Source organism: Micromesistius poutassou (assembly GCF_964030765.1).
Source record: "Micromesistius poutassou genome assembly, chromosome: 13".
Taxonomy (NCBI): domain Eukaryota; kingdom Metazoa; phylum Chordata; class Actinopteri; order Gadiformes; family Gadidae; genus Micromesistius; species Micromesistius poutassou.
This window is the reverse complement of record NC_140283.1, coordinates 9,902,813-9,964,099: the sequence shown is the minus strand read 5'-3', so window position 1 is coordinate 9,964,099 and position 61,287 is coordinate 9,902,813. Positions and strand designations below refer to the sequence as shown.

General features: G+C 46.2%; 2 protein-coding genes across 4 annotated transcripts in view; both read left to right on the top strand.

Moving 5' to 3' along the window:
- Nucleotides 1-19,867, top strand: part of hipk2 (homeodomain interacting protein kinase 2) — a 76,183-nt gene extending 56,316 nt beyond the window's left edge. For 2 of the 3 annotated variants that reach the window (XM_084476739.1, XM_084476741.1), the window contains exons 6-15: nucleotides 1,852-2,036; nucleotides 2,982-3,144; nucleotides 6,234-6,462; nucleotides 7,532-7,653; nucleotides 11,359-11,489; nucleotides 13,135-13,314; nucleotides 13,615-14,109; nucleotides 14,499-14,752; nucleotides 15,204-15,358; nucleotides 15,772-19,867. In XM_084476739.1, the coding sequence (XP_084332865.1) occupies nucleotides 1,852-2,036; nucleotides 2,982-3,144; nucleotides 6,234-6,462; nucleotides 7,532-7,653; nucleotides 11,359-11,489; nucleotides 13,135-13,314; nucleotides 13,615-14,109; nucleotides 14,499-14,752; nucleotides 15,204-15,358; nucleotides 15,772-16,314 (2,457 nt within the window). In that variant the 3' untranslated portion in view covers nucleotides 16,315-19,867. The remainder of the gene's footprint in view (nucleotides 1-1,851; nucleotides 2,037-2,981; nucleotides 3,145-6,233; nucleotides 6,463-7,531; nucleotides 7,654-11,358; nucleotides 11,490-13,134; nucleotides 13,315-13,614; nucleotides 14,110-14,498; nucleotides 14,753-15,203; nucleotides 15,359-15,771) is intronic. The other variant, XM_084476740.1, reaches the window with a different exon arrangement.
- Nucleotides 19,868-25,407: 5,540 nt separating this feature from the next.
- On the top strand, nucleotides 25,408-59,823 carry LOC311357851 (UPF0606 protein KIAA1549; the record flags this gene model as incomplete). Its single annotated transcript, XM_084477874.1, has 20 exons — nucleotides 25,408-25,540; nucleotides 35,114-37,333; nucleotides 37,460-37,548; nucleotides 38,081-38,240; nucleotides 38,546-38,676; nucleotides 39,679-39,856; nucleotides 40,290-40,349; nucleotides 40,617-40,762; nucleotides 43,669-43,846; nucleotides 45,959-46,143; nucleotides 50,127-50,350; nucleotides 51,159-51,295; nucleotides 53,186-53,391; nucleotides 54,766-54,995; nucleotides 55,449-55,593; nucleotides 56,253-56,588; nucleotides 57,758-57,831; nucleotides 58,567-58,715; nucleotides 59,105-59,241; nucleotides 59,453-59,823. The coding sequence occupies 20 exons, from the start codon at nucleotides 25,408-25,410 to the stop codon at nucleotides 59,648-59,650; spliced, it is 5,316 nt and encodes a 1,771-aa protein (XP_084334000.1). The 3' UTR covers nucleotides 59,651-59,823.
- Nucleotides 59,824-61,287: the final 1,464 nt, after the last annotated feature.

The following is a 61,287-nucleotide window of genomic DNA, read 5'->3' as shown; positions in this document are numbered from 1 at the left end:
CCATCCTTCAGCCATCCTTCTCCCGTTCTCTTCACTCCCCAAAGGGATGCACCCCCACAAAAGTGGCTCTAATGGATCTGCCGTTGCCATGCGAGGCACGCAAGGCAGGGCTGCAGACCAAAATAATCAGCGGCTCCTGTGTTTTATCTGCAGGGGCCAGAGTTAAGAATGCCCCTTTTCAGTCAGAGCTCGGGAAATGAAGAAATGAGACCGGCCGACTGATAGTATGAAAATGACTTTTTTTTCTTTCTTATGATATCAAACAGCTCCACTTCTGTGCCAACTGGAGCTATTTGACAACCTGTATAATTTTTGTTATTTATTGACGGATAACAGGATCTAAAAGTGCATGATAACATATCATATCACAGAGGGGTGTATCTGCTACACACCTACTGGATATCTCGTCTGGAAAATGTCAAGATGTTTAATAATATGCATCTCAAAGTCTGCCAATAAACTCATTCTTCGGAAGACTGAGTTTCTTGTAAGGATTTTAGGAAACGTGTTCTGCATTCCCGTAGTTTGTACTCCCTGTAATGTAATGTGAGACAGACTAAAATCAAGTGAGATTGCATTGGATTTCATAGAACATCATTTTCGGATGCTTAACGTACACCTTGATAACCCTTCAATAACAAAACTAAAAGTAAACAACAGATTTTCCTTGTCCGTCACTTTAATGCGTTGCTCTTTAATGCACCGGTTGAGCCAACACAAGTAGTCCTCGTGGCGGAAGGGAGAACTGTGATCATTTCCCACCTCAGTCGGTTTGATTGGTCTAAGATAGCGTCAGAGCGGAGCTGTCGGCTACAGAGCACAAATCACCTGCATGTGGAAGGAACTGTGAATCAGATTCACAGTGCTGACTGGCAGTACATCTGATCCTCTGCAGCCGGGCTGGAGATAAGCCTGGCGTCTTTATGGAGGGACGGCAGGCTGGCCGCTTCCGTTTCATGCAATCACAATAAACAAGGCAGCGCTTTCCTTGTCTGTGGCCGTTGTCCTCGTATCTCTATGTTAACCTTAGTCTTCTCACACACGACGGCTTGGGAGTTTTTATAGGGAGGAAGGATGGTCAGCCTTCCATGGACACTAAAGTCGGGTAACATAGGGTTAAAAGGCTAGTGTTGTCTGGTCGTTGCTTTTTTTTTTGTCCCGTGGAGCAGAAACGCGGCCAGTATTTATGCACAGCTTCAGGGTTATGCAAAGGTAAAGGGACACGCCATTCCTAGGCAGCTTCCCACAAGTATTTAGGTGAAGTTGTCTTCAGAGCCGCTCACAAAATGGTGTCCTTTGTCAATGTTTTCTTTCCTAATGATTACCCAATGGCAACATTTATCGAGGTTGTGCTTTAGTCTTATATTTGAACTTCACTGGGAATAGAAGGCTAGATTTTAGAGATAAAAAAAACTCTCTCTTGCGTCCTTCACCCTGCTTTTTTTTTTTTTTTTGGTGCTAAGAATACCAGTACAAATGTTTACCCTCTCTGTGAGTAGGAGGAGGAGGAGGAGGCGGAGGAAGAGGTGGTGGTGGTGATGGGGTGTTTTTATGTGTGTATGTGTGTGTGTTTGTGTGTGTGTGTGTGTGTGTGTGTCGGCGTGTGTGTGTGTGTGTGTGTGTCGGCGTGTGTGTTGACGACATCACTGATGAGGCCTTGTGGGTATTATTAGGTATTTTATGGTGAATGTACTGGAGGACAGAGTGTATCACCAGCCTACAAGAACACTGTCGCCCTGTAATAACTATATGCCGTATGATTTCACTTCAATTGGTAACATTGACAGTGTGTGTGTGTGCGTGTGTGTGTGTGTGTGTGTGTGTGTGTGTGTTGTGTGATCACGTCCACAGGTGAACATGTCGTCGGACCTGGAAGGCAGTGAGATGCTGGCGGAGAAGGCGGACCGCCGGGAGTTCATAGACCTGCTGACCAAGATGCTGACCATCGACGCAGACAAGCGGATCACCCCCATAGAGAGCCTCAACCACCCCTTCGTCACCATGAACCACCTCCTCGACTTCCCGCACAGCACACAGTACGGCCCCCCGTCCCTCTCTCTCTGTATAGGAGTGCTGCATTGGTAGTTAGTAGTACTGCAGTGGTAGTTAGTAGTACTGCAGTGGTAGTGAGTCATACTACAGTGGGATTTAGTAAGTAGTACTCCTGTGAAAGTAGTTATTATCATTACAGTGAGAATAATTTGTTAGGAGTACTACAATGCTAGTTAGTAATACTACAGTAGTTATGGTAGTTATTAGTTAGAAATGCTAGAGTGCAGTGGTTGTTAGTACAGTTTTAGATAGTAGTTAGTAGAACTACAGTTGTAGTTAGTAGTTCTACAGTGGAGCTGTTGTGATGAACTGAACTGTAGGCTAACCAGCTGATTTAAAGGTGCTGCCGGTAAGATGTGTGTTGTAAAGAGAGAGAGGGCAGGAAAGACCTAAAGAGAGCAGGAATTTTGAAACCAAACAACAACCAAAAAATCCCCTCCCTCTCTGCCCCTCCCTCGCTATGTTTCCCCGCTAATGAGAAGTGTTGCATTTCACATACCTTTGATTGACGGGCAAGATGAATTCCCCGAATCAATCATAGAAGAACCTCCCTGATTGGTCAGAAATATGCCGGGAGTGGTCTAAAATCTAAATTGTCTCAAAAGCAGGCAAGCGCAGTCAACTCTTAATGCATATTCTCACAGCGCTTTTCACTTACAAATAGCTGAACGATGGATATGGGATTCTAAACAAATTAGACATTTAGACTTTTAGATTTATATTTTTTAATCTCTCCAACAGTAAAATGCAGCTCCAAAATGAGATGAATAACTGATTGCATTTATACAGCGCTTTACATACCCCCAATTGTATTCAATGAAATAAATCCTGACTGCATATCGCATAGCAAAACTCTCCCCTCTTACCTCGTCCCTTCCCTCACCTTCTCCTCATACTAACGAGCCTACTTCTGTGTCTTCCCGCCGCAGCGTGAAGTCGTGCTTCCAAAACATGGAGATCTGCAAGCGGCGCGTGAACATGTACGACTCGGTCAACCAGAGCAAGACGCCCTTCATCACCCATGTGGCCCCCAGCACGTCCACCAACCTCACCATGACCTTCAACAACCAGCTCAACACTGTGCACAGCCAGGTGCGTACCCTGCCCCAACCCTAGCCTGCAGCATCCAAAGAGCCGGGCGGGTGAGGCGCTAACAACCTCACCTGCTGCACACGTATGCTACGGCACGATGACTCAGAATGTAGGCCGTATAGATCGGTCTATGGATTATGGTGGTTGAACCCCGATGTATGGATTGCGTGTGGTAGGCTTCGAGGAGCGAGATGCACCACATGCATTATGTCTCTCTTCTCAAAAAAATGAAGATTCAAAGATTCTAAGGTTTTTATTTGTCACATACTCAAACAGGACGTGCAGTGAAATGTTTGCGTGACATACTCTCCTGTGCTTAAAATAGAAATGAAGTACAATATAATTAAATATAATAAATATAATATGTATATATATATAATAATAAATATATACACACAAGAAATATAAAGTAGCACGTTTTTAATGGTTTCCTACAGGACGCAGTAGGAAGTAAACGTGCATTATAGCGCTGCATGTTTGCTTTCAGCAGCAGCCTTTAACAGCCTTTTCCTCATTCTGTTCACTTCACTGGTCGTTATATTTGTTGTGTTTAAACCAGTGCCCCCCCCCCATCCAGCCTTCCTGTTGTTTCCCCTATCACGCGTGATTTCTCCAAGAGCAAATTGATTCCGATAACGCAACGCAAGTCAATAGCAGATGAATGATGATATTATGGATCCAGTTTGACACTTCTTAAGACGTACGGTTCACGTTGCTAGCACTCTTGCACAATATACGCTTGTTAGTTAGGAAAAGGAATGCAAATCAATGCATATGTGTAAACGCCCCCGCGCTCTCATTCACAGTCTCATCATTTAGGTGTCATGTGTTTTGCTGTTAGTGAGCCTATCTAAAATTGTTTTATGAAGGCTGAAAGCAGTTTCGATGACCGTGGCCCACATCAAACAGTCAGGAGATCATGTTTGCTATGTTTACAGTAGAGAGCATATGGAATCAGTTTGAGGCACTAGATCATCAAATTGGTTTAAGCAACTTAAAAAAAAAAACATACTGAAAACACTGGCCGTAGGCTTTATCGTAAACTGCCTGTCTCCTATCTCCTTGTTCCTGGACAGTCTGCTTCTTCTCCAGGGTCTGTCTTTAGATGCCGGTCTGCGTTTCCAACCGTACCTCAGGTCCTGTGGGATTGTCACAAAGTGCTGATTGCACACATGACAAGCACCACTTCCTGCTTGCCTTGCATTCTGGGTCTTTCAGGCCTTACGAATCCCTTTACTAGGCTTCCTCTCTTTTTTTCTTCTCTCTCTCTCTCTCTCTCTCTCTCTCTCTCTCTCTCTCTCTCTCTCCGTGTCACTGTACTCCTCACTCCTTCTCATTTCCCAGGGTTAAGCTTTGGGTATTTTACCGGTTTGTACCGCATTTAAACTGCTGAGTTTCGCCGTCTCCTGGAATCACTGTGTGTTGCTAGATTTTCCAGATTGCGTCTTAGTTACAACGTATGCTGGCTTGACAAGCACTGTGCAGTGCGCCACAAGAAAACCCCTCTCTCTCTCTCTCTCTCTCTCTCTCTCTCTCTCTCTCTCTCTCTCTCTCGCTGTAAATTAAATAGGTGATGTATCGCACAACCCCGCTGTAAGGTTTTACTGTAGGCAAATAAAAATAGGTTTGTGATTTATGTCACCAGGTTTATACGCAAGGCCCCCGGACCCATCTTTGACCCTGTGTGTCAGCGGCATCCACGCTATCCTGTTCCTGATGCATGTCACGACTCGTATTGATTACGCTCTCCTCCAGCGCAATTTGAGTCCCTTTAAAGGGAGTGACCCCCCCCGTTCACCTACATACAGCCTAATTAAAGGTGGTGGGGGGGGGGGGGGGGGTTACAACTTTAAAATGTCGTTGAGCAGGAAGTTGCGTGACTGGAAGCTGAGCAAACACATGTCTCTTAAAAGCATATTTGTACTCGGGCCGTTTGAGCTGCGTTTCATTCCTTCTTAATGGCCTACTATGCTCCGTACGCGATGGTAGATAGAGCGAGTCCATATGCGTGCATAATCACACAAAGTCCTGTTTGCTGGGAAATGTTCCCCTCCCATCAGGCGTATAGATGTGAGGGCTAGATTGGGCCGCTGTGACATGTCAAACTCGCCTACTAAAGCGTTTACATTTTTTTGCACCGCTATCAGTCTCTAGCATTTCACTTTGAACAGATTTCATGGAATGTCCTGCCCTGAACGGCCGAATCAGGCACAACCCATTTGAGGGTTGTGTCGCGTGCCTAGGGGTTGCTCCGTGTTTGTCGGAGAGAGAGATGTGGCCGGTGAGAGGTGGGGTAGGTTATGTGTGCTGCAACAGGTCTCTGGTGTAGCGTAGGGGATTTAATTTTAAAGAGCAGGAACAACGATTCTAGCACCACACTATTAAGAGTTCATTATTCTGTAAACTGAAACACAGACTGTATGCCTTACCAAGCGCTACACTCCATTGCACTGCACACAGACTGTGACTGCAGCATTCTTTCTTTCTCTAATTGATGAAGTCTGCAGTGCTTACAATGAGATAAGCTTCGTCTGCTACCCCAAGAAGTGTACACAATCTCGTTTTGTAAGACCTGTTGGATAAAACCTGCGCATCCAAATGTTATTTTCTTTGGACTCATGCTTCAAACATTAGTAGATGCTCCGACTGCCTTCTCTTCTTAATGTTGACCATATGACATGACTAGTGAGAGGGATGATAGAGATGTTCTGCTTAGAATCCATCCATCCATCTATCCAATCCAGCCACCCACCCACCCACACACCCATCTATGCATTTTTTCTTAGGACAGTATTCCCTGTTCGCTCTGTAGAGTTTAAAAGGAAAGGAAATTGTATTGGCTTTTTGTACAAGACACAGACTAGAGACAGGAAGGTGGGGTTGAATAAGAGCGGGAACGACGTGTAGCATAGGACCACAGGTGGGAATCAAACCTGCGAAGCTACAAGGGGTATCGCCTACAGGGTTTAGCGCACCGCTGGGTTGTTGCCATCGAGCCACCTCTGAATTGTTCTTTCTATAGTTTGTTTTGTTTCCCAGTATGAGGCCTGATTGATCTCCCCTTCCCTCCTCTCCTGTGTCAATCCTAGGCCTCCTGCTTGGCCTCCTCCTCCACCACAAACGCCACCTTTTCCCTCGCCAACCCCGACGTCTCCCTGCTGAACTACCAATCCGCAATCTACCAGCCCACCACCGCCTCCATGGCCACCGTGGCCCAGAGGAGCATGCCTCTGCAGCCGGGCCCCCCCCAGCTCTGCCCTGCGCGGCCCCCCGACCCCTTCCAGCAGGCCCTCATCGTCTGCCCGCCCGGCTTCCAAGGTAAAGAGAAACCAAAACCCTCCTTACTCCTCCATGTAAATAGACGGGGGCTGCGGTAGGGCATGGGGAGGCGCGTATTTGCATCCGTGGTGTTCTCTGTGGATCACTCTGGATTAGGTTCACAGGAAGTGGCCTGGCTCTCTGGGTCTGGCACTTCCAGACACTACTACCAGATACTCATGCTGGTACTACTGCGATTACTACTTCTAGTAGGACTAATAATACTAGCACCACTGCAAGTACTAATACTTGTATTCATGATACAAGATAGGTAGATAGATGGATACTTTAATTGTCATTGTGCAGTAGAACCTTACAATGAAATTGACTTATGCAGCCTCTACATGAACAATGTTTGTGTGAACAATGTTTGTGTGAACAATGCTCACACAAACACTCACACAATAAATAGTATAAAATACAGTATAAAATACAGTATAAAAACAACCACTACTTCTACTACAAATAATACATGATTATAATATGAATATGAGTATGCATGTCAATATATAACAAATATAGCTTTGGTTTGAGAATGCCTTTGTATTGAGTCTGCTTTTCATGTTGTAATGCGATGTTATTTGATACCCAATAACAAAAGCAACGTTTCTCTCATCAAGAAGTACAAATGTATATGTACTTATGGCTTATGGTACTTATGGTACTTATTATATGGCTGTGTGATAATGTGTTGCCAAGCACTACATATGTTATGTGTTTCCACTGGGGGTTGATGAAGAATGAGGGCTGCCTGTGTTGTGTTTTGTTTTTCTGTGTTGTAAATATAAAGGTCATCTCCATTAATGGCACCTTTGCAGAGATATATTTAACCATCACCATGACGACCCCTTGTTTTATTTTCCTCCGAGCATGATCGTGGTTATCTGGGTTATCTGTGAGTAGCAGTGGGGGGGTATTGTGGTATTGTTTGTCCTTTCCTTTTCTTCTCTCTTTATTGGGTTTGTGCATAGCCTGGCCTCCTTCCCTCCTTGTCTTGACAGACACCGACTTGTTTCTTTTCTGTGCTGTTCTTTTGACAACTCTCCCTTGTTTGTTTATTTGTTTACAGGGCTGCAAGCATCTCCGTCCAAGCACACTAGTTACTCTGTGCGGATGGAGAACGCCGTTCCAATAGTGACGCAGGCCCCTGGTGCCCAACCTCTCCAGCTCCAGCCTGGCCTACTGACACAGGTAAAAGGACCCTGTATATAGTCTGAGGTAGATAGACCTGGTATACAGTCTGAGGTAGAGACCTGGTATACAGTCTGTGGTAGAGACCTGGTATACAGTCTGAGGTAGAGACCTGGTGTACAGTCTGAGGTAGAGACCTGGTGTACAGTCTGTGGTAGAGACCTGGTATACAGTCTGTGGTAGAGACCTGGTATACAGTCTGTGGTAGAGACCTGGTGTACAGTCTGTGGTAGAGACCTGGTGTACAGTCTGAGGTAGAGACCTGGTGTACAGTCTGAGGTAGAGACCTGGTATACAGTCTGTGGTAGAGACCTGGTGTACAGTCTGAGGTAGAGACCTGGTATACAGTCGTTGGTAGATAGATCCCTTCTATACTCTCTGAAAGGAGGCGAAGAAACAAAACACAAAACTATTTGTGTTGGTTATCTTTCTCTTCTGCCTGTAAAAAGTATTTTTAATAAATGCATTATATATAACATGTAGATGGCAGATTGGAGGAAGGGGGGGCAGCCATGAAGGACGACAGAAATTGTGTTAATGTTTGTGACCCTGGTGCCGCTGGCAGCTGTTTTGCCTTGGTGCACTCAGAGCAAGGTTTCTTGTGTAGTGCTTTCTCTCCCTCGCACTCTAGCGCACACACGCAGTGTCGCTTTTTTCTTTTACTTTCTATCGCTCTCTCTCCTTTACTTCTCTCTCTCTCTCTCTCTCTCTCTCTCTCTCTCTCGACTCACTTTCCCTGTGAGAAGTCGTCTTTTCTCCGGCTTCCTCTCCCTCACTTTACCCTTTCATCCCGTCCTTCTTTGTTTGTTTGTTTGTTAGTTTCTCGCCTTTGTCTTCCTCTCCGTGCTGTATCCTGTTCTTCTGGAGGCTTCCACGCTCTGTTGCACCCGGCTCGGAGCGCTGGAGCCTGGCCTCACCTCCGCACTACAGGCTGTCTAGTAGTTAAGCTGGAGCTAATAAACAGGCCACAGGAAGTCACTGAAAAACGAGCATGATCCTTTCTCTCTCACTTTCATTCTCTCTCTCTCTTGCTCTCTTTCTCTCTCTCTCTCTCTTGCTCTCTTTCTCTCTCTCTCTCTCTCGCTCTCTCTCTCTGCGCACCCTGCACTCTCTACCTTGCGCTCAACATCACCCCACCCCCCCCCCCTCACCCTCACCCCTACCCTCTCCCAATGGAAATTTCCATGAAGGCTTTAAATATCCCTGAAAACCCTGTTAGTCTGAAGTGTTCCCTTATCTTCGCCTAATCATGCAGTAGGCAAGCCAGACAGACAGCAAGGCTGTGTGTGTGTGTGTGTGTGTGTGTGTGTGTGTGTGTGTGTGTGTGTGTGTGTGTGTGTGTGTGTGTGTGTGTGTGTGTGTGTGTGTGTGTGTGTGTGTGTGTGTGTGCGCGCGTGTGTGTGTGTGTTTGTTTGGGTATGTGTGTATTTGTCTGTCTACGTCCGTCTGTCTGCTTTTTAACAGTTAATCTGTCAGATACCAAATGGTGATTAGCTCCAGGGTTTGCTTCCAAGTCAGCCGTGCCAAACGACAGAGCTCAGAGGAGGCAGGGAGGTCAGATCAGACGGGACATCCCGGGAGGGCCGAGCTCTGACCGGAGCGCCCTGCTTCCTCTCCGCTCAACGCCACATGGCCTCGCACCCACATAAAAAAAAAAAGTTAAAAGTCACCACCTGCCCCCCGCGCATAGGCATGTAAATGGCTCCATAGCGTGGCGCCGGACTGGTTCCAGTCACGCTCGACCGAGCTGGTGATCCCACACGGCCAACGCATGTACGCTGTTTACCGTAAACTCCTGTCTGCGCACATGTTCAACCAAGACCGAGTCTGCAGTTAACTTAAGCAGATGGTTTATATAGGCCAGCGAACAGAACACCTAATAAGTGGGTATGGTGTGTGTGTGTTTTTGTGTGGTTGTGCGTGTGTTTGTGTGTGTGTGGTTGTGTGTGTGTACATGTGTTCGTCAGTGTGTGTGGCCCTGTGTGTGTGTGTGTGTGTGTGTGTGTGTGCCTGAGAAGCCCTTAACTGTGGGAGGTCTGCCCGGCTTGGCTGGATAGCTGTTTTCTTCGTAGCTGCAGCCTTCTCTCCAGTGTTGGCCTTCTATTCCTCCTGCCCTCCCACCACCCACCACCCACCACCCACCACGCACCACCCACCACCCACCACCCCCTTCCTTCATATTGTCAGGGCATCCAGTGCCAAACAACCCCCTCTTCCACTCCACCCCCAGGGCCTCCCTCCTCCTCCTCCGAGCAGGTTCAGCCCTGGGCTCCTCATGGGTCTGCTGTTGGAGGGAGGGCCCGGGCCCTGGAGGCTGCAGGGCTGGGACAGGCAGGCAGGCAGGCAGGCAGGCATGGAAGCCACTACTAGGACCTTTATCTGGAGCAGGAATGCAGAAAATGTGGAAACAATTGGAAACTGAGAGACAGGGGCTTTCGGGGCCCCGAGGTGACAAAGGGTTTTTCAACCAGAGAGGAGGTACGGGCGGGGTGGGGTGGTGGGAGGGTGGGGGGGGGGGGGGGGGGGTTGGTAGAGTTGGGGGGGGGGGTCGAGGTTGGGCAGAGAGGGAAGAGCATTGGTGTAGACAGGGTTGGTTTCTAAGACGAGGGAGAAAGAAGGAAATAATGGAGTGTTTTACTGGGTGACCAGTTTGAGTTTGAGTGCAGACAGGCCGGTTACACAACACAGATGCCCGGCCAGGGAGGAATGCCGAGTGGTAGGAATGGAGAGAGGGAGAGAGAACAGGTGGGGGGGCGGAGATGGATGTATGTATTAGTCCCACTAAATGGCATGTTGATGAAAGGCCCTGGACGTGGGTCTCTGATGTAAAGGGCTCCTCCAGCCCCCCCTAAATGTTCCATTAGGGACGTCCGTCATCGGTGGACAGAACTGAAGCGGGTCAGACTGGTGACATAGTTCATTCGGACTGAGCCGAACATTTAAACCCAACAATTCTGCCCCCCCTCACCCCCGAAAGCCTATATAAAGATATTTTTCAAATCTGAAGAAACTAGGAAACTAGGAAATCAGGTTCATTTGTTGGGTCTGAAATTACCGAAGCATAAAAGCATTAGCAGCGGCGATGTACTTTGTGTGCTCCACTTCCCTTGCCTGCACTATTTCCGTCTATTTGTGTCTGGTTTTCTTTCTTTGGTTATTTATTTCCCTCCCTTCATGTCTTCCTATGTGGCTGCGTGCCGCAGCGCTCTCTGAGGCTGTTGTAAATAGATGTGCCGATGCCATTAAAGGAACTATTCATTAGCCCTGACATTAAAGTGCTAATCAATAGAATTGCATTAATCAATTTGGGTTACGTTCACGCACACACACACACACACACACACACACACACACACACACACACACACACACACACACACACAGGGGATCCCTCACACTCAATGCAAAATACAAATTAGCATTTATTTTTTAACCTTATCATGAATGGAACCATGCATCCAATTAAATCATCGGCTGATCTTAATTTTGCCAAACACACACACACACACACACACACGACCAGCTCTACCTGCTATATTTATGCTATACTTATACTATACTTATACTACCAGTTCTACCTGCTATACTTATACCCCCCCCCCCATCTGGAATCTCTGGGACAGTTATTAATGTACCTGTGATCTCCTGTTCTCTCTCTCTATCTCCTTCTGTCTCCCCTTCTGTCTCTGTGTCTCTCTACCTCAGCAGGCGTGGCCCAGCGGTGCCCAGCAGATCCTGCTGCCCCCAGCGTGGCAGCAGCTCACCCACACCTCGGTCCAGCACGCCACCGTCATCCCCGAGCCAATGAGCAGCACACAGCCTCTGGCCAGCTGGAGGTGAACATCCTTGCACATATTGACTGTCACTCTAGATCACGATAAACAGTCTCTATATACTGTAGGTGTATAGTTCTAGATGGCGGTAAATAGTCTCTATATACTGTAGGTGTATAGTTCTAGATGGCAGTAAACAGTCTCTATATACTGTAGGTGTATAGTTCTAGATGACAATAATCAGTCTTTATATACTGTAGGTGTATAGTTCTAGATGGCAGTAAACAGTCTCTATATACTGTAGGTGTATAGTTCTAGATGACAAACATATTCTATATACTGTAGGTCTATAGCTCTAGATGATTAAAACCAGTTTCTATATACTGTAGGTTTATATCTCTAGACGAGTAAAAACAGTTTCGATATACTGTAGGTGTATAGCTCTAGATGACAATAAACAGTTTCTATATACTGTAGGTGTATAGCTCTAGATGAGTAAAAGCAGTTTTTATATACTGTAGGTATAAAGCTCTAGACAATAATAAACACTATCTATATACTGTAGGTGTATAGCTCTAGATTAGTAAAACCAGTTTCTATGTTGTGTAGATGTAAAGCTCTAGTATCAAGCCTTTGTTCATATGACAACGGCAGGCATGATGGACAGCTCCCTGTCATCTCTGTCCCCTACCACCTTCCCACACGGTGCCTATGCAGCACTTTATGTAATTAAAGTCCAGGTTTGCACCATTTTAAATTGACTGTCAATCACGGTCAGCTTCTCTTAAGGCCCAGGCCTACACCCGGCTACGGCCTGGGACCTGCGTCTTCTGAGGGTATACGGTCCTGTTCATGAGACCCAATTTACCTTGGGGACACGTACATGGTGGTGACATCATGTCGGTATGGCCTGTCACTGCGATGGCATGATACAGGGCTGGATGGGTGAAGTCAGAGCAATGGGGGCCTGGAGAAAGATTACGGATAGAGGTAGAGATAGTGGGAGGTAGTGTCTGTGAATGTGTATGCGTCTGTGTGTGTGTGTGTGTGTGTGTGTGTGTGTGTGTGTGTGTGTGTGTGTGTGTGTGTGAGTGCGCACATGCACACACACATGTGTGTGTGTGTGTGTGTGTGTGTGTGTGTGTGTGTGTGTGTGTGTGTACACTGTGTGCGTGTGTGTATGGATGCATGCAAGGAATTATTAGGATCAGTCTATTTGTGGCCAGACAACCCACCCTTTCTCCCCACCACCCCTTCCACTCTTTCCCCCTCTGTCCCTCTCTCCCTCCCTTCCTCCCTCCCTCCCTCTCGGTTCAATGGCAGCCCCATTGTCCTCGGGAGAGAGGTTTTGGAGAGAGTGTCGCACTTCCTCTGCAGAGCTATCAGTCCACAGCTGCCGGTGTCAGCCCCTCTGCCCTGTCACTTGGCTCGCTCTACGACTCTCCCTCTATCTTCCATCTCTCTCTTTCCTCCGTCTCACACGTCCGTGGGTCACAGCAGGGAGTTGCTGCCACCCGCTGGCTGAACTTTGAAAGAACACCCTCTGTGTTGCTGTGCTTTCTCGTTTATCATCCTGCTTGGTGTAACTCTTAAAGGACTACTCAGAGCTGTGTTCACAGGAAGAGATTGAATTTGGTTTATGCATAAAATGTCATTTTACTTTCTTATGAACATATCATTTATTTTCTTTCTCTTTTTACGTTTCCAGGAATTCCCACACTCACGCCAGCCACTACAACCCCATCATGCAGCAGCCGGCCCTATTGGCCGGCCACGTCACTCTACCATCCAATCAGCCGCTCAATGTGGGAGTGGCACATGTCATGAGGCAGCCGTCAACCAATAATAGCTTGTCCAAAAAGACCAAGCAGCACCAGATGTCTACCAGGTACGGTACACATCAGATCAACACTGCATGCAATATATATATATTTAGTTATTTTACTCAAAATAGCTGTTGTAGAGCATTTCTATGTTATTTGGACTAAAATGTATAAAGTGTGACGTGCAAGTTGAGATTTTTAACATCCCCTGCACTTGCTCCTATGGAACCCAACGTGTCCGTTTTTTCTCAAATCTTTACGACCAGCTGCTCTGATTTGCATTTGGCGGAGGTTCTCCGGCTAAAACAGGCATTGTTTACGCCCCGGCTTCTTTAACTCCCGTCCCGGTCTCGCCCGTGCCTCAGGAACGTGTCGGGCTACGAGGTGTCCTCCTCCCAGCCCGTCCTGTCCCCGCAGCGCTCCAAGCGGGTCAAGGAGAACACGCCTCCACGCTGCGCCGTGCTCCAGAACAACACCTCCTTCAACTGCCCCGCCATCTCCACCGTCACCACCGCCCCCGGCCACCAATCCTGCCACGGTGGCGGGGGAGGAGGAGGAGGAGGAGGAGGAGGAGGCTGGGGGTCCGGCGGCAGTGGCGGTGGCGGCGGCCAAGCGGAACAGGCTTCCAGCACCACCTGCGATCACCACCACCACCAACACCAGCACCACCAGCAGCAGCAGCAGCAGCAGCAGCAGCAGCACCACCACCACCACCACAACCAGCAGCAGCAGCACCACCACCACCATCACGTCCCGCGACAGACCATCATCATCCCCGACACGCCCAGCCCGGCCGTCAGCATCATCACCATCAGCAGCGACACGGATGACGAGGAGGAACACAAGCAGAGCAACAACAAGTGAGTCCACGGGTTGTTCTTCAAAAACAAAGCACCATGAACGCCATGAGGCTCCGCCACAGCTTTTATCCTACTACCGTCAGAGCCCTTAAACACCTCAGCGCCCACTCACTCCAATCGCTGACTGACATGCACTTATCACCATTTATTGTGTCTTGTTCTCTTGTTTACCCTTGTATGTATACCTGTGTGTTGTGTGGTAGTAGGTTTTAGTGTCTATATGTTTATATGCATACTGGCGATGGGTTCTTGTTGTGAGACCAGAGCTGTCTCGTAGCTAGTTAGACCCATGCCTTGCTCAAGGGGTGCAGTCAGTTCCTGGCTGAGCTACCTTTCACAGATTGATTACCCTTTAATACCCCTCCCCCCCGATCCCCTCTCTCTCCTAGCTTACCGTCGAAGCACAGGAAGAACGTGATCAGCTGCGTGACGGTGCATGACTCGCCCGATTCGGACTGCTCCAGCAACAACAGCCCCTACGCCATGGAAACCAGGTTGGCCAACAACAACAACAACAATGGCTACGACAGCAAGAGCACCGTGCTGGACAACTACAACAACATGAACTCTCGCACCATCATCGTCCCCCCCCTGAAGACACAAGGCAGTGAGCTGCTGAGCGAGTGCGATCGCCTCATGCCAGGTAAAGGGGGAGGAAGGGGAGAGAGGGGAGGCCAGGGGAGACAGGGTCGGAGCTAAGCAAGATTTTACAATTTTCCATGGAATGTGTTGGGATCATCAATGTGGGAATCTATTGAAGATGTGAAGACGTTTGAAGATAATGAAGATCGAATTTTTATTGTTATTTTATCATTTTCAAGGTTTTCCCCAAAAACGTCACTCCTACATGTTGTTGTTACATGTTATGATTCAAGATTGCAACATGGAGCCTTTGTTTGATAATCGAGACGTGTTGAATGCCTTAGAGAATGACGCCCTGTGGAGAACGAGTGTGAGACACCGAGACAAGGCCAAAGGCATTCCGTTTCCCATTCCTAAGATACCAACGTGCTTCCGTTCCTGCGGTCGTGTTGTTCCTCTTGCTCCGTCCTTCATCGAGAGATTAAGTAACCTTGTGTCCTCTTTCGTCACAGAAGCAATGAATCACCAGAACTACAAGTTCAAGTCCTCCAGCGGGGTGGTGTCCGGAAACAACCACTTACCCGGGGGCGTGGCTGGGGTGGGATCCTACCGACATCAACGCTCCGGGCCGCATCCCTTTCAGCAGCAGCCCCTCAACCTCAGCCAGGTATGGGGAAACCGAACATCTGTCTACTGGGATAGAAGCAGACAGCCTACTTCTATTTAAGGGGTCAGCATACCTCACAAGCAGTCGGATTTAGTTTTCTTTACCTTTCGGTTTGGTCACTGAATGTTCCATTGGTTAAGACCAGTGGGGTCTCCATGGAGAACAGTGTGGTCTCCATGGAGACAAGTCAAAATATGTCACTATATCTCATAGGTATAACGGGCCGAAATATAAGTTGAACGAGTAGCATTCGTTCATTCTCTCCGTGTCATCTCGTTCTCCCGCCCTCGCCGTTTCCCCCTCGTCCGATTGTAACGTTACGATGCTGACCGCTCTGCCCTCCCGCCCCCCCGTACCCCCGTCCCCCCTCTGTTCCCTTTACCCCTGCTTCATTTCCGTCGTGCTCCTTCCAGGCCCAACAGCACATGGCCGCCGAGCGAAGCGCGGGCCACCGGCGCCAGCAGGCCTACATCGCCCCCACCATCGCCGCACAGGCACCCTACTCCTTCCACCACGGCAGCCCCTCCTCCCACACGGGCAACCTCCACCCCCACCCGCACCCGCACCTGACGGCCGCCCACCTGCCCGGCCAGCCCCAGCTGTACGCCTACACCACGGGCCCGCCGGCGGGCGCGCTGGGCTCCAGCGGCGCCACCACCATGGCCCACCTGGTGGCCTCCCAGGGCTCGGCGCGTCACGCCGCGCAGCACGGCAGCTACCCGCCCGCCATCGTGCACCAGGTGCCCGTCAGCATGGGCCACGGCGTGCTGCCGTCGCCCACGCTGCAGCACCACCACCACCACGCCGGCCAGTACCAGGTGCAGCCCTTCGCCCACCACCACCACCACCACCACCACCACCCGGCCTACATCAGCGCCTCGCCGGCCTCCACCGCCACCATGTACACTGGATACCCGCTGAGCCCCGCCAAGGTCAACCAGTACCCTTACCTCTAGAGAGGGGAACCCCGTTCGTCGGGACCCCTGTGGACCACACTGGAGACGGGAGACCCCCAGCATCCACCCCCCCACCCCACCCCAGCACCCACCACTGCTGCTGCCGCTGCTGCTGACTACACCGACCTACCCCAACCCTGGACCACCCTCACCTCCCTCACCTCCCTCTGATTTCACTCCCCCAACCCTTCTGGAGTCCACTCCCACCCTGTTGATGTCCCCCCTCCCCCCCCCCTCCCTGTCCTCCTCCCCAGGACCCCCCCAGGAACTGTAGAGGCAAACGGAGAAGGAGGCAAGAGGAGTCCGTTGGGAATCTGACAAGGTTGTGTACACATGAAAGCGGAGAGCGAGAGAGAACCGAATGAGAAGGGAGAAGATGGGTAGGATTGTAGAGGGGTACATTACATTTCCCCCTACCCCCCCGCCCCCTGTTTCTTATCCTTGTTTGCAAAAAGGGCCAGTTCAAGTCTTTTCTTTTGATTTCAATATTTTGTCTTATTTTTGAAAGACTCTGTGATGGTTTCACGGTGGCGTCTCTGAAACAGGCCTACTTGGACGGAGGATTTATTCCTCAAAAAAAACGTTGTTTTTGTTTTATCGCCTCCACCCCCCCCTCCCCTACCCCTCTCCCCGTTTAGTCTGGGACGTGACAGTTGAACAGGGATAACTCTCTCTGGGTGTGTCGAATATCCCAAATACAGAGAGAAAGTGAAATACGAAGAAAAAAAAACCTGCTGCTCTTTTAAGAAAAAAAAATATATTGATGGCCTTTAATTGTCTTAACTATTTCCAAATCATTCACAGTGTGTCTGGGAGAGGGCCCTTCCCCAGCACACACTCCATCTTCTCAACCGACTCGAGGAGGACTCTGGAAATATAACCACCAGAAGACAACAAACTTTCTAGTGTATTTATAGATATTTTTTGTTCCTTACCTTCTTGTATGTTTCACCTTTTACGATACGATAAACTTTGTTTTAGCTAGGTGTCTTCGCTGGGCCCCTGTTCTTAGAATGTAGCAGTCTGCACCAACTTGTTTTTATGGAGAAACGTTTGGTTTTATTTCCCCCCCCTCCCTGATACCAATAGACTTATTTGACTCACCTCCGATTTCTTTCTTCTTTTTTCAATGTGATTGCACAAAAAGTGGTTATATAATAACATAGGCATGTACAACGTGATTGTCTGTGTGTGTGTGTGTGTGTGTGTGTGTGTGTGTGTGCACGCGCTCGCGTGCGTGCGTGCGTGTGGGTGTGTGTAAGTGCTACTGTCAGCCATGTTGAGTAGATGGAAAAGCCCTGCATTGTACATTGTCTTTTAGCTTATTCAGCCGTCCTTCCCTATAGTAGTGCCTTACAGATATAATGACACAGTTTACCTGGCTCTGATCCCCCCCCCCCAGCCCCCCAGCCCCCCAGAGCCACTGGAGACCCTTAAGGGCGCTTCACGCGAGGAGTGCTTCCCTGGTCTGACACCCCCCAGTCTTGGCAGTTGTAGCTCTCTTCCAGGTGTAGACTCTACCCGGTTGTTTTAGCGTTTTGTGTTTCCCATTGACAGCGTACTATAAAGTGATGATGATGATGATGTTGACACTTAATGTCAGAGAGTCGATATGATTAAAAGCTGAGCTAATTTTATGATGCGTGCATGAGATAACCTTGCTTGGGGGTACTTAACCAAAGTCGTTACATAAATTATGGTCACATGATGATGTTTTGTTTTTGTTTTTTTCGGGATATAAATGTAAATAATGAAATGTATAGTGTAACTGTGACCTCTACCACCGTGGCACCCGAAATGTGGCTTTACTTTTAAGATCACTTGGTGTATTTTTTACCACAGAAGAAGAAGGAAATTCATAAGCAGCAGGGACTCCAGAGCTGGAAAGTAGTGCAAGGTGGTATTGTATACTGGGCAACTCCATTCGAACAAACCAATGTAAAGTGACACGGATTGGCTTGGACACACACAGGTGTTGACATTATATCAAGCTCGAGACTACACAGAAGTCGTCTCGTCGAGCTAGGTCAGGCAAAAAGGACCTGAAAGAGAGTGTTTGTTTCCATGGCGGCGACCCTGCAAGGCCAATGAGAGGGCTGAGAGAGAAAGAGTGAGAGAGAAAGAGAGAGAGAGAGAGAGAGCCGGGTTGCTATAGAGTGAGCGAGAGAGAAGGAGAGAGAGCGAGAGACTAGAGGACAGAGGGCTGCAAGAGACAGATAGTGTGTAGGCACAAGCTCTAAGGGGCGGGCCTAAGAAAGCATAAGGGTTGGTCGGGATAGGAATGGTGGAGGAGGAGGTGGGAATCCCTTATCTTAAATGGAATGAGAAGAGGTGAGCATGTTGGCACTGAGCAGGTTGACAGTAACAATGAACCCTGTGGTGATCTTTCGTAGGGGGCCACTGCATGAACACACACAAACACAGACACACGCACACACACACACACAAACACACAAATGTATCTGCACGCGCACACATCCACACCCACACATAACACACACACACACACACACACACTATACCTATAACTCTGGACAGGAGTGTTTTTAATTATCGTCGTTGTTACTGCTGTTGTCGTTGATGTTTTTCTGGCAAAGATACACGCAAGTTATTTGTCTTGTTGTGCTCTGAGAAGTAATGGTATGGCGAGATGTGTTGTCATCTCATATTAATGACCAGAAGAGGACATGTGGAAAACACACACACACACACACACACACCCTGGAAGGGCCTCTCTTGGACCTGGGCGGTCCACCGCCGCCGCCACCGCCACCATACGTGTGTGTATGTGAGAGTGTGTATGTGAGCCGAGGTACAGACCCCCTCGCAGGCACACCTCAACACGTAGAACTATACCCAACGTGGCTGCCGCTCCATGTGACCCGCTGCTTTATTTAACGGACGTTCTTTCTAGTAGCCACTGACGGGATTAGTATTCATTATTATCTCTTATTTTGCCCTCGTGAAATGAATGTGCTCATCTCAACTGCTAGTGGTTTATTAAAACAAGCCTTCCCCTTTTTCCTTTCCCTTCATAATTCTGGCATTTAAAGTTATTTTTAGATTTTTCTTTGTTATTTTGTTCTCATCTTACGATTACATTTTGACATGGCTGTAGGTTTTTTTTGTGTTAATTATTATTAGAGATTGTTGCAATAATTGTTGTGGCTGTTCTATTAGTGTGTGTGTGTGTGTGTGTGTGTGTGTGTGTGTGTGTGTGTGTGTGTGTGTGTGTGTGTGTGTGTGAGTTTATATATTTTTCTTTTTTATATCATTATTATAAATCAAATTTTGTCCTGCTCATTTCATTTCTTGATTTATAACCTTGGGGTGGATGTAGAGTCATATTTAGTCCTGCTCCCAGGTGGGGGCACCAGTATCAAAGCACTGCTGACCATGCTAACTGTTAAGTTTAACATAATCCAAAGGAGTCATTGGCGATTAGCTTCAAGGTGTGCCCACTGCCCAAGCTCCAAACCAACATTTAAGTGACTACTGGTAGAAAGCAGTGGGCTCTCTTGCCCTTGGTACTGATTGCTCCCCCCCCCCCCCCCCCCCCGTTAGTCCACAATGGCCAACAGGGGATCCTGGCAGTCCAAGATGTGATGTTGTGATGCAGAATGTTTTTTTTTTCTTTCACATTCTTGTCCGTGTCAATGTTTTTGTTCATATGGTTATTGTTTTGTCTACCTTGTTTCCCTCAGCTCATTGGGGCGCAAGTACACACGTACGAGAGATTTGTGTTTTTTTTTCTTTATTTTCATTGAATTCTTTGGTTCCTCAGTTCTGAGGAAGACTACTGAAACATTCCACTGTTTGATATAATCTGGCGTTTGTCCTCCATCTCTTACACTGCTGCCGCGTTACCACGGAGCGTCCCTATTCTGTCTCAGACTCCTCCCACCAAAGACTCCAACACACACGCACACATACACACACACACACACACACACACACACACACACACACACACACACACACACACAAAGACACACACACACACACACACACACACACACAACTCTGTACATCTTAGCAGAGTACAAGCAATCCTCCACAGCGTCTCCACAAAGTAGTCCGGCAATAATTCTGGTTTCTTTCCTTTAACTCTTTTAATAAGACTTTTCTTTCAAAGTGCTTTTAGGGATTTTTTTTGGTTTTTATCCCCGGTGAATGTATATGCAGAATTGTGTGTGTGTGTGTGTGTGTGTGTGTGTGTGTGTGTGTGTGTGGGGGGGGGGGGGGGGGGGGGGGGGGGTGTGTGTGTGTTTGTGTGCAAAGGAGAGATTTACCATGCAAAACGCACACTGCATTCATTGAGTTAGTTTCTGTAAATACAAGCAACAACTGCTGCAGCCAAGCGTTCTCTATGAATAGTGTTACTCCTATTATGTGTTCCCGCATTGACCCACGACTATAGGTAGCTATTAGTTTATCTGTTCCCTTAATATCTTAACTTCTCCTCAAAGGTTTTATGTGTATTTTTTGTTTTAGTCTTTGATGTTGTAGTTTTATCAATATTTCAACAAAATGTAATTTGTATAAAAAAAGCGGATGTATTGGGTTAGTGTGCCATGGAATGGAATGATATGTAAATTTAATTTAATCAAAAATATACCAATTATACCTTTAAAATCATGGTCACGTGCACAAAATGAATGTAATGTGTGACCTGTGACATTGAACATGCTTTACAGCTCTTTCAGCAGGTGAATATTTAATTTAAAGACTGAATTTATGTAACCGTCAACTGTCACCAATGCATGATGCACTAATTCTATAGTAACTATATTGCATAATTATTTAGCAGCGTAATTCACTCTTGAGAGAGTATATTTCTGTTTCTTGTTTTCTAATTTAAACAAGAAACAAAGACTATTTGGAAAAAACAAAATCAAGATGCAGCAATCGAGATACACATGAGTTTTACATGAAACCATGATTTGTATTTTGTGAAAAAAGACTAATTGGAAATGTGACTTTGGAGTACCAAAATGCACAAGTGTGAATGCTGCATTTGGCCATTTTAATTCAAGAGTACTGCAAAAACAACTAAGAATCCCTTCTAACTTTGAGGTGTGGTTTATATTAGCAAAAGCTATGTGCGGCTCAGTCTCTCTCAGCCTTTCACATCTTTTTTTTTATCCACTGTTCTTTAAAAGAAAATACTTCACACAAAAGGTGTCAATTTCCAACTCTGTCCACAATGTTGTTTGTGAGTAATACTGCTCTTTGAACTTTGAAATAATTGCGAAACATTCCTCAAGGCATACCACCCTCATTGCTAGCTCCATTGGTATTCTCCTGCCAAACTCCTCTGAAGTAGTGACTTGAAGTGCTGGAAGAAGGGAATAGGGGCGAATCACTTAACACACAAAACACACAACACACATACACACACACACACACACACACACACACACACAGAGACACACACATACACACACAAAGAACTGTGTCACCTTGCAATCGTCTGATAAAATGTCAAGCCGCTGCCAAAAGTAATAAGGAGGTAATGAAATGTGTTGGCTGGAGTTAACATGTGCTGATGGACTCTTTCCTTTCTTTATTCTCAATTACGTACAATCTGATGACATAGACATTCTATCACACATTTAAGAGGAACATTTTTCCTCATTTTGAATCTCGATGTGGAGATATGCTCCTTTGCTGGCTGTTCCTTAAGTGGGATTCAGGGTACGGTGGTCAAGGTTTGATGCCATCACTGTGAAACGGTGTTACACATTGTTGTTATTACTAGAAGTGATTCAAATTGCTTTGTGGTCACAACCATTTTAACTGCATCAGATTATATTTCTTCCAAATTGCTTTGATGTTAAGTCCCTAGTCCAAACCTTTGCTACTTACAGATAAAAACAACACCATTCCAAGACAAATACGTTTGTAATATTTAATGGTAGAATCTGGAGTCAGCACCCAAGACTACTTTCAAATTTAGGTATAACATTTTTACAATGTGAAAAATATTTTTTTATTACGATAAAGCCTGGTGTGTAAAGTTTCAATTGTAAAAGAGTAATTTCGCTTGAATTACATACTATTATGCCATTTTCATTTTTTTGTCAACACTACAATTAACTACTGTGTTGGTCGTGTCCTTGTACTTTACACACATGTTCATATTTTCTTATGAATGTCACTCAAACCATAGTTTCCATTGTAAGACCTAAACCTGCATCAGACCCTGACTCCCTGTTGTGTCCATTGCCGTTTGCTGGCGCGACAGATCACATTTCTTTGTTGATAAAGCCAATGTGTGCTGTATTTCCTGGTAAACCTTTTGTTCCGTTACTGTCCTCCTTTTCTTTTCTTTATTGGGGTGTGTGATGTCTTATTATTTCAATCTGTTACCGTAGCGATCTATGTATACCCTATTCCTTAGCCTAATATTATTAACTATGTTATGAGAATGGATATTTTACTGGCTTTATAGAATGTTTAAATAATTATAATAATGACAATAAGAAGAGTGATTAAGTAAAACAAAAACTCCTAACAATATTGAGTACATGCTTCTCAGCGCTTGTGTTTCCCATATGATGTTGTGTGCTTCTCTTAATCATTTTCGTTGTAGAAAAATGGAGTGAATTTATATTAGGCTTCAAAAATCTAACGATAGCTTTGTAAATCTACGGGAGGATTTTAACAGACAAACAACCTTCGTCAAATAGAAGAATATAGTTATTTTAATTGTCCTCTTTACTAACTGTAGGACGAGAGGGTCTCGCTTTGTGGTGAACTATGTTATAGCTTGTTATTCACTGTTACTTTTGATCATTTTTTCGGTCTCCGAGGTGAATCGAGTTATTAATGAGAATTTGTATGATCACATATGCATATTGTATATGTGTAGAAATGTAATCACACTTTGTCTTGGATTTACATTAAACTGTTAAGTCACGGCACCTTCTCTGGTCTTACCTTTACTTGTGTGTGTGTGTGTGTGTGTGTGTGTGTGTGTGTGTGTGTGTGTGTGTGTGTGTGTGTGTGTGTGTGTGTCTGTATTTCATCCCCATCCTGTCAGTTATGTATAGCTCTAATTGTATAAATGGATATAATTTACATTGAGAAACAGCTTTAATTTTTTCTTGAATCAAAATTATCAAAAAATACCTCATGGTATTGTATTCAGTATAGCTGCATATTTGTTAAAAAGCCAAATAATAAAGGTGAGTTTCTGTCTTATAATGCATGTCTGAAAGTAATTGACCAGTAGTCTCTGTACCCAACGACTTTTACTCAATTTTATTCAGACCAGATGTTTGGTGTCATTAGAATATAACATGCTCTCTATAACCTATATATAACCCATTTTTCACCATATCCTAATATGGTTAAGGCCCAGCTACTGAAGCCATTGCCTACGTCAGACCACTGGGTGGCGGTGTCTCCCAATAGGCTGATTTTGTGGGCTATAAATCATATTTAAAACGTGATGAAATATATATAATATTATAAGTATAGTATAATTTAAGTATAATATGTCAGTATAAATTTTCTATCAATGTTTCACTTATATATTATTGAATCCATTGGAATTTTGGAAAATGGAAATAAGCTTGTATGCATAAGCCATTCTACGGACTTGCGTATCATGCACATTTAGAAAGTGAAAATAAGTGCTAGTCCTATAGACAATACAATTTACATGTATGAATTAACATTATCAGGTGCAACAATTTAGTCATTATTTGAAAGGACACAAGAATAGGCACGCGCCCGAGACAATGTTGCCGTGGAACCCGCACACGCCAATCAGCAGGGCAACCTAAATTCATGCAACCTTTTGAGAGAAAGGCGCGACAGCCAATGGCAGCGGGGCAGGAGAAATTAGGGGCTAATCAGATCTGCGAGGGGGAGGAGTTATCCCAATCCCGGGGACGAGTGGCTACAGAGAAAGGATAACTGTAGCAGAGTGCCAGATGAAATGGTGCTAATAAATGTGATTAAAAAACTCTACAATGGTTAACAGGTATTTATGTTGAATTCCAAGGCTTCAGATAAAGTTGTGTCATTTAACGGTGATAACATTTGGTGTCCAGACAAAGGAATTCAACGTGGGTCTGCTCTTTTTGGTAAGTCTCTGAACGCAGCCACAGTATTTGCAGTACTAGAACATCATTATTTCAGTGTCGGGATAGACATATTTATACGAATAAGTTAACATTAGTTTTGTTAAGGTGCACTGCTACCTGGAGACGCATGCTTTATGTGGCGACGTAAAGAGCCACATGACCGCTAAGCCTGAAAGTAACGGGACGGGATGTAGGACAAGAGGCTACTGTACAATGATGAGAGCCCTGATAATAAGTCGAGTTAGCTTTCCATTCACGGGCTCCCTAGTGTTGATCTGCGCACTCCGGTGCGCTTTGTTTCCTCGGCTAGTACATGATGCACGACTGTTCTTTGTGAAACATCGGGTGCTGTTTCAGCACCGTTATCTTTTGAATGGTTCAGTATAGCCAAACAATAAAAATAATAATAATAATAGCGTGGTTAGTTTTTTTGAAGTTGCCTCTCATTCGGACATACATGCACATTCATCCAGATTTGAATGTATGTATGAGTGTTCAACGTGGATAGCCTAAATCGTTATTATGAATTGCAGGGCCTGACATGTGTCCAGATATTCTAACCATTTAATAGAGATACAGCTGGTGTCCGGTGTCCGCACGGTTCATGTGTCGGTGTCTGTATATTTTTTTATCAATAATATAATTCAGAATAAAAATGATATTATGCATATTGCTAGAATGTGACAAAGTAGAACATAGTAATAGCTTCCCTAAACATACCTTTATTTAACCAGAACAAAATAGGTCCTTCAAAGAAGTGTGACCATTATGCTGGAACATTTAGGAGTTTGTTAACCCCTTGAAATAACCATTTTGTTTATTTTTAAGCATGGTTAAGGATTATTTTCCTCTTGCGTTTCAGCTTAAACCATCATCCCACGTGGGACGGGAACAGGAGTCATAAAATAAACCATCACAACCAACCCACCACCCAGACTTACTTTTGGAATGCATGCGTTTCATTAGTGTGGATACAATGCCTTGACCATACATTACAATGGGCAGCTTCGACTCATCCATGGGTCCAGTGGTGATCTTCAAGGGTTACTGGTGTGCCAGTGGCCTGTTTGGGATGTTTCTGGGACTGACGATTTTGTTTACAGTCATCCAAGCCAGCCCACACGTCGCAGGTAAGATGCACACACAATATTTGTTTTATTTTTTAGTTATTGAGCCAATTAGATTAATCATGTAGGTGTTACTGTTGACTTATTCTACTCATACATGCAAACTTACCCTTAGCAGCTTTTACTAAGAGGTGTTGTGGAGGTGTTTGATTCAGCAGTCATTTGTCATGAATTTAATCATTTAGTACACACTTATCCAAAGACCCCGGATCATATCTTTAAGCCAGTGTTTACATCAGAGTTAACATGACATGCTGCTCATCATCACCTTCACACACACACACACACACACACACACACACACACACACACATACACACACACACACACACACACACACACACACACACACACACACACACACACACACACACACACACACACACTAGTCCAGGCCATACCAACAATGCAATGGCCATTAAAGGTAGAGTAGGCAATTTTAGCAAACCAGCCAGAGTAAGCTAGATTTTGAAAGGATCCAACTGAAAAAGTGCAGCCCATCCCATCAGGCCTCACTCCAAAGCCACTCCTCCAAAATACATCACTAGCTTGCCAGTGTTAGCAATAGGTCTGCCTAGCCTTGTCGAAAACTCTGCTGTAAGTGTACAGACAGAGTGTAAGCAGGTAGGCGTGTAGGTTGGTAGAAAAAAAGTAAGCCATCCAATCATTTAATTTGGGCAAAGTTAAATGATTGGACAGGCTTATTACAGGCCTACAACAGCCAAAGATACCGGATTTTGTAAGGCCTTTGATTTATTGATTGATGTCGGGATGTAAAGAGAATTGAAAGAATATGATAAAAAATACTTCACACAATCACACAATACACAATTGGCAATACAGAGCTATTATGGTCACTGTGCTGCTCAGTCTAGCAAGCAAGGGCCCCTGGGAACGCCGGCCTCCCTGTCTGCAGAGAGGTCGTCTGAGGTAGGCTGAGGTGGGGGGTCTGGAGATTTCCTTCCAGATGTGTCTGCTCACGCCTGTGATGGCGGACAGGCTACCTCTATCTTGCTGCTCCGCGGATAAGGAGGCCGTGGCTCAATGTGATAAGCCGAAGCCTGAAAGTAAACTTGGAACGTTCTTTTTTTAAATGTGAGGGCTGTTTCGAGATAGCCTTCGCTCCCCTTTCACTGTGGATAACAGCCGTTTTATAGATTTTTCGCGTGCACAGATTCTTCTGTGGCCAAGGCGTGGACATTAGGGGGCGGTTGCCATCCTTTGCAGGAAAATACAATAGTATTTGTGTTCAGCGAGTGTTTGTTTTTTATGTTTCGGGTTGCTTTCGGTTACCACAATATGATCTGCAGGACATTCAACAAGAATGGGCACCTCGGCCCTGGAGCCCCACAACATCATAGCATGAATCTGTTTGGGTTGGCATTGAACACAACTTCAAGCTGGTCCAAATTATCCTCAGTCACCTTCGGCGCTCTTCTCCTGCGAAGCCTCAATTTCTATGAAATCGAATAAAAAACTGTTTCTGACAGCACCCACTGCTAATTTCTGTGTTGATTGAGCAATGCCGTAACATTTAGCAACAAAGGTATTACTGCCCATGCTTAAAATGGTTGTGTTAGCCAATTAGTGGTGATGATATGAGAACACGTTGAAGGTTAAAGGAACTGTTGAAGGAACTTTCTAAACGTGCCACAGCAGCTCATTAAAAAACAATCAATCAAATTATTGATTGTATGTTGTCTTGCTTTCAGACTTCATTCAGGCTATGGTAGGTGGTCTATATTTAATATTAGTTAAATAAGTACGTAGTAAGTTATTGAGTAAAACAAACCTTTAAAAAACCTAAAACCTTTGTTTTCCTGACATTTATAAAGTTATAGAACATGATGTTCGCCTGTGAGGAGAGCTGTTTATAGTTTCAAGGTCAAACAGAGCGTGTGGATCCAGGGCAAATTGCTCCTCCAGACCCACATTTCTATTTTCATTTTTTCTACTAGTACTATCCTCCCATTTGTTCTGATCATCGCTGGGGAAAAACACAAAATGCATCTGAATTAAGAGCAGTTTTGTACCAAACTAATCGATTTAAAGCACTCACAAGAAAGGTGTTTTATTATTTGATATTTATTTATTATTGTATTTATTGGTAAAAAAGTGCTTCTCAGTCCCAAGTCCTTCCACCACGTTTCAGTGCAGCTTGGCGATTGGGTGGCCAGTAGAGTCCTGGCTAATTACCAGTGGAGTCGGTTGCCATGTGAAATCTGATCTTTGAGGAATGACAATATGGCCATTCATTATTCATCAGAGCAGGGAGCCAGTTGCAGATTAATGGGCAGAAACCACGAAAAGCCAGATCCTTCGGTCCGATTGAGAGCTGTGCAGGCCAGGCTCCTGGTTAAGGACAGGTCAAGGAGAATAAGAGAGTAAGAGATGAAGAGGTGGTTTTTGACAGTTTTTAGATATATAAACCAACTCTCACTCTTCTTAGATCAAGGCTGATGGTTATCTTGCATAGTAGTTACATATCATGTACCATATAGGCAGGTTTGAAGTCAGGTCAAGCCTGTGGTTGGGAAATTGATTTGTGTACCACTAATTATTATAATTTCTTTATATATATAATTTTCCTTATTTTTTTTTATAAATAGGCTACCACCATGTAGTATAATGAAGGTTATAATTTGGGGTTTCCCATAAAGCATGTTTCTGCTCTTCGGGAAATCTTATAGGCTGCATTATTGAAAACTATTTCACTATCTAAAAAAAAAAAAACTATCTACACACATTACAAATTTCTTTCACTTTTCTTTTCATGTGCAGTGAGAATACCAAATGCAAAAAACTAAAGTCTGAGTGGAGCCTATGATGCATGGACCAGTGAGATTGGGGGTTATGAGCTACTACTACTACTATGTGATAAATGTTATTTGGATTCCTTTAAATGTAATGGATTCAACCCAAACCTACAAAGCAACTCATTGATCGCCGGGAGTTAGCTTAAGCTGTGGCGTCTCATTTCCCGCGATGAAAGAAGCCTTCACCGGAAATTAATAATGGAGTGTGTTTACACTGAGCTGAGAAGAAGGCCTGTAAACTGGAGAAATGGCGCAGGCCAAGCTCAGGACTTGGCAGACGCTCACGCCAGGGCCATATTGTGCTGCTGAGCCGACATCACAATTTGCACCAATGAAACGTCTGCCTGTTGGTTTGTTTATTTATTTATCAGAGCAGATGGCGTGGTTCAGCCTGCACCCTTTGTGGCGCTCGCCCCAATGTCGGGCCTCACATTGAAACCAGACACAACCTCGCACAGGTGCTTGTCCTCCCACTGATCACACTGTTGGCCTGGCTGACGCGGAGCCGGTGTTGTAAGTGGAAGGGCTGTTGGGTCATCGACGTAGAGTTTGTGTGATTGACCAATAGGAAGGTTTTTTTGGGGGCCTTGTGTGGACTGCTGAGTGACGCACTCCTCAGAGCCTCTCCGGTTACCTGCCTTCCTGTCTTTCTCAGAAAATTTGAGCTGTGTGTGTGTGTGTGTGTGTGTGTCAAGAGGGGGGGGAGGGGGTGGGGGTGGGGTTCTCTGTTAGTCAGTGAGTGTGTCAGTGCTTACCTCGGATCTCCGGATATATTCCAATTTTCGGGTTGCTATGAGTATGAGTAAGCGATGGTTTTGTATTTTCTTGCGTGAGGTTGTTTTTTCCTTCCTCTCTCCATGCCCTCCCTCCCTTCCTCTCATTTGTTCTTATCCCAAAATGGATTCCCTGCGGATAAGCTACGGCGGACCACAGGAGTATTTGATGAATAGCAGACTTGAGCTGAGTCTCATGTCCGTTGCTAGGCTAGCTGTAGGTCATGCCAGACTATGACCTAATTTGAAGGGCTTAATAATCGGACAACCTGTATCTTCCTGTTGAGGACTAGGCTAACTGAAAAGTAAAATGTGACAGAAAAAGTTGCACGGAAGTTGCAATAAACAAGCCTTTAATGGATTCAGATTCCAGAGTTTGATTGTGAGGAGTGGACTTTAAAAGCAATTGGTGTAGCCTCAGGAGAAATATGTTTCATAAGAAACCCTGCGAGTACGGGATAAGTCGGGGGGAAACCAATGTTTTGATTTTTGATTTTTTGCTCCTTGATAATAAAAAAAGAAATTGAACTCTGATAAAATACTGATAAAAGCAAATGGAGTTCCCTCCCTCCCATCTTAAAAGCCTTCCCAATAAACCAAACGTCAACACTGTGAGCCCTGATTGTTGGACTGCACTTAGGCTGCGTGGCCCCTGCCAACTGTAAGGAGCCAGTCACGCAAGGGTCTCTGCTGAAAACAGAACCATGTGTGGGGTTGCAGTTAACTCGTATTAAGACCCGACCACCCCTTTCTTCTTCTCTTGCTCCCTTCACTTTTCTTTACTTTTTTATACAAAATTAAAGAGCAATCATATTAACATTTTGGGGTTTCAAGCAAGTCTGGGAAAACTAGGAAATTACATCATTGAAGGGGTAAAAAAGGGTGTCTGTAATTAGTAGCTCAAATTTCTTAATACATGTAACACTCAATGCTTTCCTATATGGATGTGCGTGTGTGTGTGTGTGTGTGTGTGTGTGTGTGTGTGTGTGTGTGTGCGTGTGTCTGTACAAAGTCCTTGTATATGTGTGTGTGTGTGTGTGTGTGTGTGTGTGCGCATTCGCTTTAATGTGTGCTTTTCTTCATGGATGTGCATGAATTGTGTCTGTATGTGTGTGTGCGTGTGTGTGTGCCTCTATTCATTGTGTGCTCTGCAGATGTTTGCCTGTTCCAGTAACTTGAATCTTTCAATGAAAGGGGTTGCAGTTCTTCATGTGTACTTTCATTTTTAAGGTCTGGCTGACTTCAGGCTGTCAATACACTGCTGAAGGAACAGAATATTCTGTAGTAAATCGTACAATGATATATTATGCTTTTGTTGTGACTTTTGGAGCATCATATTGAGGTTGATTGGTAACAAAACAACAACAGGGAACCAGGCGAAGAAGCAGGCAGATAGTGGGCCTTTTTTCACTTTCCAGTCCCTGCTAGGCAACATGTTTAATCAGATCAGGATTTTGGCCAGGATTTCTATCGTCTACAAAGATTCAAAACAAATTCAGACAATTGAAACAAGTGAATTTGCAAGCTTAGCCACACATTAATGTTACTTAGTGATGTAGAAGCCAGGTATAAGTTAGCTTCAGTCACAGACTCGTCGTGGCATGATGTGCAGAAATAGATGTTCATTACCGTGGTATATTCATATAATGAATAAATGATTGCTGCCGTGTTAATTCCAAGCGGATGATGTCACACTAATGAATCTTTATTGCAGCCATATAGTTCATTATAATCCGAGTTGGCTAATTTAACATTTCAGCCGGGATGATCAATCAAGCTATGGTTAATTTTTCATCCATAGGGAGAAGAAGCCATATTTAGTCTGCCTATCAATTAGATAGGCAGCATAGTAAGGGTTATCTTAGGCTCACAGAGAGAGAGAGAGAGAGAGAGAGAGAGAGAGAGAGAGAGAGAGAGAGAAGCTGCTTTCACATATGGACGTGCATCCGTCTGTTCTCCGTCTATTCTACAGAGGTGCCATATATGTGAATGACATATCCTGACGTTGGACCTCCTGAAAAAATACTACCCCCGAGGTAGTATGTTCTCCGGAGGAAATGCTAATTACCTTATATGTGAATGAGCAGTAGGATGTCGGCATTTCACACCAGTTGAGTGGGCGTGTTAATGACGCTTCGGTCTACGTTTGCATGTCATTGAGTGGCACCCGCACCCTAATCGATAATCAGCCTATTGCCTTCCGGCCACAACCGGACTTGTTCATTACCTCACTAAACTGACACACACTACCGCTCGCTCTCCTCGCTCGTCCACTCACACACACACACACACACACACACACTGCCATTCTCACGCACACACATGCGCTACTCTCATAACAATTATTATTGACAACAGTTAGCTGAACATTATATGGTCCCGTCCTTCCACTCCCTGTTTTCTCAGTTAAACACAGAAATCAACTACATTTGTCCCAGTGTTTGTTAGATGTGAAATTAAGCCAAAAAAGACGCTCTCTTCCTCCGGTAACGCAGTCGTTCGACTGGAGCATGTAACTCATGCTCCAGTCTTTCATCGATCGATGCATATGTTGTGGATGCAACGGAATATATGCATTGCTGCAGCAACATTTAACATGATCGTGATGAGTTCTGCCCGTTTTGCGGTCAAACCAAAACAAACCTGATCCCGCCTCTTGCGACCCTATGTCATATGCCGCCCCTTGCAAGCCCGCCCCCCTTAAGCAGTCGGAGATTCTATTGACACCGATCTCCGCATATCGGGCATCAAGTGTGAATAAGTGTGAATGACCCTCACGGTCGAACCTCCTGCTCCACAAATGAGGAGAAAAGACGGAGGTCATATGTGAAAGCAGCTTCTAGAGAGAGAGAGAGAGAGAGAGAGAGAGAGAGAGAGGATACGAACGTGAGGTCGACTCCTATATGGGAGGGATAAGAAATCGGTAAAGAGGAAAGAATCTAAGGAAGGCTGCAGTTCTGTCCCTTGACCAGCAGGGTCTGGTTGTGATGTTATTTGAGGTTGCAGGCTGGTTACTCCACTAGACCTAGTATAACACAGCACTTGAGCGAGCGTGACGTACTCCTGTTTCTGGAGACAGGTGGCAGCGTAGCTCGGCCTTGGGGTCTTTTGTCCACTTATTGCCTGCTGTAATGTTAACCCCAACAACGTCCCACCTCCCCCTTCTCGAATGCCGTCCGGGGCCGTCGGTTCTGCTTGTTCATAATATCACGTCAGCTTCCAGTTTAAATAATTCAGCTGCTAGCTCGTCATAGCGTAGGATTATGAGATCTTGTTCCTAGCTGTTGCTCACAGGAATGTCAACTTTCCCTTTGGAATCTAATCTTAAGAGATTATTAGGCTTCCTAATAAACCTTCCAAAGACAGGCACAGGCAGCATTAGCATGATTTAATGAGATTTCTGGGTCAACAGAGAGTTAAGCATGGGGAAGGAACGTAATGTACATAAGGTGTACATTATAATAGCAAATATCCTTTGTGGTATGATTGGCCATACAGTGCGTATTTCGTAGCCTCGTAGTTATTTGGTTTTCATTAGGGATACGGCCATCTGTATTTGTCTTATTGCCAATGCCTTTACTTATTATCAATCAATCAATCAATCCTTTATTTAACCAGGTCGAAATTCGTTGAGATTAAAATCTATTTTACGAGAATGACCTGGCCAAGAAAGCAGCACCATGATAAAATAAACACAATCATTATCAATGCTGATTTAACCATTATAGGATTATCCCAAAATCTGACCACATTATTGCTAAATTTGCCTTATTATGCCACTTTTTTTAATTTCAGCATCTGTATTATTCTCTGTATTTCTTTCTTTGAAGCCCGATAAATACTGTTCCGTGGTTCAATTATAATAACATACTATTTTTGGGATAAATCTGTTAATGTCTGCTTCTCCACCCAATCATTGCAGTCACTTTGTATGAACTCAATTCATTATGGAAGAATGTTTAGGATATTTTCAAATTCATCTTATTCAAATGTATTTCTATCATATCAATAAATCAACTTATCCATGTGTGTGTGTGTGCAAGCATGTGTGCGTGTCTGTGTGTGTATGCGTGTGTGTCTGTGTTTGTGTGTGCACACGTGTGTGCGTGCATGTGTGCGTGTGTGAGTGCTCGGTGATGTGTGTGTGTGTGTGTGTGTGTGTGTGCAGCGGCGCCCTGAATCACTTCAGGGTTCAAACACTTGGCCCAGCGTTCTGTGCGGCTGTCTGGCAAAGTGTGCAGCTCAGAGAGGGACGGACGTCTCTGCTCGCTCTGATCCAGGAGACACAGTTCTGAAATGCATGTTGACTCAATTAAGGCAGCAGTCCGGGGTGTAATTTAGCTGGGAGTGTTCCCCAGAGGGAAACCAAAGGCTGCATGCTGCCTCAGACAGGGGTTATATGATCTAGTGATGCAGAAAAGTTATGTTGTAGCCCCAGATGCACATTCAGTCATTGTCATGCTTTTGGTGTATTTATTGTTTTTACTGAGGATCAGTTCCTTGGTGGTCAGGTTAAAAATATCCCCGGGCCCTACGCTGATGCGGTGGTTGTTTTGAAGTGTGTTTGACTCGTCTGAGGTCTGTTGACGAGTTGTTTTGTTGCTGAATGGGAAGGTGTTCCCATTGAATCACATTGACACACTTAAGGAGATGGCTGAGAGTCTGGCTCCTTAAACATACTATTCTGTTATAGATTATAGGTTACTTCTGTTATATAGTATTTAATTGTATGTATTGTTCTGAAACTATCATTTTTGGTTAAACGGGAGCCATGGAATCAGTGTGGAAGTTTTTTATAAGGCTGACCAGCTTATGCTTTCAGTTAGGTTGAAAAGTGAGTGAGTTTTTGGTCTTATATCTGTGTGACATAAGATTCAATAAAATCTCTTTTCTTTTTCTGGTTTATAAAACGTCAGCTCATACTCGATGGCACTGGATTCAACGTGCTCAAAGCCACGAGAGCCACGAAAGCTTGGGAATACTGAAGTTAATATAGCTTTCTGGAACAATTGAAAGTAATACTACTGCAAATTATTCAAGAGTTGCATTGCATCACTGACAGCTGTACTTGGCACTTCCTTATAGTCCTGGCCAAATCCCTGTGTCCTAGGGTTGGTTGGGACTGCCATTAGTTATCATGGCAGCATCCAGATTAGATCATCCATGATGTCAAGTAACATGGAGGAAAACCCATTGGCCGTCATGCTTGTGACAAATTGGGTTATCAACTATACCTCATCAACAGGACCACATTTGGCAGTACTGCATAACCTCACAAGTAAGGCTTTACTGATTGTCCCCTGCTAAATGTTACCCTTTTGGATTTCCAAGTGCATTGAAGGCTTTTGAGTCTAGTTTCCTGAAGTAGATAATTGCCCCACCCTTAGCTGAAGTTCAAGTTAAGAAGGTCAGTAAAATCAAGACAGTACGCTGCATTTCTTAAAGGTGTAGCCCTACATCTCGCAAAACATATTTACCCCAGCAGATCACCTGTTTTCGTTATTTAATAACATAGAATGGGTTATTAAATGAATAAAATATGGCTATGCTCCTCTCAAAGTTGCTGTTTTATTTATTTACCCTTTTGCATCACATTGCGTCTATAAAATTAATTAAATTGTGCAGCTGTGAAAGTAACTGGTCTGACAAAAGTTTCAATCCATATTTTAGGCAAGGGAATAATGTGAAAAATTAATCTTCCCAAACCTCTTTCTGCAGGACGTGCTGCGCAGTCTATCAATCACTCTTGTTACCTTTTGCTCTTGAGATGAATACTAAACGGGAACAAATAATTTCACCTTACATAAATACAGTTTATTGTCTTTGTGGTCGGGTCTGCTTATATATTTGTTTATTATTGATTAAAGATGGAGTAATATTCTACAACAACAGAATATTCTAGTTTCACCCCTCTCATTCTAACATCGTATTGATCTGTTTTTTGCAACTTTTCTGTTACAAATGAATGCTTTGCTTTTTCCTTCCAGACAAACACTGGTTGGACTCCCTCACAGCAGACAGTTCCCCTCCAGACGGCCCAAATGTGCGATTCTTCCCACAAAACCGACCAGTCTCATTCACTGCAGCATCGCTAGACCCTGAATCTACTGCATTGACACAATCCTCCGATGGCCTGCCACTGGAGCCGACACTAAACTCTCGTTCTGATGCTGCTGACAAGGCACTTTTCCACTGGGGCCTTTCACCTTCTCAAAACCCCAAAGCCTTTACCTCAAGTGACCTACTTGCTGAGCAGGCAGTACCACGCACAACACCTGCTCTGAGATCGTTGAAGCCCGGATCGGCTCAAGATTTCGAGGGCCTTTCGTCAAGACGAGCAAGGGATCTATCACTGTTGAAGAAAACTTCCATTGTGACGATATCAAAACAACCACCCCTATCAAATACCCGCAACGATTCCACGCTCTCAGCTTCTGTAGGGCCACAGCTTGTTCACCTTATCTCCGACCAGAAGAACGTAGATGAATCTATACTGACTCACACCCAAACCATAGCGTCACTTAATTCTAGCGAGCTCCAGCCTCCATTTCTACCAATGGCCATGCCAGGATTTCCTCTCGACTTATCTTATAGTTCCAACAAACCCTCTCTTAACACCCGCCCTTCAAATAGCGCATCTCACACGCAGCTGGATGAGCCGGCCCGCGACGCAAACATCATCCTGAACCCACCGCCTGAGATACTGGCCCCCAGCTACCTGCCTTTCTTCAGCCCCCACCCCACAGCCGCTCTATCCGAACCCACAGAGGCCCTACCCGTAGACATCTTCCCTACCAGCACCATGGATATGGACTGGGGCTCGGGGGAATACATGGAGACCATGTCCTTCCTGGGAGCGGAGGGAGACGACTACGCCCTGGTCTCCAACCTGCCCTCGGACATGTACGACCTGGAGGAGTCGGACTCAGAGAGCTATGACACATCCTTCCCCACCAGGGTCGGAGTGTCCATGTCCTCTTTCCTCCCGCATCTCGTGTCGCCGTCTCTGAGTCTCACCCCGGCCTTAAACTCTGCCGGTACTCCCACGTCCATTTATCCACCGCCCCTGTCCTCCTCCTCCATCCATCCAGCCTTTGAGCCCACTCCCCCGGTTCAGGGCGACGGAGCCTCGGACGTGGATTGGTCCGAGGCCTTCACCATCGAAGCCACGGACCTCCTCTTGCCCGACATGAACAGCATAGAATACTACACCACCCAGTTGACCAAGGAGAACACCAGCCTGAACGCCGGCTCCGAGCTCAGAGGGAACGTCACCATCTCCGGCCTCGTTTCCAAGATGTCCATCAGCACCACACACTTGGCGGCCACCAGGACTTTCACAGTAGACCCGAGCCACATGCTCACAGCTTTGTTTGGAGACGATGGGCCAACGGATGATGGCGCGTGGGCCGAGGAGTCCTCGGGCCCTTATGCGGGCTACGAGCCACTCAATGACACCAGCCCGGTGAACGACACAGCGCTCAGTCTCCAGCCAGTCAGCGTGTCAGAGCGCACCTCCATCGCGACCTCTCCATCCTTTGATGAAGCTTCTTCGATCTGGGAGGCAGAGGTCTCCACAACACGGTTGCCCCCCACACCAGACGCGGGGTCTGACAGCTCTTACTTCACCGAGTCCGGGTCCACTCTGGCCGACGCCACAGCTGTGCTTCCCGACGACGTCCTCCTCTCTTCTTTGCCGACGGACGTTTACTGGTTCACCACGGAGTTGGTCCCCCTCGGCGCTAGCTCCGTCACACCCGTCCTGAGCGCCAGCGCGGCCCCCACACCCGTCGCCTCTGCCACACCGGCCCCCGATGACACGCCTGCCCCCGGCGACGCCACTCCCAGCACTACCATCAGTGCCACCCCCGACGCAACCGTCCGATCGTCTTCAATGGAACCCTCACCCAACGACACGTCGCTTCCTCCTCCAATCATGATCGGCGACGAGGGTGTGAGCGGAGAACCGACCGAAGGCCATTCTGTGGCACCGACAGCTTCAGCTGAGGCCAACACAACCTCTCTCATACTCCCGGTTACTGCCACCACTTCTCACATTACAACATCTGTCCCTTCTACCGGTCAATCTGAAGCCATCACCAGTCTCAGAACCACCACGGTCACCACGGGCAAGAGCCCAGCAACGACACCGGTGACGAGGCAGTATCTCTGCAACATCAACAATCCTGCGTATACAGTCAGAGTCGGTACGTTTGTTTTGGATTTATCAATGTATTTATTTATTCACTTGTGTTTTTATTATATTTCATGAATATTTCATCGTAAAAGACTTAGCAAGGGAAAATGAATTTATTTCCCCCCCCCCCCAAAAGGTTTTCCCTCCGGGGCCACCGTCGGATATGCCAAAACCCAGATCAGAGATATCCTGAAGAGTGAATTCAACAAACCAGTTGAACTGCAGGTAATGTTCTGTAACTCTACAGCATCTTCATGTGTCACAGGAAAAAATATTTTTGCTAAAATAATAATAAAAACAATACATATTAACACAATTTCTTTTTGTAAAAACAAATCAAAGACACGGCGCTGGGTTGCTGGGTTGCTGGGTAGCTCAGATGTTTGTTTTTCACAGTGAAACCTTAGAGCTAAACAGATGTTAGATGTGAAGTTACATAAGCGTCTTCCCTGTTGGGCCCACTGTGCTGTAGCAGTCCTGTCTCTGTTCTCTGTTGTTTTTGTGCAAGTGTGTTTGTGTCTCAATATGCGTGTACAAGAGCATGGGATTGTGATCATATTCATCCTGACGACAAAAGTGTCTATCTCTGTTTCGTCTGTGATGAACAAACAGTAGTTCCAGCTAGTCTCACGAAAGGAAACCGTGGCCTGCAATCATACCCAAAGTAAAACACTGCTTATATAAGCAAGAAGCAAGACATAATTCGACAGTGTGACAGTGAGTTTCTTGGTTAATTTTGCGTGTGTTTTTCTGCTAGGTTTTGGTGCCTCCTCCCAAGTTTGTTTTCCGCGTGGTATCGGGCCCGGTGGTGTACACGGCCATAGCTGTCACCAACGCCCTGCGAAGGTCTGGCCACCGCTTTCTGTCTGTGGCTCTAGGTTGGACCCTGCCTGACAATAAGTACCTGGCCCATTCAGGTACACGTCCGGCCTACAAATCCCTCTTGCAATCTGCGTGTCGAAACCACTGACACTGTTGGCTTGTCTAAGACCAGCTAGTGCTGTTAAGATAAGGCCAGAGTCTATCATAACAAACATTGTAAATTGATATTGTGTTGGTTTCGGTCCCAGATAAACATCATAATGGAGATAAAGAAATGAATGCTCACTACACTACTTCTGATTCTAATGCAGCGACGGCTGCAATGTTTGGGCGTATGCCGTACGCCGTATCGTTAGCAGCAGCGTATCTGACTCTCCCCCATCCTCGATACTCTGTGCAGTGCTGCAGTTCGTGCCGAGCAACGTAGACGTACGGGCCTGCAACTTCAGCGAGCGGATAGAGAAGGGCCTGACCATGGCGTTCGCCGAGGTGCGCCGGCGCGCGCAGGAGTCCACCTACTTCACGGTGCACGTAAGTCAGTGGAGGAGCCGGCGGAGGGGACCGGAGAGGAGACGGTGGCCACTTCTCTCCCCGACCTCAAGCAGATGGCTCCACCAAACAAGCACTTACTCAGCTATTCTGCGTGTCTCTATTTAAACGTTTGAACCCACAGTCTGAGGACGTTGCACGAGTGCGTTCTATACTTACGCGAGTGTACTTAAAAATGTGGCTTGTTTTATCAGCGAGCCACCCACACCATCGTTCGTCATTGCTGCAAATCAGTGGTGGGTTAGCCTTTAAGCGAGGCCTGTACCATTAATAGAAGTCTAAGTAAGCTCCACTGGCGCAAAAAGAACGACAGTGTTTTATCAGTGCATTCTCTTTTAGAGAAAGTCCAGATAGCGCCATGCCGAAGCCCTGCTGGCTGTTTTGTTGTTGAATGAAATAAGCTCAGACGGCCTCCAGTGCACCAGCAGAGGGAGGTGATTCTGCAGCGGTGGAGGGAAGCTTTGATTGGGCTGGGGGGGAAGCGCATCAAACAGCAGCTGCTCTATTTGATTACAACTGTTGATGCATTTGGATTTCATCACGAGACGAGAGGCTGGAAACAGTGAGGAAACCACTGCAGGCTAGGCTGCAGTACAGAGAACCCAGCCATGCCCTAGTGTCTGAGGAAACCATCGTACTTACTTGATTCAGTCACAGAATAGCGGCCATTTATTCTTATCAATTCAATTCAATTAATTCAGTTTGCATAGCCCTTAATCACAGGTATTAAAGGGCATAACAGGCCATATATTTACGACACACATGTAACGTCTAGGTCACGTCTTAGTGGTTTGATCCAAGTAAATGTAGTATTGGTCTGACGGCGTTGGTTTTAGTGGCTACCATCTAAGCAACCTTCTGGATTTGGGTTTTTACCGTCCTCTGTAACTACAAATGCGTCATGGGACCCAACAAAAGCAGATGTGAAATGGCCCAGTTTTATTTGGTCCCTTGCTAAATCGTGTCATTTCAACCGTGTTTCAGATTGCGAACATTACCATGGCTGGCCCCGGACGCCAACAGCAGCCGGTGAACATCTTCTTTGCCGTGCGTGGCTCCAGGGGCTTCCTGCTTGGGTCTGAGGTCACCAACCTGCTGCTGAGGCTTACCATGGTGGAGTTCAGCTACTACATGGGCTTCCCAGTGTTGGAGATAGCCGAGCGTGAGTCTTACTGTGGCAGCTATTCATTCACTCATTCAACAATCCATCTTCAACGTCATTTTCATATTTGCCTTAAACGTACCCTTTGGAGGTAATACACAAACAGCCTCAGGGCATATTTATTTATCTAACCCTATGGTACTTTTTATTGCAATATATAAGTATTTGAATTTGTTCTCAGCTGCTAGTCTGCTAGTCTGCAACCCTATCTTGTGCCCTGCCAACAAGACAATATGGTTATATCTAAAAAATATATATAATTAATTCATGGTCTTTGCGAACAAAGACATCAATAAAGTAATTCATCCACTAGGATTGTTAGTCTGTGGAGTGCTAATATGCGTAACCATTCATGCTTATGGTCACAATGGTTTTTGTCATATTCTGTTCATTTGCAATGCACCAACCTTTCTCTCTTTCTGTATCCCTACAGCGTTCAACTATGCAGAGCTCAACACCACACAGCTTCTTCGCTCCTCTTGGTTGAGAACAGGTAATTAACGCTCTCCAATCCCCCCCCCCCCCCCCCCTCCCCCCTCACCTACTGAATGGGAGGCAGATGGTGGTTTCACATCGAGCTACTGGGTTTGATCCCCAATGTGCACAGCCCATACGTCCGGCTTCCATGACCACAACGGCTATAACCCCTATCGGCTTCTCAACAAATTGTATCTGAAGTCACTGTAAGCTGATATAGATAAAAGCTTCTTGTGTGTGTGTGTGTGTGTGTGTGTGTGTGTGTGCGTGTGTCTGTGCGTAGTGCTCCTCGGTGTGCTGGACCCCAGGGTGGGTGACCCGAGCTTCCAGGCGAAGATGGAGCGCCAGCTGGCCCAGCTGCTGGGCGAGGCCATGGGGACGGTCCGGCGGGTGAAGAGAGCCACCACTGTGGGCAACAGCAGTGTTCAGGTGCTGCCTCGTTCTCCCTCTCTCCCCTTCACCTCACTGATCAAAGCCGTGCAGGATAGCCTTCACTGAATATCCCCACCCGGGGATTTTTTTTGTCCGGAAGATGTCAGGTTCTTGGGGCGATGAACCTAAGCTGCTTGTTTGACGATTGCACAATTTCCCGGCGTTGTGCAACACTTGAACCGAAGAAAGCGTGAACGGTCTGTTTCGGGATTATTTACTAAACCGGGTTAAAGCCTCTCTTTTTTGTTTGCACCATTTATATCATTAATCCCTGGATTGAGTTCTCTGTTAAAAAGCTAGCGTGAGTACTTAGGGCTCATTATGTCGCAGTTTCGCAGCAGTGTTCAGAGCCACCGAAAGGCTCCCTGCTTTACTAATCAGCATCTGCCTTTTGTGGGTCTCCTCTGCACCTGCTCCGTTGGGCTTTAAAGGCGACGTGATAGTCACAGCGACAACATCCCATTCATCCCATCGCACAACATCCCATTCTGCCCTTTCTTCTCCGTCGTCTGCTCCCTTTTCCTTCTTTCGTGCTCACATCCTGTTTCCCCCGAGGGCTGTGCTGGGCCACAGAGATGCTGAGACAGCATACGTTATCATTATCATTTCTGTCTGCACTCTGCTGTGGCGGTCATTGTGAACAAAGCAGGGAGGGAGAGAGGGTTTCGAGTCCAGTGCAGTGCAGTGCAGTGCAGGGGAAAAAGGTAGTGTGAAAACAGAGGGTTGGACATTGTATCTGCTCCCAGGCTGGCAGAGGGTGTGTGTTTCTCCTCCCACAGGGTCAGCTGCCTGTAAGATTGATGAATGTCTGAATGCTGGTCTGTAAGCAACCCAAGCATAAGACGCTGTCATGAACAACTAACCCAAGGAGAAATGGGTATAAAAAATAAACATAACTGAAGGATAGCGCAAAAAGTGAACCTTTTGTATCGCTGCGCTAAGAGCAGTTCTTTATTCGATAACTCATTTTAATACTTTAATACTACATTTTAATACACTAGACCCCTTTTGCATCAAGTTCATATAGCTTACGTATAGCAGATTCTATCTATGTATAGATGTCATACAGGCAGCAGGCATGTGATTGGAGTAATGGAGGGCCTGTTACCCAGTAGGGCAGTATGTCTAGCAACGCTGGGCACTTGAAACCTCTATTTCTTGGAAATTCATGAATATTAACGTTTGTTTTCTAATGCAATACTAATCATGCGCCCGTGTTTTTTCCCTGTGTCGTCAGGGAACCCTGTCACTGAAGACGTTGCTTTGTTCAAGATTAGTTTTTTTTCATGCTTGCATTTCAAAGGCACTCACCTCTCTGTCTGATACTGTGGCACCACTCAAGGGGTTTTGCGGTCTACTGAATTATTCCTATGCCATCTTTCTTTTTATTTTTCTCTCTCTCTTCCTCGCTCCTTCTCTCTCTGTCTCTCTCCCTCTATCTGGCTCTCTCTCTGTCTCTGTCTCTCTGTCTCTCTCTCTCTCTCTCTCGCTCCCTCTATCTGGCTCTCTCTGTGTCTCTGTCTCTCTGTCTCTGTCTCCCTCTATCTGGCTCTCTCTGTGTCTCTGTCTCTCTGTCTCTGTCTCTCTGTCTCTGTCTCCCTCTATCTGGCTCTCTCTCTCTCTCTATCTCTTGGTCTCTCTCTCTCTTTCTCTCTCTCTCACACATTGTGCTCCTGTAGGGAGCCACCTCAAACGTATTTTGTCTGTTGTGACAGAAACAATGTTGTCTTGTGACTGGTCCCTGTATGGCCCCAGACAGATAGGAGGTTGAGCCTCTGAGCTGGAAGCCTGTAGCATAGCCACCGCTCACTCCCATGATCTTTCTGCGTCGCTTACCCTGCAATGACCAAATTAAACCTTGGATGAAAAAACGCCCACTCAGCCCTTTTTTCAATCCAGGCAATCCAGGCATGACCTGCTTCTTAGTCACTCCAGTAAGGTCCTGTGCCCCAGGCTACCCGGAGCACATCATATAAACACAGATTAAACAACATAAAAGATCATTCATACACAGCTAATGGATTTGAGTAATGCCCATTGTGCTGTCTTCCCTTTGGGCTTTGTGTGATTCTAAGATCTTAGACAGGAAGCCAAGCTCCATTCATTAAACGCAGGGGGACCAGGAAGTGAGCACCCTACCTCTTTTGTTCAGGTATTGCGCATCAGAATGCATCATGGGAGCTTTTGTTGGCGTTATTAGCCATTTTGAGAGTACTCAAGAGAGTTGTAGTAATATTAAATCCTAAATAAACGTAAATGTACGCTATCCGTCTTGCATAGAAAAACACTGGGACAGTTTCAAACATAACAACTTCACCCCATAATGACAAAAATGTCACTGTTAAACTAAACAAGGCCCAAGACACCATCAGTACTATGAACATTCTTATGCTCCTATACTTCTGAAATGGAGGTGATCAATGTGATGTGACGTCATGATGTATAAGCCCTACTGCTCAATAAATACGGTGAATTATGCTTATATAGTGTATAATAAAGTAGATAGTACTATATTTAATAAAGTAATTGAAATCGAAATAATGAACCAGATCTAAACTAGAGTCTCTGTGAAGCACAGCTAATACAACTGCCAGCCAGACTGAAAGACAAGGGAGCAGAGAGAGCGAGGGAGGGAGAGAGAGGGAGAGAGAGGGGTAGAAAAAGAGACACAGAGGCCACAAAACTTCTTTGTTATTTCTGAGTCAGTAGCTACTCCACTACTGAAGGGCTTGCACAAAGATGTGTATTGTAGCCATGCTCCCGGAAGAAGGTCATCATGACGATATGAATATACCCTTGTGCGCGGTCCTCCCATCATAACTCGTCATAATCATGATCTGACAGATCAGCACTTTTAACTCGTCCTCCATCCCCCCCCCCCCCGTCTCCCTCCGGACCCCCAGGTGGTGAGCCTCAGTGAGCTGCCGGGAGCGGACCACCCCCTGGAGATAGTGTACTTCGTGGAGGGTCCCAGCGGACAGAGGATGCCCGCCGTCCAGTCGGCCGAGCTGCTGAACAGCCTGGATGTGCAGAGGGCTGCCATCGTCCTGGGACACCGAGTGCAGGGCATCCTGGCACAGCGTGAGTCCCACCGCGACACACAGCGAGCCGGACCCAAGTTCACACATGTCTCCCCAACGCATGAGCGAGTACCTCTCGGTAAACGTGCTAATTAGCAAATCCAGATGGTTAAAAAAGACACATGGGAATGCCAAAAGTCCTGATGTGACCAATGGCTGACATTTGGGGCGGCAGGATGCTTTAATTTGGTCCAAAAGTGTGCTGTTGACCCTGTATGGATGGACTGATTACATGTTCCCTGAAGGCTGGTGAAGACTTCAGAAAAAGAGCATGAGTAGTAAGCAATGAGAAGGTGAGACATTGGACCTGTGGTCTTCTGATTGATGATTGGTTTGTAGCCTCACACAGCCAGACCAGACTCTGCTCATTAAGTCAGAAGAGTCAGCAGTCGTTGGTGTTTGTTAGGTGTGTCGTCACTCAAACTAACATTGCTGGCGTTTGGATAAGCTTCAGCCAGTCAGAGCCTTTATTTCCAACGTAAACACCTTTAGTGAATGTTACCACTACCATTTTTAAGTCAAAACTTTGAAGCTTGCGTTTAAATTCCTAAGCAGCCTAAATGTTTGATTAATTAAAAAATCTCCAGGGCTTCCGAGCGTCATCATCATCAACACCCTTCACTTTGGTTTGCTGATCAGCCAATTTTGTGAGGAGCCAAAGTGCCCATGTCGGGCTGGTTGAAGACGAGTTTCTCAATGCAAAACCAGAGGTCAGCTAGCAAGATTTAGGCTGGCTCCACAAGGTTAATTGGTTTGGCCAAGAAAACAAAAGCACATAGTCACACTACAGCTCAGTTGATATAAGTCAGACGTTCAAGCCAGCTTTTGTGATTGCCTGTGGAAAATGTCCTTTTCAAGAGCTACCAAATAAATAGATATAATTGTTTAATTATTCAGTTGGGGTTAGAGTAGGTCATCAGAGACATTGGCATGCTTGTTCAATCCTTTGTAACCTCCTGCTAAGTATCACGTTTTCACTGAAGAGGGCATCTAAACCCTAATCTGGGATAAAGCAGTCCTACTATGTTATAGTAGGACTTCTGGGGGAGATGTCACAGAGGCCATAAACCAACAACTGTTATGCTTTAATTCCTGTTTTATTAAGAGAAATGCATTTGCACAAGAGGATGAAGATTTCAGAAGTGGATTTTACTACATATACTTCTACAGTGGTCGGTCTAGAGTGTTGCTTTTAAACTTTTACAGTCACGTTTTCTAAGAACGTGTAAACCAAAAGTTTACTTGTACTGTCCAAGTTTGGGTTCACAGTTAGCCAATTACACTCTCATTACCCTGTCTCCAAGCAACTAGATTTTTCAAAACCCATTTGAGCTGGTCTGCTACCAGATTTCAGATGGTTCATCTAAATCTAATCCGATTTTAGATTGTTAATATAAACACTTGATTTGTGAGACTAGCTAAACCCTTACTTCTCCCGACAACAAACCTATTGATTCCTATAAGGAAAGTGAGGTTCAGAATTTAAAGCACTTGTCAGGCTGTAGTTGTGGCAACAAAATGCAGCCCATGTATCTATTTACTAATTAGACCCCTCAGGTCACCTTAAGGTCCACTTAAATGTTGATATAATGTATGATGGCCAAAGAATTGATGGCTTAGCATTCTAGCTGAATGTCTACCCATTAAATATATAAACAACAGGGTGGAAGAGTAATGACATCCACTTTCACAGCTGTAGCCAGGAGTCTCCTCAGGATGGACCCCAGAGGAAGAAGAAGAAGATACTAATTCAGGATCACGGCAGCATGGGCTTAGAGACATCACCCATGCCGTTACCACACAGCCTTATTTCTTTCAATTAACCTGGATTAAGGATTACGATTAGAAAACAGAAATACAGGCGACCTACGTAGCAAGACAGAACGAATGTGCAACGTTGTTTTCCATCAAGGCTTTGATTAAGGATTTACCATGCCAAGACAAACAAGAGGGTGACCTTTAAGGTCATTCAAACGAAAAAAAACTCTAATGAAAAGAAAAGAAGAGCGTGTTACTCTCTGTGTTTCACTGCCGTCAACATACACTTTCTCCCTCCCTCCCTCTCTCCCAACCCCTCTCTCCCTCCACCGCTCCCTCCCTCTCCCTCCCCCAGCCGTAGAGAAGGTGGCGTCCCAGCCCCCGGACGCGGAGAACACGGTGCTGTGGATCGTCATCGGGGTGGTCATCCCCCTGCTGGTGGTGATCGTCATTGTCTCCATCCTCTACTGGAAGCTGTGTCGCACCGACAAGCTGGAGTTCCAGCCCGACGCCATGACCTCCATCCAGCAGAGACAGAAGGTAGTGTCCCAGCCCGACCCCCACCCCAGGGGAGAGGCCTGGGGAACGCATTGGATCCACCTAGGGGATGTGTTCGCATGCGCTCTCGTTATGTGTGTCTGACCACAACAAGGGAGAGAAATTTCTGCTCTTTCATGCTCTTTTTTTCTGTTCTCAATAGGACGGCTGGTTGCCCTTTCTCTCTTTGGGTTTGTTTTGAAGTGAGGAAGGTGTTTTGTGTGAGGGGATTTTCATTAATGGAACAACCCTACTTTAAAAGTGGGATGTGTACGGGCTTCTCTACTGTCACTTTCTTTAGTCCAGTATATATTTCATGACATGTAAGGCTTCATATACATTTTGTGTTTTTTCAATTCAGTTACATGTCTGTACCAATAACAACATAGACTAGCTGTCACTCGCTCTCTGTTATCTTTTTTCTAGACGTTATCTTAAGTGGTTTTGACAGCCATTTCAGTCCATTCTCCCACTTTATTTAGAACAGAGAGATAGTTGTTATCAAGAGCCCTGGCTCCTGTGAGTCTGCTCCCATACCAGGGATTTATCTCTCACATCTTGACCCATGGCCCCACTTCCCCCCATGGGTCCTGACTGTTGAAACATGTATGACTTATGTATGGTATAGGGTTCTACTCACTTGTAATACTGTTACACGTTGAGAGAAGACCTTTCCCTTCCCTCTGGATGAAATATATAAAAGCACCTAGAGATTAGATCATATTTTATGCATTTTATTCAAATTATATTATGCCTATGTCAATATTATGCAATATTTATATTTATAAAAATACCACAAGTCAGAATCCATGCATTCGATTCGGGACTCGGGACTAGATTTCAAGTTGATCTAGCGTCCGCCTTACAAAGTGAAATGTATTGGGATTGGGATGAGATCAGTGGAGTGTGCTACTCCAATCCAATATCAAGCAGCCCAACACTCTGCTCAGATACAGTGTTTAATCCATCTCCTGTCTGGGCTGTTTGTCCTCAGCCGCCCTCAATGCAACTCTTGATCACAGAAGGAAAAACACTGGTAACTCCTATGGCGTTAACAACTCCCCAAACAGTCAGACCACTCCTCTGGGACAGTGCCATCTCTGACCGGTCATTGCACCTACTCTTTCTAATAAGCCCAAAAGAAGTTGAGGTGATGCTGCTTTGCAACACAAACTAATCACCAGTCACTTGCACCTGGTTGGTACTGCGACCTGATGGGCCACGATTGATGACTCAAATCAATCAAAACAGTCCCTCCCCTTCCACTGGCCTCCATGGGCCCCCATGGAGAGGATTTAGCAAGTCACGAAAGACATGTCGTAAAACGATGAAGTCAGTCACTCTCTGTTTACCTCAATGCAGCTCACGCAGGGTAGTTCACATCAATCATATTTGAACAAATAATGCAGCTTCCCTCATGCTGAAGTTATAATGGTCATCTGGAAAGAGTGAAAGAGAGAGAGAGAGAGAGAGGAGAATACGACCATGAGGGCGACTATAGGGGAGAGATGAGAAATCTGTGAGAGAGAGTAGAATCTAAAGGAGGCTGCAGAGAGAGAGAGACCTCTGCATCTCCACTGCAGTGTAAGCAGACTTTAGTCCTCAACCCATTTACAGCCTTTCTCTCCCTAACACACCGGTGCTGTCTCCATCCACACACAGTCTAGCAGCTCCTTCGGGGAGCCCAGGACCCCACTTCCACAGACAGGCATAGGGTATAGTGAGGAGGAGGAGGAGGAATATGAGGAAGAAGAGGAAGAAGAAGAGGAGGAGGAGGAGGCTGAACGGGGGAAGGTACATCGTAGCATCTGGTAGCATGTAGACGTAGTAGAAGACATGTGTTACGTTTACTGCCACACTGATATTACATTCTGGCTCTATATAGAATGTATATATTTATATATATATATTTATGCCATTAATTATTAGTGTAAGTAATTAATACTGTTAAAAAGTTCAAGTAATAGTTAAAGGTGCAGTGTGTAGAATTTAGTGGCATCTAGCGGAACAGACTTGACCATATTCATTGCTATGTTTAATTTGTGTATGATCCCATGAAGATAAGAATCTTTGTGTTTTTGTTACCTGAGAAGAAGCCCTTTATGGTTACATAGGGATAAATGGCTAAATGCTATTTTACGTGTAAGCTATGACCAAAAGTCGTACAGACTAAATCACTTTATACAATTGATCAATCTATCAAAAAAAAACATCACTGGAGACTTGGTTGCTTGATGCTGTCACCATCATTCATTTTGGAATACCTACTGGCACCTTACAGGCCAGGGCAGGCCAGTGTAGCCTCACTGGTAGATGCCTCTAAATACTACACCATGTACCTTTAAGTGAGCTTAACAAACGACTAAAGCCCACTTTTTCCAAGACTCCAACCACAAAAACAAATACTATCCACTTGGTTGTAGATGTCCCTGTAGCCCACTGCTGTAGCTCATAGTGGATACGTGATGCCTAATGCTTTATTAATGACATGCAAATACTGATACAGGGGAGTATCAGATGCTATCATGTTAAATGTAGTACAACGTTCAAAACAAAGCCTAGTGTAGCCTAGATACCCCTAGTCCCTTTGTTTTCTTCATTTAGATATACACAAAGGTATAGTCAGCAATTGACCTTTGTTTAGGCAGTGCAGTTCACCATGCTTTTTTTCCCCACAATCACTGCCTCCGCCCAGGGCTATGAGCTTTTAACCAAAAGGATCAAACCGCAACCACCACTACCACAATGTACCGTACATAAGATCAGCACAGAGGAAGAAGAGGAGGAAGAAGAGGAAGAGGAGGAAGAAGAAGAAGAGGAGGAAGAGGAAGATGAGGAGGGAGAAGAGGAGGAAGAGGATGATTACAGCAGAAAAGAGGAAACAAAGAAAAATACAGTTGGGGTGCAAAGGCCAACGCCAGATCGCACACCCACTGCCAGAACCCGTCAAAAGACCAGGAGGGATGAGGACTCGTACAAAGCCAGTCCCGCGGGGCGAAAGGCCAAGGAGGAGGTACACTCTGTCGTCAGAGCGACCAGAGCTCCTTTTCAGCGAGCACACCCATTTAGGATAGTCAACGTTTCCCCCAGATGATGATGGCTACTTACTGGGCTCAGTCAATCCACCGTGTTGGCAACATGATACCGGCTCATGGTGCTTTAATACACATGGGTTGGATGAACTGCGCACTCTAACAGGCCATCATCCCCCAGTAATAGATACAGTCGTAGTAATAGATGTGATCGGAACGGCTGTAGAGTAGAGCATCAAGATAATGCAATGAATGAAGCAGTAGTTTCCCCCCTTCCCCTGGGAGGTATTTTCTATTCTGCTGCGTGGTGATTCATAACTAGTGGTTGTATAGATGAACACTCGTTGTGTGAATGGTGTGCTTTAAAATAGCTGTGCTATTGATTTCTGAGACTGCTTTCCCCTTGCAAAAGCTCAACGTGTTTATATTCTGTGTGAGGGAAAGGAGTGTGTAGTGCCGCACAAAAAGTCGTGCTTGATGACATTTATGTCATCCACATCTCTTACACAGGCATGATATTACTCTTTTTATTCCAAAAGTGATCCCATTGTATGCTTATTGGAGTATTGTGCACTGAGTAGTGAGAACAAAGTATGATGAAATGTATGCTAACTGAAAACACACACATATATCACTTTTCCTTTCACCACTATGAAGGCTGTTTTAACGACACAATGGCTTCACACTCAAATAGCCTCACTGGTGTAAGTCCCTTTCCTGCAAACGCACAATGGTCAGCTACTGACTCAGAAATCACAAAGCAGTTCCGTGCGCCCCCCCCCTCTCTCCACTCTCTCTCTTGGTGTGCTCCCTTGTCTTTCAGTCTGGCTGGCCGTCGGCCCATCTGTCTGCGTATATGTCTGTCTGTCTGTCTGTCTCCCTTCACACTTCCATTGCGTCATAACATTACCTCATAACATTACCGAAAACACTCTCCCTCCCGTCTGCGACCAGTTGCCGGCCCCCACGGTGAAAGGCTTCGACTTTGCCAAGCTGCACCTGGGACAGCACGGCAAGGATGACATTGTGGTGGTCCAGGAGCCTGGACCCCAGGGGCCCCACCCTGCGCCCGGCAAAGAGGGCCTCCACCCGCCCGAAAACAGGGAGATCCCCGTCCCCACGTCCAAAACGTCCGTCTCCTCCGTCAAGGCGTCACTCAGCGGCCGCCGACGAGAGAGGTGGGTGGGAGGAGGGTCCTTCTAGATGAACCAATGGTTATTAAACCAATGAATGGATGAATATAACCAGACAAATAGTTTTTTTGTTTTTATGTGCTCCATTGAAGAGTAATGATGCCATTTCAAGACCATCGAAGGGTCTACACAATGCATTAGTGTGCAAGGACGGTTTGTTCCTGCTTATGCGCTTGTTATATTCATCATTCAAGTACATTCACCTATTTCAAAGTACCATTCATTTCAGTTTGTTTTCTTTGTCCCTCGCCTTGTTGCAGAGATGCCTCTTGATGCTATTATTTCGCTTTCGAGCTGCTCCCAACTGTGTTTTTATAAGTAGTCTGAGCAGTGGTCTGCCACACAAAAGCTCCTGACAGAACCAGGGATTAATTATTAATGCAGCAGGGCATTTCCCGGTCATTCATGTTATATACTGTCTGGTTTGTTTGGTAACTAATATGTTGTAAATGTGACTAGAGTGATGAGATATTATGAATATATCGCCTTAAAATGTGGTATGAAGCATTTTGTTTTTTTATGGAAATTGTTAAAAACCACAATTGAATACCTTATACATTTACCTTTAAAGCCTGCCTCATGCATACTGGAAATGCCAGAGTCACAGTTGAAAGCATAGCGTTTTCTAAACTGGCATTTCCTAGATTGATAGCTCCGCGGATAACCCTTGTGTTAAAAGAGATGTTTTATGGATGACACTGACGGTAAGTGTGTTTGTGAGTTTCTCACGTTTTCCATTATTCATGTGTGTGTGCGTGTGTGTGTGTGTGTGTGTGTGTGTGTGTGTGAGCAGGATCTCGCCGTCGGACGGGGACTCTGTGGTGAGCGACGGCTCCAGTGGGAGGGACTCTGGGGAGGATCCTCGGCGAGGACAGGTCACGCCCAGCGACAGCAAGCAGGCGCGCAGAACACCCATCAATGTTGCAAACGGTAAAGTGACCATGGCAACTGCGGTGGTCGTCAGCACCCCGCACACAACGCACGAGACACGAGAGGGGCCATAGGAAGAGGTGTGGGAGGGGCGTGTGTGTGTGTGTGTGTGTGTGTGTGTGTGTTTGTGCGCCTGTGAGTGTGTGTGTTTGCGTGTGTGCACGTGTGTGTGTGTGTGTGTGTGTGTGCAATAGAATGAAGAGTAGAGTGGGGATATGGCCTGCAGACAGAAGAGACAATAATATGAGTAGAGGTCAATTGTAGTTCAACTTTTGGGAAAGGAAATGAAGAAAGCGGCTTTGTCTGTATTTGTCCGTTTACCCTCTCTCTATATACATAGAAATAAGTATGTAGCGAGAGGCAGTGGAAGGCCACTAAATGAATGGGTCTGTGCAGTCTGCAGACCAAGAAAGAGGGGGTGGTCGGGTGATAAAAGCGAGGAGTAGTGAACATAAGAGAGCAATGGCTGTCAGTGCATCTGACAGCCTGGAGATCGAGTCTGATCTGCCCCTGGAGTGACATGAGGCCCGGTGTAGCAAGCAGAAGCAGGGCCCAGACACAGTCTGAAGCTACAAGCCTAGCAGCTTTCTGCCCCCTGTCTCTCCTCTCATCCCCCCTCCACCCAGTCACTCGAAGGATCCCTCTGATCTGAAGAAATCCACACCATACATGCTGTATACACTGTGCAGACATCACAGAAACAAGTGTTATATAAACACTCCCGTTTAACACGGCGTATCGAGTCAACAATGAATCCCTGGGATATCTGCCCATCCTGTCATACAGTGTGTAATTTTTTCATTATTTGATTAGCATCTACTGCTGCTAATCGGTGGGATAGAAAAACAACAACACTTTGATCACAAGTGGAATTTCACCCTCTTTGATGAGTCATAGCCCCCCCCTCCCCCACCTTCTCCGCCGGCGGTCTCGCTCTCCCTTTCCCTCTCCCTGTTTCCCCTTCACTCCCCCTCGCTCTATCTCCCTATTCCTCTTCCACTTTTCTATCGGTTTCCTTTTGTTTTCACAGTTATACACACAACCCAGTGAGGTAGCGCTCTGCTCAACGTTGTACTCATTTCTTCATCCCCACAGGAACAGAGTCCTCCATTTTGGATTAATATACAACATGGCCTTTTAATGTCCCTCTCTTGTTCTCTCTTAGCTTGTCATTCTGCTTCCCCTTCACTTTAACTCCTGTGTCCTTTCTTTCTCCTTTTTTTTTTTTTCTTGCAGGCAAAAATAGAATCGGTAAGAGTTTCTCCTCTGTCATTCCTGGCACAATGATCCCCCCCATCCCCATCCCCTAGACCACAGTCATGACCTTTAGCAGCTGCTTGCCTGAGTCTTGTTTCCGCTTTTCTGCTGCTACTTGATGCTGCTGTCGTTCGCACCATCTATCACTGTCCGCCGAGCTGCCAGTCATAGAGGAAATCCAATAACCCTCCCCGCAAACAAAGCCAGACAATTTCGATGTTGAAATTGGGCACACTGTTTAAAAGTAGTTCCCCTTCCCTTCCCCTGTTACCGAGATAAGGTATTCATCATTTGCTGCTTAACCCACAATGTGCTTGTAGTGTATTAAGAAGCAAGTGAAGGGAATGATGTCATGCAGACACTGTGCGGTCTCAATGGGTCTGCCCCCTGGTGGAGAAGTGAACTCACTTTGAAACCAGCATATATGCATATGTATGCATGTATATAGGGCTGTTTCTTAGCTTATTATTTCTCCTGCTCTCTCTCTCTCTCTTGCTGTCTTCCTCTCTCTCTCTCTGTCCTTCTCTCTCTGTCTCTCTCTCTCTCTTTCTCTGTCTTCTCTCTCTCGCTCTCTTCCTCTCTCTTTCTCTCTCTGTCTCTCTCCCTCTGTGTGTCTCTCTCTCCTTCCAACAGGCCCCCCACCCATGAGTGGTTCGGAGCATCCGTCCTCCACGGCGTCCATCTTCGAGCACGTGGACCGTATGTCCCGCTCCATGGAGGCGAGCAGGAGGCTCCCCAACAAGATCCAGCTCATCGCCATGCAGCCCATGGCCGTCCCCCCGCTGCTCAGGCCCAGCGTCAACGGAAAGCTACCGGTGAACCCCCACATGAACAAAGAGGTCGGCCTCTTCCTGCATTAGAGACACACCAAATAAATCAATACCAAAAATTCATATTTATATATTCATGTAGTTCGTATTTTTAAAGTTGTAAGGAGGGAGCAGAAAAGAGCAGGAGAGGAAGATTTTTGATGATAAATACCCCCCCCCCCCCCAAAAAAAAAAACGAAATGCCCCCTTCTATGCCTCACTTCCTCCTTCATTCACACACACCCATAGTACCGCTATGATTACATTGACTAAGTTCCAATTGGTCCACTTGTTCCCTATATAGTGCAATACTTATGCCGGTTTTACACCGCCAGTACCAACTCGACTCGACTCGACTCGCCTCGACTCAACTCGGTTTGGTTGCGTTTCCATCTAAAAAAGTACCTCTTCAATGTGGGCGGGTCATAGAAAAGAACCTCTCCACCATGGGCGGGTCGTCATTAGGTTTTAATCACGGGAGACGCGATTCCCAGGAAATCTGAATCTGATCAAGATTGATTGATCTATTTCCTGATCCCCGGGAAAGGTTATGATGGGAAATAAAATAAAATAAAAAGCGCAATGACTGCGCGTCTATTGTTGTCATACGGTAACGTTGATAGAGGCGAAACTCAAGCCCTAGGAAAGGAACGACACTGAAACGAAACAGCGAAACGCTGATCCTCCGGAGCCGGTCCGTGGACTCCAGCCACGCCGGACACACACAACCACGCCCGACACACATAACGACGCGCAGCCTAACTCTAGCCCCGGGAAAGGAGCGACACACACGGCGAAACGCTGATCAGTGTCCCCCTCGGGAGCGGGTTCGTGGACTCCAACCACGCCGGACACAACTTAACTTGAGTGAATATTCCCATTTACAGCCGCTGGCCAATCAGTTACCAGCAGCCTGTTTACGTCACACAAAAGTACCTACTCCTCTCGCTTGGAACCTCGACGGAGGTAGTACTAAAAAAAAGTACCCGGTACTAGGTACCAGGTACTTTTTTTGCCAATGGAAACGCAAAAAAGGCGTGGCGAGTCGAGTCGAGTCGAGCTGGTACTGGCGGTGGAAAAGCGGCATTAGGGTGCCACCATTCTATAGTGTTCGAAATGTGAGTGTACAAATCTGGTTCCCTTTGCAGTGCACTACATACTACCCATATTGCAGCGTAATATATAAGTGTATATAAGTGTACAACTGATGGAGACTGATTTCCACACTATATCCCATGATGCATAGTGGTTCTCCTTGTCGTCGGAGCCATCCAATTGGAAAGGTTGAGAAATATTTGTGTTATTTGTATGCATGAACATACACTGTGGCACAGGGCGTGCCTTTTAATGGTGTACACATATCATGGCGTATCGCGGACTCACGGCCCCACCGCCTTCCTTCAGATGCAGGTGGCGCTGAGACACAAGTCGGAGATCGAACACCACCGCAACAAGATCCGCCTGCGTGCCAAGAGGAAGGGCCACTACGACTTCCCCGCCATGGAGAACACGTCCAACGGCTTCGGAGACACCAAAGACCCGGGCCGGATCTACCAGAAGGCCCGGCAGCAGATAGACCGGATCCTGGACCCGGAGCTCCACATCCCCTCCCTCTTCACAGAGTCCAAGAAAGGGTGAGGACCCCTCCCCCAGCCCCCACCCCCCAACTCTGATATAGTAGGACCGCTTTATCCTTTAACTAAGTTCTAGCTTCTGACCAGGCAGGAAAATAGGCATCATGTTGATCACGATGATACATAAACAAGAAAGTCTGTAGAAGTTATGAAAGTGGGGTCAAATATCTTTAACACATTGTTCAGTATGTTAACGGCATTCTTGATGGAGCCAGATGAATACCTTACTATCTAAATATTTCATATTTTGACAGTGTAGAAAAGGCTGAGAGTAGTGGTGTTGTTTGTGTTAGTGTGTTGGACCCCCCCCCGCTAAATGGTCAAATAGTATTAGAAAATACACACACTACACAGAGCACCGGGTGTTTACCGGGGTACTGTAGAATGCTCCAGTGTCCAGCATAAAGTTTAAGGTCACCAACGCTGGGCCTTGGTCTCTCTCTCTCTCTCCAGGGGGAGAGGGAGGCGCTCCCCGAGGCAGAGGAGGAAGGACCAGCTGAGCGCGGGCCTGGCGGACGCAGACCGAGACCACCTGATCACCAGCGACAGCGACGCCGTCTACAGAAGGGGTCCCGGAGTCAGCAACGTGGCGTTCGTGGTGGGTACCTCCCGAGGAAGGCTCAAGCTTACCTCAGTCTAGCTGGGGGTGGACAGGATGGTCCAGCAGGGGACCAGAACCATTAGGCTCGGACCCAAAGGTTCTAGGTTTGAACGCTGTTGGCCCCTGTACACACCCTTGAGCAAGATGTCTAACTCTGTCAAATGGAGAGATTAGCAAACACATCCTAAGCACATTTTGTTAATGTGTGATGTCGATTGAATTCAGTTCAGTATTGTTTAAATCCTACCAGCAATTTGACAGATTAATTCTCAATAGAGGTACAAACTAGATGAGATTTCCCTTAAAGTAATAGACAACAGGACCTCAAAATTGAAAATAAAGAGGGTATCCAAATATCTTGTCAGGAAAATGGCAAAAACTATATGAATATCCAAGTCAACCAATAAACTCAGTCTTGAAAAGGCGCAGGATTGTAGATGTGGGGTTTGACCCCAGCCCCCCTCACTGTTTTGTGTAGTTTGTACTTCCTCCAAAGCCTGAAACACTGTAGCTTCGGATTTCTGTTTTCCATCACTTTAATGTTGACTTGTTTCCCTTCAATGCTTCTCTAAGTCTCACTCTCCTCCTTTTTTTCTCCCCCCGTCTCATCTCCTGCCCCTCCCTCCCTCCCTCCCGCCCCTCCCTCCCCACCTTAGTCTGACCCCGACCAGGGTTCCCCGACCCGGAGCCCCTCGCCCAACGACGACGTCTTCCTGGGCCCCTCCTCCCCGCCACTGGGCCACGCCCCTCCCCCACCCCCCTACGCCCCGCCCCAGCCCTCCATCGAGGAGGCGCGGCAGCAGATGCACTCGCTGCTGGACGACGCCTTCGCCCTGGTGTCGCCCACCTCGCAGGGCAGCGCGCCGGGCATCACCCTCCCGGGGGGCGGCGGCAGCGGCCTCCACCACCCGCCGGGCTCCAGTCCGCCGGCGGCCCCGGGCTCCAGGGCCTGGGGCTCCCCCCGCCCGCTGCCCCTCAGCTCCTTCCCCGGGGTGAGTAGCGATGGAAGTTCGATCCTCCTCGCTTACCCTGAACCCTGTAGCGGTCGGCGTGCTTCACGCAGAGGAGAAGTTCAGTGAGGTCGTAGGAACAAAATGACCCTGATTGCGGTAGAAATGGAACAAAGGCATACCTCCCTGAATTTATTTTTTTGACCTTTTGCACCTCAAAAGAAAAACCTGATTTCACCCGTCACCAATGGTGTGTTTAGTGACCAAACCCAAACCACATTTAGAGGACATGTTTGTCTGCAGAGGACTTCTTCGCTCTCGGCCAGCCGAAATATAATCTATTTCTTTTGAAGTACGCTTCCGGCTTTACCCTCCCCCACTGTCAAATCCACCCCTCTCCTACAGGTTGTACTCCATGGACCACATGGGGGGGCAGGGGGGGGTTCTGCCTTCTGTAAGCCCTGTGAGCCTTCGGCAGATTGAGATCTTTGTAAGCTTCAGTCAGTCAGTCTCGGATCGCCCTCTACCTGTCTCACTGCGCAGGAAGCCAAAGGAATGCAAGGTTTTCGGGTGTGTGCGTGGGCTTACAAGTACATCCCCCTCCTACTCACTGGCCCAGCGTCCCACAGCGGGACCGACCCGTAGATCCGCTAGATCTTTATTCCTTTCCACTATGCTTATCGGTTAAGGGTTCTTCCATCTGTCGCTGTCCCTCCCCCACCAGCCACCACCACCACCCCGTGGCCTGTAATCCCTGGCCGACTCTCTCCAACAGCCTCTTATGACCGGCTCTGGGGTTATTCACCCCCGTGTGTAAGCGTGATCAGCTTTACTGCGCTACGCAGAACCGCTTATTCTGCTGTTGAACTGCAATGAATGAATTATACTTTGACTCATGTGAAATGGCATGTTAAGATTACAGTGAAATATAATGTAAAGCACAGCAACAAATGTCACTACGTAGAAATGTGACTAAAATATGAGACATTATTTTAGGGAGCTTGAAATATCAATATTTTGTTGCCATAAAAGTCTGTTTTATTTGCAACGGTTACATTTGTTCTGTCTAATAGGAGGCACAGCGGTGAGTGAGTGATAGATGTACACCGTACACTGTGCACTGGAACGGGGGGGAATCTATGCAGCGTGGGAAACGTAATGATTTTGACCACTTGTTCTTGGCTCTGTTTGTCTGCCCTCTCTCCCCGTAGCCCCTCACCATCGCTCAACCCCCTCACTCACAGAGGTACAACGACCTGGGATTGCCCCCGAGCCTCATACATCGGTGAGTCCTGCTGGATACCATTAGATTCGCCGCCACCCATTTACACCACGGACACCAAAAGGGGTTTCCCATTGATCTGTGTCCTGTTTGGCCTCATTCCTACCTCTGAACCCGGTGAACATGGTTTTTTTTCGCCGATGGGATGGCTCCATTGGGATGGAGCGTGCTGAATAATTGAAGAGGGAATCATCATTATTTCATCGGTCTAATGGATCCGATCCAAGCATGGAAACTACTTAATCTCACACACTATTGGCTTTGGTTGCACACACACACACACACACACACACACACACACACACACACACTCACACCCAGCCCCACAATCCAATAAGTCTATGCCTGTAGTAGGTCATTCATACTAGAGTCAAATGTCTGGAGGTCCATTCATAATGTACCTAGTGTGATCTTAAGATAAGATAGGATATCATTTTATTTTGTGAGTGGTTAAGAAAATGGTCCTTATTAGAGTTGAGTCACACAATCATAAAAATGCGTACAGTATTTACAACAAACAACATACAAAGTCAGTATTTAATAAAAAATAAAATATAGCACCGGAAATATATTCTCCCCTCCCCCAGAACAGCTAAAAACATCATATAATTTGGCCTTTTATTTATTAACCTAATCGACTCTGTTAAGGTGCTGTCTATTTGTAACATATGTCTTAGCAGTTGTCATATGAATCTGAGCTCAGCTCACCACATCTCCGGATCCCTCTCTGTGTTCCAGACAGGGGCTAGGCTCCAGCTTCCTGCCCCCAGGGGAGGCACCAGGAGCTGGGCCCCCGCTGCAGCCTGACAGCCTGTACCCTAGCAAGGGCCACTACGCTGAGGAGCAGCCCTTGTCAGCCAGACCACGACCAGTAGGGGGCACTGCAGGTATGGTAACCCAACCCTCTCACGCACAGACACACACACACACACACACACACACACACACACAGGAAGAGTCTGTTTTGTGTTCTCATTGTAAATCAATGTTCCCCGTACCCATAAGCTAGTTTTACCCATACCTCTCAAGTCAATATCAACAGGCAGAGAGAGCCTGCATCGATCGGGGTTTGGAGCAGTTTGTTAACGGCTGTGTCTTGGATGAGTGGCCCCATCCACCGTCTTAACCCAGAGCCGTAAAGCTGTCAGACCTAAAGTCCTGTTGAATTATTGAAGTCGCCCTTGTCTGCTACGATGATGGAAGTGGGAGTTTGGCATCGGCCGCGACGCAGTGCAGAGACTATGAATAATGTGTGTGTGCTATCTTTCCTATGAAGGCTCCCAGCTCCACCACCTGACGCAGGTGGGTCTGTCCAGCCGGATCAGCAGGGGACCGGTCGGACAGAACGACGTGGTCGGCTGGAGCCATTACCATGACAACGACTACTCCCCTCCAGGCCATGGCAAGGATGTGGTGAGTCCAGCCGACTAGGTCTAGATTTGACTAAAATCTTGTGTTTAACACTTCCAAAAAATACGCTTTGCGGGTAAGTCATGTAAAGTCTGTTGTCCCACGCTATCGATGATTGTGAAAGCTAATTTAGAGTGTTTTGAGTGTTTTCATTAAGCTACAAATTCCTGGTCCATCCTGACCAATTACTGAACACCCACTGTATTTCCCCCAGATGCCCCGGAACGGTATCAGGGAGCCCTCCGCACCGCCGGCCCACCAAGACACGCCCGGGCTGGGCTACCCCTCGGCCCCGGAGCCCCTGGACGCCTGCCCGCCCACCCACTCCTCGGCCTCCCTGATCAAGGCCATCAGGGAGGAGCTGCTGCGGCTGTCCCAGAAACAGGCGGCGGTGTCCAGCTACCACAGCTGAGGCGGCTCCCTCCCCTACCACCACCCAGACACACCCGCCCCTAGTGAACCCCAGCCACTCGCCGCCTCACCAGTCATGCCACTACCTGCCCTGCCTTGGTTCTCTGTCTGCCTTTGTCTGTTGATGCTTCCCATGGAAGTCTCTGACTGCGAAAGACATGCGGGCTGACCCATGCCTGAGCCCCGGCCCATCCGCTAGACTGAAGGAAAGCAAGGCAGTCGTCACCAGGTGTATGTCCCACTGACATATAGTGAGTTGAGTCATGGGACACATTGTTTGATACAGTATTTTATGACGGTAGCATGATTGAAGCAGTGTCACGACTCACTGCTTGTGAGCTGCTGTTTTGTGGGCAGTGTCTAGAACATTCTGGTGAATTTAAGAAAGACGGAGGACACAGCAAGAACATTCTGAGCAGTATCTTTTGAACCACGGGCCTTCTGAGATGTTTCTCCTTTCTTCATTCACCCTGGCAAACCACTGTTGTCTGTTGTTTGCAGTTTGAACACAACTACCATTTGTATGTTTTGCTGTGTTTATTATAATCAAAACAGTAATGATAGCAGTTGTTTAGGGAAGTGTGTTTGTGTGTGTGTGTGTGTGTGTGTGTGTGTGTGTGTGTGTGTGTGTACAACTTGGTTGTCTCATTCTGCCTTACCATCTTTTTACTTTTTTGGAAAAACATTTACACAACTTTTTACACAGGCATACACAGGCACATTTACACAGGCATAACTGATGTTTTCAGTCTTCTCCACTGATTGAAAAATAATGCTTTTTTAAAGTTAATTTTCTACATCAGCAAGGCGGTCGCCCTCTCCCCCCCCTCCTTTGAGCCTCGCTCCGCCTAGATACTGTGATCCAGGGGTTCTGACAGGAGCATCCCCCTGCACCAGTGAACTCGGCATCTACGTCATACACTTGTCTACGGCTGTGCGGTGCATGCTGGGATTTAGTGCTTTGATGATTTATGTGGCCACTGTAAATAACAGTTCAAGTGAATTGTGTTGACTTCTAAAAATGGCGGAAGGAGTTGCTCCAATGGGAAGTGCCTGATCGGCAAGTCAGTAAGGACTTGTAGTAAGAATTTTAATTTAAGTACTTAGAAACACTACCTATTTTTCAAAGTATCAAAGTAGCACATCATCTTCCTTCATGTTATGCATACTATGATGGTGGCCAAATATTTTAGTGACATTCTGAGGTTCTGAGATCAGTTCCCAGTTGTTTTTTTTCGTCACTATTGGAACCAGAACGGGGATGTATTAATAATGAAAGCCCCAGCTTTAACATTCATAGCAACCTAATAAGGAGTCACTCAATGCAGGGATTTTGTTTTTCAACCAAAATAAAATCACTTCCTAGCCACAATTATGTATACAAACTAATTCAATTATTCATAATTCAACTTAACTTATTAGTGAGGAATAGGGAGGTATAGATACACTACCTGTTAATAATACAGTTGATTCTATTTTGCTTGCCAGTTGGAGTGTAATGGATATGTATGCTGACTGCAACATGCAGATCAGATGTTCCATTATGCTATTCCTACTGCATAATAGAAAAGTAAGAGGTTGAAATGAATGAGGGAATGACAGCTTTTTACAAACAGTAACCAGACTATACAGTATACA